This window comes from Pseudorasbora parva, chromosome 1, assembly GCF_024679245.1.
Source record: "Pseudorasbora parva isolate DD20220531a chromosome 1, ASM2467924v1, whole genome shotgun sequence".
NCBI classification, from domain to species: Eukaryota; Metazoa; Chordata; class Actinopteri; order Cypriniformes; family Gobionidae; genus Pseudorasbora; species Pseudorasbora parva.
This window is the reverse complement of record NC_090172.1, coordinates 63,392,589-63,464,677: the sequence shown is the minus strand read 5'-3', so window position 1 is coordinate 63,464,677 and position 72,089 is coordinate 63,392,589. Positions and strand designations below refer to the sequence as shown.

Here is a 72,089-nt window from a genome sequence, read left to right as displayed (position 1 = left end):
ACCATTGAATGAGAAACGCATGCGTTGCATGCGTTTCATGGGACGACCCTCCCCATGTTAAGTCAATGGGCCTTTTTTGCGATTTTTGGGGAGCTCTAGCACCCCAGGGGTACAACTTACACCCCTTTGAGATGTGTGTGCTGAGAGATCCTATCAGCCCCTTCAAATTTCGTGTAATATATGTGTGTGTTTGAGATCCTCGCTCGGAGCTACGAGGGGTCAAAGTTTCGCCCCATCAATCGTCTATGGCACTTTCGGGGTACGTTTGCACCCCTGGGGCGCACACCGTACCCCCGATCCCTTAGCAGAGATATAGCACACCATTCCCGTATAGACCGCCGACTTTGGCTATTTAGTGGTTGGGTGTTATTTACGATTTATCGTAAGATTTATTAAAATCTTTTAATAATATTTTAATAAAGGTTGTTGAATCTCAAAAAATGTTCATGGTATTAAAGGTGCACTATGTAGTATTTTTGCAGTAAAATATCCAAAAACCACTAGGCCAGTGTTATATATTGTGTTCAGTTGAGTACTAACAATATCCCAAATGTTTCCAACTATTTGTAAATTGTGAGAAAATTGCTATTTTAACTCAGGAGCCGGGACGTGTCAGCATAGCGTTTGAGCGAGTCGTCTGTATATCGCGTCCAGTATAACAATTGACTGGACGATTTGTTTAACAATCACTCCAGCGGCCGTGCTCAGCTCCACAACACTCGGTCCTGCTCTGCTTCACACTACAGTAACGTTAATAACAGCATCCATCGGCTGTGAGGTGAAGACCACATGTCCCGAGATACTGCACTCACACTTGGCCATCAAACTACGCCTTTTTTTTAGAATAGGCGCCCTCCAGTGGACGGAAATTTGCATAGTGCACCTTTAACTCAAATTTTTAATTTCAGTGAACTCAAAATTTTAAGGTAACCAGGTAACTTTTTTCTAAATATTTTTTTACAGTGTAGCTTCCAAAATACGTAAATTAGAAAATATATAATAATGACACTTATGGAAAATGATCGATTATGTCATAAGTTGGGTTGTGTTTGTTGACGCTGTCTAAAGTGCACTGTAGAAAGTGTGTGTGTGTGTGTGTGTGTGTGTGTGTGTGTGTGTGTGTGTATGTGTGTGTGTGTGTGTGTGTGTATGTGTGTGTGTGTGTGTGTCTGCGTGCAACACATTCTTACACCCAACTCGTCACATATGGATGCTTGACCCGGACCCCTTGTCGTCACTTTTCAACGAGCTGGGCGTACCTTTATCGTCAATTTTCGATGTGCAGGGTAGTCCGATAGACTTCTACAGAACTCTGAAGCGTGGTCAAGTGCCTTCCGCGTCACAATTAAGACGCAAAAGGTACCCCAAGGCGTCCTGTTTCGAAGCGCTGGGTCCTCCATTAATTTCAGTGAGAAACATTTGGCGTCATACACAGACGCACTGGGTATTGGGAATGTTATCGTCATGGTGAAATTGTATTAGTTTATGATTTTGCCATTATGACATGTTGGAGTGTATTTTTCAATTTAATCAGCAAGCATAATTTTATTTACATTTATCTTATGTACGCTATTTAGACATGTTTAACATGTAACCCAACCCCACCCCATCCCTAAACCTACCCATTTGTGTGAACATGATATAAAACACAGGATATAACATACGTCTGCATCCACGAGTTATTCAAAAAGTTAAATAATCCAAGTTTTCCGAGGCCAAACGATTGATTTGTATGAAGAAAATCTCCAAAAGCGATCAGCATCTCCATCCGCCGAAGATCATGAACACATCAAATTTCAAATATTGCCGCCCGTTACGTGAGATTTCATAGTGAAATGTCATTGGCTCTCGCGTGTCTTGTGACCAATTGCGTCATTACGTCAGCATTGATTGTAAAATGTCATTGGCTCTCGTGTGTCTTGTGACCGATTGCGTCATGCTCAGGAGTCTTTTGAATTATTTGAATGAGATATGAATGAGTTCGTTCACGGGGCAGCGGGATCATCATTTCAGCGATTAAAACATCAAGATCAACTCTGTTCTTCACATGAAGACATCGTAGGACTTCAGAAGACTTGGAATGCAACATAAGCTAATACTTTTATACTGTTTTGGTCAGTTTATGCAATAAATACTTGTGACTGTACATTTATTTGCCTGGTATGTGTTTTATATTGTTTAGATATGGGTAGGTTTAGGGTAGGAGTTGGGTTAGTTTCTCCAAAATATAAAAGTAGCCTTTAAATATTAATAAAATCATGTCTGCTTTTACAAACACAAATAATTAAATGCGTCTGTGTATGACGTCAAAGGTTTCTCATTGAAATGAATGGAGCACCCAGCACGTCGAAAATTGACGATAAAGGTACGCCCAGTTCGTTGAAAAGTGACGACAAGGGGTCCAGGTCAAGCGTCCATATGTGACGAGTTGGGTGTGTGTGTGTGTGTGTGTGTGCGTGCGAGTGCGAGCGAGCGAGCGAGCGTGTGTGTGTGTGTGTGTGTGTGTGTGTGTGTGTGTGTGTGTGTGTGAGAGAGTGAGAGTGAGAGTGTGTGTGTGATGTAGATTTCAAAATGTCTCAAAAGAAGTTGAAGCCTTGCCCCTCATTCCAAGCACCTAACCAGGAGAGGGGAAGTTGAATAGAGCATTATGTCCATAATTCAAATGTGTGTTTTTAATGTTCTACATTTCTCATTATCAGCTCAATTGGACACTAAAGTATGCTCTTACTAAATGACCCTGTATGATTCTGTACTGTGTTACTGTGTGGTAATGTAAGGCGTCTGGTTGATATACATTTTGATCGATTGTTTTGCACCAAACGCCATAAGGCAACATTGATTAGAGTAGCCTGTCTACATCTGCCACTTTCACTGTATGATTATAATAATAATAATCCTGTGTCAGTCTAGAGATGCATATTCTGAATTGCATTGTTCTTCGTGTGTTCCTCTTTTTCCTGTAAACAGCCAAATTAAACTGTATCTTGATTGTTCTTTTCTGTTACTGTGGATCTGATGATCTCACTTTGGTATACTTTTACCAACACAGGTGAGTCGCAAAACCTGCCGCTCGTTTCGCAGCCATCTCCCAGCGGCCAAAAAAAAAAAAACCCTGGACAGGAAGTGGGGGAAAAGGGTCCTTAAAAATAGAAATGCAGGAAGAGTGTGGACTCTGCCCATATTGCAGTAAGCAGAAATACTCATATTTCATTAAGCAATATGATTTGTTTCACTTTCATTAATATTGTGTGATAGGACAAGGGCCTCATTTTACAAAAATAAGTTTAATCTATCAGTGAATGAATTTGAGGAAGTCATAGATGGGATTGGTGTAACATATTATTTTAATTAATTTGTAATTTTATTGACATGCATGGAATAGAATACGCACGTGAATGCCATCAGTCTTTATTCAAGAACCGCTATAAACCCAAAACAATCTGTTACTTAAATTATCCATTTATCACTGAAGCGTTTGGATCAGGGGGATAGGTGGCCAAAGAGGGAGTCAGACAAAATTAAATTTTGTTATCATATTTTGTTTTGTTGTGTCCAGTCAATATAATTATTTTTGAAGGGTGTCAGGACTTTTAGTGTTCCCTTTAGAAACCCAGATTTCTAACTACTAGACCACCAGCATCCAGCACAACATTACATGAATATTGGTTGTTTAAAGCAGGGGTTCTCAAACTGTTTGTGCCAAGGACCCTTTGTGTGGGAGAACAATGTCCAAGGACCTCCTCATAATAAAAACATTTAGCATATGCTTGCTACCGTTTGCATACTTGGATGCCATTTCTATTCTCTGAAGTTGTGTCCGTCCGGGTTCACTATTCCGTGTTTTCTAGCTGGTGTGTACTAACTTGGTCTTTAGTCAACTTTGGATTTTGAATCACTTAATGATGTTGACTGACTCAAACATTTATCCACGTTCATCAGCTATCTTAAATCAAATAAGCAACGCTAAGCAGCCGGAAGAACGGTTCATCATGACCTGAGTGAAGTGATTCAAGAGATAAACAGATTGACTTGATTAGTCATAATCACAAAAAAAGTTAAATGTCAATGTTTTAATTTATCAGTGCATTTATAATCAAGATTTTATATCTAGATTCTAGATCATTACATTGTCATTGATGAGAATTTCATAACGATAAAGCACAACTTATTCAAAGCAAATCCACTTTGAGAACCACTGGTATAGAGGACAGAGTTCACACTTACATCAGTTAAGAAGAGTAAAGATTATGTGCACTGGGCTGTGTCCCAATTCTATTTTTCGCCAAGAAGGATAAGGTCTCTGGAAAGTGAGCGGCCGATGTGGTGACTCATCTGCCACACACTGAGGATAACCTAAACATTGTGGCCACCGTGAGAAAGGCCTACAATTATGTATTGATCAAAGAAGGTAGGAGTTGTGTAATTTAAGTCATGACAGTTTTTAATGTTTATTTTTTTTTTTTATGATGGGGAAATGAAAATTAACATACACATACACTATTGTAGGGAACTCCACGACGACAATGCCAGAGCACCAGACTGAGCCCCAGCCTCAGGGCCAGCTAGATAGTTCAATAAGAGTTTCAAAAACTAAAATAAAAAATATATAATATATAATATAGACCCTGTGTCTATAGGGGTGGGCCGGGGTTGGTGGCGATGTAAGTATCTGATATTTGCTGCGGGAGAGAGAATAGAGGCGACTATGTGTCAAATTTGATTGATTGATGGGGTCATAAAAATTCCATAACCCCCCCTCCTTCCCCCCCTCCCTCCCACCGGACTGGACACCTGTTCCTGGACACAATTTCCGGACACCTGTTTTATGACTATCAGTTTGACCATCTGTTTTCTTACCACCCTCCTCCTCCTATACATCCCCCTTTCAAAGGAATTTATGACTGTTTTGGTAACTTTGTGTGTGTGTGTTTTCGTAACTGTTTGAAAACAATCAAAGAATGTTTCAAATGTACTCTTGAGTGGGGTTTTGGCATAGGAATAGCAGTGACAAGTATAAGATCATGGAAATCAGTTTTTATTAAACAAAGATTGTATTTCACATACATTTTAGATGTTTTTAGATGTTTTTTTAAAAACGTCTCTGTTAAATACAAGGTATGGTATGTTTAAAGATAAAGACAAGTTAAAGTTTGTTTTTCTCTTTGACATACATACAGCTTGTTAAAAAAGTCAATGTTCAATCATTTAAAAAAGTAAATATAAAGACAAGTTATAGAGTAGGTTCAAAAAGGTATATGTATTAAACATATCAAAGAAAGAAAGTACGAATAATGTTATTTCACTTACACGAGTTTTCTTTAGGAAAAAAACAATGTTTTCTTATGGAGCTCGGTGTAAAAGCGTCCTCTCTCTCCGATGGCAGAAGCGGAATGAGCTGTGGGAGCGTGTGTAAAGACACACCCCCAGTCTCCGCCCCTAACACTCCCATTGATCTGGTACAACGAATAAAAGTAAAATAAAAAATAAAAGCTAAACAAATAATATTAAGTTGTTTCACATTAGATTGTAATGTTCCATTTTTATTTAGTTTAGACAAAACAATGTTTTCTTATGGAGTTCAGTGCAAAAGCATCCTCTCTCTCCGATGACAGAAGCGGAATGAGCTGCTTGAGGCTGTGTAAAGTTCCCCACCCAGTCTCCGCCCCTAACACTCCCCCTCAATGCTAGAGAATGCATTAGTTCAATAATGGTAAATAAAAGTTAATAATACTTTTTTTTGTTTTAACATGTGTTGTTTAGTTCAATGTAGTTTATTTATTTGTTCATGACTCTCTCAAGACTAATTGTTTCAACACACACACACACACACACACACACACACACACACACACACACACACACACACACACAGCAGTGATTAAAATGAAAAAAAAATAAAAGCAAAATAATATTAAGTAATTTTCACATTATGTTTTAACGTTACATTTTTATTTAGTTAGACAAAAACAATGTTTTCCTATGGAGTTCAGTGCAAAAGCATCCTCTCCCTTCGATGGCTAAATCGTCAGTGAGAGCAGGGGGTACGTGTAAAATCCCCCCCAGTCTCCGCCCCTAACACTCCCCTCAGAGCAGAAGAAAACACCCAGTCTATACAGAGGTGAAGATCTAAATAATGGTACAATAATTAAAAACAAATAACACTTAAAATAATGGTCGTTTCTAGTTACAATTTTGTTTTATCTTTAGTTATTCGCTCTTAACTCTTTCAACTCTAATTGTTTCAAGTCACACACACACACACACACACACACACACACACACACACACACACACACACACACACACACACACACACACACACACACACACTTTTCATTAAAAGAAAATAATATTAAGTTATTTTCACATTACATTTTAATGTTACATTTTTTATTTAGTTTAGACAAAACAATGTTTTCTTACAGAGTTCAGTGCAAACGCATCTTCTCTCCCTGATGGCTAAATCATAAGTGAGATCCGGGGGTGCATGTAAAATCATCCCCAGTCCCCGCCCACTAAAACTCCCCTCAGAGCAGAAGAATGTATCAGTTTAGAGTTCAATAATGGTTAATAATACTTATTTTTTTGTTTTTAACATTTGTTGTTTAGTGCAATGTAGTTCATTTATTCGCTCTTAACTCTTTCAACTGTAATTGTTTTCAACACACACACACACACACACACACACAGCGATTCAAAATAAATAAAACAATAAAAGCAAAACAAATAATATTAAGTTTTTCAGATTACAATTTACTGCTAAACGTTTATTTAGTTTAGACAAAACAATGGTTTCTTATACAGGCTGAAGCAAAAAACGCATCCTCTCTCCCCAATGACAGAAGTGGAATGAACTGCCTGAGGGTGTGTAAAATCCCTTCCAGTCTCCTCCCCCTAACACCCCCCCTCAATACAGAGGAAAACAGCCAGTGTATACAGAGGTGAAGATTTAAATAATGGTAAAATAATTCAAAACAAATAATGTTTAAAATAATGGTTGTTTTTTAGTTAACATTTTTGTTTAGTTCATCCTAGTTTATCTTTAGTTATTCGCTCTTAACTCTTTCAACTCTAATTGTAGTTGTAGTCTCTCTCTCTCTCTCACACACACACACACACACACACACACACACACACACACACACACACACACACACACACACACACACACACACACACACACACACACACACACACACACACACACACACACACACACACACACAGAGAGAGAAAGAGAGAGAGAGATTTTAATTTTGGGGAAAATAATTAAATTAAAGAACATTTGTAAAAAATAGTTATTAGCTTTAACAAAGTTTTTTAACCATTTTTAGTTGATCAGCGAATTGATTATCCAGTCTTTGATACGATCATCCACTTCTTCCAATGGATTAAGTTATGCTCCATTGTTTGAGCATTGAGGTAAAACATTAAATTTAAAACAAATTTCAACTGTTAAAAAAGGATGTGCTTTTAAACTTTAAAAACGTGAAAAGGGGTGGTAATGTGATGTTTGAAAAGTTTTTCACATATAGGCAAACTTTAATACTTTAAAGTGATTCAGATCTTTAAAACTAAAACGCAGTATTCAAGCATTGTAAAATGTTATCAGGAAAATAAAATGTATTCTGAAACAGTAAAACCGATATGATTTTTTTAAAATGTGAAACTTTTGAGGTTAAACACTTCACTCAGGGGTTGTTTTTATTAAAAAATATTTTCACATAGGCCTACATTTGCAGAGTGGTTTCCCATTAAAACACTAAACAACAATAAAAATGATAAAAACAACAACAAAAAAGTCAAGGTTGATGAGGGACAATGTTTTCACATGAAGTAAACAATTTCAGAAGAATTTCAAATTCAAATTTCAAACAAGATGTAATGCAAAGTTGAAATGTTCCATTGCCCAGAGAGAAAAGGTACCGGATGAAAAGATGAACGAGAGACAATCTGCAGTGTTTTTCCCACTTTTATTAAATTGACTTATGTACCATCACACTCGTCCGTAAGAAAAGGTAAACATTCAACTCAGGTCACAAATATAAACAGAAAAGAGAAAAGTTCCCTTCTATTGCTCACCTTCCGCATGTGCTGTAGTCATTGCATACCCAAATTACTGTGAGTTACTGTTAGAGTGCATAAGCATTAGACATATCACCCAGCAGTAGTTTAAATTTGTCCAACGAGCAGTTTTTAACATTTAACATCAAATACTTTAATCTGTTCTGTTTGAGATGACATCACTCGCAAACGACAAACGTTTGAAACAAGGATAGATCTGGTAGTTGCATCCCCCCTCCCCAGCCAAAAGAAATGTAGGCCCACACAAAGACACACGCCAGGGTGTAGATTTAAACTGTGGTAAAATAATTAAACCAAATATCGCTTTAAAAAGTCATTTATAAAAGTCATAAATACTTTGTATCATGCTGTTTTGGATAACGAGAAAGGATGTCTGGTCGGGGGCTGTAGAATCGGTAAAGCGTCAAAGGCTGTAAAACATGTTCTAAAGATGTTTTGCGATGTTTCGCATCACAGCTCTGGTACATCTGCAAGGGTTTGGCATCGTGAACTCTAGATGACATTGTGAACTTTGGTTGGCATTGCGAACCATGACATATAGCCTATATAAAATGTAGGCTTCTCTCAAGAAAACACTATAAAAACATTAATGCAACTTTTGCTTGACCAAGTGCTGTCATTTTACTAAAACAAGACAAAACATAGGATATTTTGCTTACACTCACAGTTATTTTTCTCCCAGTTAGACAGACTGTAAAAAAAGAAGCTAATTTTGAACTTTTGCAGTACAATCGACTTGGATGCTTAAGTTATTTAAACTTAGATTATGTTAAACTGACTTTAAAAAATTTCTTAACTTATTTTGATGAGTTAAACCAATGTAAAAACATATGTTGTCATAACTTATTGAACATATAATTACCCAGGAGTTGTGCTAAAATCTTTGTGCATATTTGTAGACGGCTAAATATTTTGTCGGGGGCTATGTCACACCTTTGTGATGAAAAGTTCCACACTCTTGTAAAGCTAAGATAAAATTTTCAAACATGAACTTTATACAGAAATTATGTGTATCTGTAACATCCATGTAAAAAAGACCAAATAACTAAGAAAAGAGGCACAGTACATATTGTGAATACCAATTATAATCAATACATAAAATCCATTCGTGAGTAATTGTGAAAGTTTGTAAATGTGGTTTTGTAATTTATGTTTTTTATTAGTCAATTTAGACAAGTTTTAGTCATCTTGTTCAGAAAGCAGATGACACTGTTCACATTTTGTGTTTTTAGCTGAAGACTCTTTTTGAGAGCTGTCAACATTCAGTGTTTATAGGAATAAATAAAAAATGTTAAAAAAAGAATTTAAATAATATAGTCTTTCTGTTTGAGAACGTTAGATCAAATTGACATTTTACTTAGTGCAACTTTTACATTTATCTATGATGTGGGATCGATCACATGAAGCATTATGATGTTTACACTTAAAACAATTACAACGGAATGACATCTGATTATTGCACTGAAAGCTACACATTCATTAAAATCCAAGGCTGTTAAACAAAAGTCCATGCTTTGGTAAAACCCGTAGACAAAATAAAACAAAATGATGTGTGTACATCATGCCATGTAAATTCAAGAGCACCCAAATAACAAAATATAGCTCAAATATACACCATACAAGACAAGTGCTGTTTATAATGCATACTGAAAATACAATTTGTAAGTTTGTTACAAGTTTGTAAATGTGGATGTACAAATTATATGTTTCTACTCCACTATGCTTTAGCATCTTGTCCAGATACATTTTCTTTGTTTGTTGGATTGTGTTCTGTTTTAGGTGAAGACGCTTCTCTGCAACAAAGCAGTGTAAGTTCATGCTATTCCTCACACGTGATGAACGCAGACCTTTCATTTAAGAAACCTTTTTTAAATATATGACTGAACATTCTCTTTTAAGAAACCAGCATTTCAAATATATATATTTTTCCCCTAAGTTGTTTAATGTAGGCAAAATAGTTTCTTTCAACATCTTACTTGACATTAAAGGTTATAGTATGTTTTCAACTATTATCATCATCATCATCATCATGCAAATAAAACGACCACATATGTGCTAAAAATCTTTGTTCATTTTTTGCTCTACTGCTAATTTTCTGCTCGTTTGTTAGATGAACTATCACTACCACTGCTGTAATACAAATACATTTAAGAACTATGTTGCTCCACACTCTTTTAAAGGCTTAAGTTTCAAACATAATCTTTATACAGAAATTATGTTTGCACAAAAGTAAATTCAAGAGAACAACTTATTAAAAAATAAATATCACAAACAATTTAAAATGAATACAGAAATTCTCCAACACAATCTCATGGTTTATTGTAAAGTTTATGCTGATTTGTAAAATAATTTTTTTTCCACTACTCGATGACACTGTTTACATTTTTTGTTTCTTTTGTTTTGTACTGTTGTACAGTTTGTAAAGACTACTCACTGAGCATGGTCAAACATGTTCATAGGAGTGAATTAAAAACACATGAACAAATACAGCGTAAAGAGAGTTAAATGACAGTCCTTCTACATGAGAGTGTTTAAGACTAAACTAATTATATTTCTTTTAGGACATATTTCTGATTTGTCTAGGATGTGGACATGACGCCTCAACATGAAAGTGAGTCTAACCTTAACTAAACAACTAATACATTTCAAACTTTTATTAAAACTTTTCTAACTATTTGCACTTAAAGCTGTGCATCTCGCAGCAGTCATGGATACACATTTCTTTTGTGTATGTCTCTTAATTAACAACAGTTAAGTAAATTAATTACTGTTGATAAGTAGCCCTTTAATTTGGCTAAATTCGCTCCACACCAATATTGTAACACCAGTGTGTCTATTAGGTCTTGTGCAAAAAAAGACGTGTGTTTTATACTTTACTATTTTGTCTTTCTTTATAAGAACATTGTAAACATATGGTAAGCTGTTTTATTTTTTAACATACCATACACTTCAATAGTTAGCCAGAAACTGCAAGTGAAATAATTTAGAGTAATGTGAAACAAACTCAGTCAGTCACATCAGAGTTGGGTTCTAGTTTATATTAAACAGCTATTGTCTCCAGCATGTTTATCAGTGTTTGCATGCTTAACAAAATTTTACACAAGTCACAAAGTTTTTATTGTAGTATACTCACTGACTCTGAAACCATACCAAAAAATGTATGCGTGTAACAGTTTGGAGACGTTTCATGCATCTAATTTTTTTTGCATTTCTCCTGAAACACACTGCTTTTGAAATTGTTTACCAAATTTTAACATCACCATTCTCAATGCGTGTGTGTTTTCCTTACACTTTGTCAGGAAGAAAGGTTTTTTTCTTGTAAAACATCTATGTAGTGTTTGAACTCATTTAAGATCATTATTTTATTATTCAGATAATTAAGATTTTATTATGATTTATTTTATTGTATTTATACCTCCTAAGAACCAAGGTTATTAATCTTTTTACTGAATAATCTCACTTAAGTGCTAAAGGTTTGTACTTTAACATCTCTTAACGTTTGGTAAAAGTTAACTTAAAGCCTGCACAAAATTAAATATATCCTTACGTTTCTTATTGTGAACACCCTGTAATCTTTAATCAAAATATGTTGCCTAAATCTTTTGGTTAAATGAATAGACATCTCTCTGGTGAGATATGCAGAACTTCTCTGTGATGCTACTTCTGTTTTCACCGTGGCCTTAATCCTATATAGATGTTTATGACTTCCTGATGATCCCGCCCCTATACACCACACTCCAGTGGGGAGGACTGGGCCCATCAGGCTTCCTGATAATCTCACAGAGATACACAGAGCTCAGTTGGTCTCTAAACCGAGTTGTCCTATCTGTTCAGTGGGTGCTACTACCAATATCAGATTTTACTGCGTGGACTCCTATGCTACAGCAAATTTTTGGTTGAAGGAACATTGTCTGTTGTTACATGGACTGCCAAAGTCATCTTCAACATTCCTATTTTTCTGAGCCTGATGCAAACAGAGCTTCTGCAACTAATAACACTTTAGGGATCTGACCCATAAACCCAAACTTCAAAGCCTTAAAGGCCTGGACAATTTTTCTGCAAGGACTCTAGGAACTATTCAAATTATTGCACAGTTTATATTTTGGACGCAAAAGTTGAATTTTGAAGAAGTTGTGTGGATTTCTGGAATGGCTATGGGAAAACTGACGGTAATGTCTAAGATAATGATGATAATGCCACCAGTAATGTCATTATTATTGCTTGACTGTTTGTATCTAATGCTGCCATTTTACCATTTTCTTTACTACTTCAACATGTATTCATCAATATATTGTATGTGCATGAAATAAAAAAAAGTTTCATCTTAACTTGTTATTCTTTTGTACCCATGTCTGTGCTCTAAAACTGTATTACACAGCCTAACCCTGGTTCTTAGGAGGTATAAATACAATAAAATAAATCATAATAAAATCTTAATTATCTGAATAATAAAATAATGATCTTAAATGAGTTCAAACACTACATAGATGTTTTACAAGAAAAAAACCTTTCTTCCTGACAAAGTGTAAGGAAAACACACACGCATTGAGAATGGTGATGTTAAAATTTGGTAAACAATTTCAAAAGCAGTGTGTTTCAGGAGAAATGCAAAAAAAATCAGATGCATGAAACGTCTCCAAACTGTTACACGCATACATTTTTTGGTATGGTTTCAGAGTCAGTGAGTATACTACAATAAAAACTTTGTGACTTGTGTAAAATTTTGTTAAGCATGCAAACACTGATAAACATGCTGGAGACAATAGCTGTTTAATATAAACTAGAACCCAACTCTGATGTGACTGACTGAGTTTGTTTCACATTACTCTAAATTATTTCACTTGCAGTTTCTGGCTAACTATTGAAGTGTATGGTATGTTAAAAAATAAAACAGCTTACCATATGTTTACAATGTTCTTATAAAGAAAGACAAAATAGTAAAGTATAAAACACACGTCTTTTTTTGCACAAGACCTAATAGACACACTGGTGTTACAATATTGGTGTGGAGCGAATTTAGCCAAATTAAAGGGCTACTTATCAACAGTAATTAATTTACTTAACTGTTGTTAATTAAGAGACATACACAAAAGAAATGTGTATCCATGACTGCTGCGAGATGCACAGCTTTAAGTGCAAATAGTTAGAAAAGTTTTAATAAAAGTTTGAAATGTATTAGTTGTTTAGTTAAGGTTAGACTCACTTTCATGTTGAGGCGTCATGTCCACATCCTAGACAAATCAGAAATATGTCCTAAAAGAAATATAATTAGTTTAGTCTTAAACACTCTCATGTAGAAGGACTGTCATTTAACTCTCTTTACGCTGTATTTGTTCATGTGTTTTTAATTCACTCCTATGAACATGTTTGACCATGCTCAGTGAGTAGTCTTTACAAACTGTACAACAGTACAAAACAAAAGAAACAAAAAATGTAAACAGTGTCATCGAGTAGTGGAAAAAAAATTATTTTACAAATCAGCATAAACTTTACAATAAACCATGAGATTGTGTTGGAGAATTTCTGTATTCATTTTAAATTGTTTGTGATATTTATTTTTTAATAAGTTGTTCTCTTGAATTTACTTTTGTGCAAACATAATTTCTGTATAAAGATTATGTTTGAAACTTAAGCCTTTAAAAGAGTGTGGAGCAACATAGTTCTTAAATGTATTTGTATTACAGCAGTGGTAGTGATAGTTCATCTAACAAACGAGCAGAAAATTAGCAGTAGAGCAAAAAATGAACAAAGATTTTTAGCACATATGTGGTCGTTTTATTTGCATGATGATGATGATGATGATAATAGTTGAAAACATACTATAACCTTTAATGTCAAGTAAGATGTTGAAAGAAACTATTTTGCCTACATTAAACAACTTAGGGGAAAAATATATATATTTGAAATGCTGGTTTCTTAAAAGAGAATGTTCAGTCATATATTTAAAAAAGGTTTCTTAAATGAAAGGTCTGCGTTCATCACGTGTGAGGAATAGCATGAACTTACACTGCTTTGTTGCAGAGAAGCGTCTTCACCTAAAACAGAACACAATCCAACAAACAAAGAAAATGTATCTGGACAAGATGCTAAAGCATAGTGGAGTAGAAACATATAATTTGTACATCCACATTTACAAACTTGTAACAAACTTACAAATTGTATTTTCAGTATGCATTATAAACAGCACTTGTCTTGTATGGTGTATATTTGAGCTATATTTTGTTATTTGGGTGCTCTTGAATTTACATGGCATGATGTACACACATCATTTTGTTTTATTTTGTCTACGGGTTTTACCAAAGCATGGACTTTTGTTTAACAGCCTTGGATTTTAATGAATGTGTAGCTTTCAGTGCAATAATCAGATGTCATTCCGTTGTAATTGTTTTAAGTGTAAACATCATAATGCTTCATGTGATCGATCCCACATCATAGATAAATGTAAAAGTTGCACTAAGTAAAATGTCAATTTGATCTAACGTTCTCAAACAGAAAGACTATATTATTTAAATTCTTTTTTTAACATTTTTTATTTATTCCTATAAACACTGAATGTTGACAGCTCTCAAAAAGAGTCTTCAGCTAAAAACACAAAATGTGAACAGTGTCATCTGCTTTCTGAACAAGATGACTAAAACTTGTCTAAATTGACTAATAAAAAACATAAATTACAAAACCACATTTACAAACTTTCACAATTACTCACGAATGGATTTTATGTATTGATTATAATTGGTATTCACAATATGTACTGTGCCTCTTTTCTTAGTTATTTGGTCTTTTTTACATGGATGTTACAGATACACATAATTTCTGTATAAAGTTCATGTTTGAAAATTTTATCTTAGCTTTACAAGAGTGTGGAACTTTTCATCACAAAGGTGTGACATAGCCCCCGACAAAATATTTAGCCGTCTACAAATATGCACAAAGATTTTAGCACAACTCCTGGGTAATTATATGTTCAATAAGTTATGACAACATATGTTTTTACATTGGTTTAACTCATCAAAATAAGTTAAGAAATTTTTTAAAGTCAGTTTAACATAATCTAAGTTTAAATAACTTAAGCATCCAAGTCGATTGTACTGCAAAAGTTCAAAATTAGCTTCTTTTTTTACAGTCTGTCTAACTGGGAGAAAAATAACTGTGAGTGTAAGCAAAATATCCTATGTTTTGTCTTGTTTTAGTAAAATGACAGCACTTGGTCAAGCAAAAGTTGCATTAATGTTTTTATAGTGTTTTCTTGAGAGAAGCCTACATTTTATATAGGCTATATGTCATGGTTCGCAATGCCAACCAAAGTTCACAATGTCATCTAGAGTTCACGATGCCAAACCCTTGCAGATGTACCAGAGCTGTGATGCGAAACATCGCAAAACATCTTTAGAACATGTTTTACAGCCTTTGACGCTTTACCGATTCTACAGCCCCCGACCAGACATCCTTTCTCGTTATCCAAAACAGCATGATACAAAGTATTTATGACTTTTATAAATGACTTTTTAAAGCGATATTTGGTTTAATTATTTTACCACAGTTTAAATCTACACCCTGGCGTGTGTCTTTGTGTGGGCCTACATTTCTTTTGGCTGGGGAGGGGGGATGCAACTACCAGATCTATCCTTGTTTCAAACGTTTGTCGTTTGCGAGTGATGTCATCTCAAACAGAACAGATTAAAGTATTTGATGTTAAATGTTAAAAACTGCTCGTTGGACAAATTTAAACTACTGCTGGGTGATATGTCTAATGCTTATGCACTCTAACAGTAACTCACAGTAATTTGGGTATGCAATGACTACAGCACATGCGGAAGGTGAGCAATAGAAGGGAACTTTTCTCTTTTCTGTTTATATTTGTGACCTGAGTTGAATGTTTACCTTTTCTTACGGACGAGTGTGATGGTACATAAGTCAATTTAATAAAAGTGGGAAAAACACTGCAGATTGTCTCTCGTTCATCTTTTCATCCGGTACCTTTTCTCTCTGGGCAATGGAACATTTCAACTTTGCATTACATCTTGTTTGAAATTTGAATTTGAAATTCTTCTGAAATTGTTTACTTCATGTGAAAACATTGTCCCTCATCAACCTTGACTTTTTTGTTGTTGTTTTTATCATTTTTATTGTTGTTTAGTGTTTTAATGGGAAACCACTCTGCAAATGTAGGCCTATGTGAAAATATTTTTTAATAAAAACAACCCCTGAGTGAAGTGTTTAACCTCAAAAGTTTCACATTTTAAAAAAATCATATCGGTTTTACTGTTTCAGAATACATTTTATTTTCCTGATAACATTTTACAATGCTTGAATACTGCGTTTTAGTTTTAAAGATCTGAATCACTTTAAAGTATTAAAGTTTGCCTATATGTGAAAAACTTTTCAAACATCACATTACCACCCCTTTTCACGTTTTTAAAGTTTAAAAGCACATCCTTTTTTAACAGTTGAAATTTGTTTTAAATTTAATGTTTTACCTCAATGCTCAAACAATGGAGCATAACTTAATCCATTGGAAGAAGTGGATGATCGTATCAAAGACTGGATAATCAATTCGCTGATCAACTAAAAATGGTTAAAAAACTTTGTTAAAGCTAATAACTATTTTTTACAAATGTTCTTTAATTTAATTATTTTCCCCAAAATTAAAATCTCTCTCTCTCTTTCTCTCTCTGTGTGTGTGTGTGTGTGTGTGTGTGTGTGTGTGTGTGTGTGTGTGTGTGTGTGTGTGTGTGTGTGTGTGTGTGTGTGTGTGTGTGTGTGTGTGTGTGTGTGTGTGTGTGTGAGAGAGAGAGAGAGACTACAACTACAATTAGAGTTGAAAGAGTTAAGAGCGAATAACTAAAGATAAACTAGGATGAACTAAACAAAAATGTTAACTAAAAAACAACCATTATTTTAAACATTATTTGTTTTGAATTATTTTACCATTATTTAAATCTTCACCTCTGTATACACTGGCTGTTTTCCTCTGTATTGAGGGGGGGTGTTAGGGGGAGGAGACTGGAAGGGATTTTACACACCCTCAGGCAGTTCATTCCACTTCTGTCATTGGGGAGAGAGGATGCGTTTTTTGCTTCAGCCTGTATAAGAAACCATTGTTTTGTCTAAACTAAATAAACGTTTAGCAGTAAATTGTAATCTGAAAAACTTAATATTATTTGTTTTGCTTTTATTGTTTTATTTATTTTGAATCGCTGTGTGTGTGTGTGTGTGTGTGTGTGTGTTGAAAACAATTACAGTTGAAAGAGTTAAGAGCGAATAAATGAACTACATTGCACTAAACAACAAATGTTAAAAACAAAAAAATAAGTATTATTAACCATTATTGAACTCTAAACTGATACATTCTTCTGCTCTGAGGGGAGTTTTAGTGGGCGGGGACTGGGGATGATTTTACATGCACCCCCGGATCTCACTTATGATTTAGCCATCAGGGAGAGAAGATGCGTTTGCACTGAACTCTGTAAGAAAACATTGTTTTGTCTAAACTAAATAAAAAATGTAACATTAAAATGTAATGTGAAAATAACTTAATATTATTTTCTTTTAATGAAAAGTGTGTGTGTGTGTGTGTGTGTGTGTGTGTGTGTGTGTGTGTGTGTGTGTGTGTGTGTGTGTGTGTGTGTGTGTGTGTGTGTGACTTGAAACAATTAGAGTTGAAAGAGTTAAGAGCGAATAACTAAAGATAAAACAAAATTGTAACTAGAAACGACCATTATTTTAAGTGTTATTTGTTTTTAATTATTGTACCATTATTTAGATCTTCACCTCTGTATAGACTGGGTGTTTTCTTCTGCTCTGAGGGGAGTGTTAGGGGCGGAGACTGGGGGGGATTTTACACGTACCCCCTGCTCTCACTGACGATTTAGCCATCGAAGGGAGAGGATGCTTTTGCACTGAACTCCATAGGAAAACATTGTTTTTGTCTAACTAAATAAAAATGTAACGTTAAAACATAATGTGAAAATTACTTAATATTATTTTGCTTTTATTTTTTTTTCATTTTAATCACTGCTGTGTGTGTGTGTGTGTGTGTGTGTGTGTGTGTGTGTGTGTGTGTGTGTGTGTGTGTGTTGAAACAATTAGTCTTGAGAGAGTCATGAACAAATAAATAAACTACATTGAACTAAACAACACATGTTAAAACAAAAAAAAGTATTATTAACTTTTATTTACCATTATTGAACTAATGCATTCTCTAGCATTGAGGGGGAGTGTTAGGGGCGGAGACTGGGTGGGGAACTTTACACAGCCTCAAGCAGCTCATTCCGCTTCTGTCATCGGAGAGAGAGGATGCTTTTGCACTGAACTCCATAAGAAAACATTGTTTTGTCTAAACTAAATAAAAATGGAACATTACAATCTAATGTGAAACAACTTAATATTATTTGTTTAGCTTTTATTTTTTATTTTACTTTTATTCGTTGTACCAGATCAATGGGAGTGTTAGGGGCGGAGACTGGGGGTGTGTCTTTACACACGCTCCCACAGCTCATTCCGCTTCTGCCATCGGAGAGAGAGGACGCTTTTACACCGAGCTCCATAAGAAAACATTGTTTTTTTCCTAAAGAAAACTCGTGTAAGTGAAATAACATTATTCGTACTTTCTTTCTTTGATATGTTTAATACATATACCTTTTTGAACCTACTCTATAACTTGTCTTTATATTTACTTTTTTAAATGATTGAACATTGACTTTTTTAACAAGCTGTATGTATGTCAAAGAGAAAAACAAACTTTAACTTGTCTTTATCTTTAAACATACCATACCTTGTATTTAACAGAGACGTTTTTAAAAAAACATCTAAAAACATCTAAAATGTATGTGAAATACAATCTTTGTTTAATAAAAACTGATTTCCATGATCTTATACTTGTCACTGCTATTCCTATGCCAAAACCCCACTCAAGAGTACATTTGAAACATTCTTTGATTGTTTTCAAACAGTTACGAAAACACACACACACAAAGTTACCAAAACAGTCATAAATTCCTTTGAAAGGGGGATGTATAGGAGGAGGAGGGTGGTAAGAAAACAGATGGTCAAACTGATAGTCATAAAACAGGTGTCCGGAAATTGTGTCCAGGAACAGGTGTCCAGTCCGGTGGGAGGGAGGGGGGGAAGGAGGGGGGGTTATGGAATTTTTATGACCCCATCAATCAATCAAATTTGACACATAGTCGCCTCTATTCTCTCTTGCGGGCGAGGGCTTCGATTCTCTCTCTCTTTTTTTGACCATACATGTGTTTGCATCCCTGAACTCTACACATCTCAACATGTAAATAGGAAAATGTTGCCGTTATTCTGTCACTTTTTGAGCAGTCTGCTAGCTGGAGCCATTTATCTTCAGTCTTTGTGCTAAGCTAGGCTAGCGGTGTGTGTGTCAGAGAGAGTTATGGCACACACGGAGATGAGAATGGTGTGTATGGACCAAGAGACAACCTCCCGCGGTCTCTCTTGAAGCCTATACGGAAATAATTTAAGCTGCAATTCCTCGACTGGCTCCAGAAGGAGCAGAATCTCATTGAGCCCGATGTTAAAATGCCCAACTTTACAGCAGGAAAAAAAAAAAAAAAAAACATGTTTACAGCCTGGTACAAATTGTGGTTTTGGCCTATATGGCTAATTTTGCCCTTCATGACAACTGTGAGGAGGTGAATTTTATTTTTATAACTCATCCGTTTACATTATAAAATGCTCCGCCCACATCCCACTTCTTTGCCCATTTTCTGTCATCCGGGCGTGACTCGTGATGACGCGTTGCCAAGATAGCAACGCCCAGCTTGCCCCTACTTTACTGTTCAGAACGGCTTACCGGAATCCTATGGGTTACGTCACGGACACTATACGTCCATATTTTTTTTTACAGTCTATGGTATGGACCAAGCGGCAACCTCCCGCAGTTTCTCTTGAATCCAATACGGAAGTAACTTAAACTGTAATTCCTCGACTGGCCACTAGAGACAGGCTCCAGAAGGAGCAGAATCTCATTGAGCCCGATGTTAAAATGCCCAAATTTACAGCAGAAAAAAACATGTTTACAACCTGGTACATTTGTGGTTTTGGCCTATATGGCCAATTTAGCTCTTCATGAGAACTGTGAGATGGTGAATTTTTTTCATAGCTAACTTATTCATTTACATTATATAAAGCCTTAAAGTTCTGCATAATTAAGGGTGTGGTCACTTTGATTGACAGGTAGCCATTTATCCGCTGTCTGTTAGTCATCGCATCACCTAAGCTCCGCCCACATCCCGCCTCTTTGCCCATTTTCTGTTATCCGGGTGTGACGCGTGATGACGCCAGCTCGTCTCTACTTTGCGCTTCAAAACTGCTCTTCAGAATCCTATGGGTAATGTCACGGACACTACGTCCATGTGTATGTCCAAATGTGTGTGTTCCTTTCAATTCCTTCAAACTTTTGTTTGATTCTCCGCTCCTCTTTTCAAATCAGTTTGGATTATTTTGTGTATAGTTTGAATCTTCTTTTGGTTGCGGTTTTGTAAATCTCTTGTATTGATTCAGTGTGTTTTCTTACGTATTGTAATTGAGTGCATTAATGTGAGTTTTCATTTATTTAATTTATTTGTAGTTGTCAGTTTACCTGATTTATTTTTTTCCTTTCTTTAGTGTGCCAATTTCAGTCTGAGTTTTGGAATCTATTTATTGTTTATGTATTTTAATTTTATATCTATTATAATTTTAATTAGTTAACCTTGTGAAATATTGTATTGATTTAGGCTAAGTTTCATTTATGTGATATTTAGAGTTAAATGTATTTTTCTGGAGTTTGATTAATATTTATTTTGCTGAATTCATCTGGGTCACACCCCGAGCCCTGGACACAATATGAAGAAACGTCTCGGTTACGTATGTAACCCTCGTTCCCTGAGGAGGGAACGGAGACGTAACGTCAGTGACTGACGAATGGGGGTTTCGCCTAGAAACCAATCATCTTCGAGATCTTAGAAAGCGCCCAATGGCAGTGCCAATGCCATGGGCATGCGAATTTGCATGCGTAACTCCGCCTACCCACCTGGGTATATAAGGAAGTAGCTGGCATGAATCGCATTATGTTACCTGCTGAGGAGCCAAGACTGAACTCTCGGCCGTTCCAGCGGTACAGCGGAAGTGGCAGCGGGACGTTACGTCTCCGTTCCCTCCTCAGGGAACGAGGGTTACATACGTAACCGAGACGTTCCCTTTCGTTCAGTCACTCCGACGTAACGTCAGTGACTGACGAATGGGGGTCCCAATGCAATCACGCCACTCGGCTGTCTTCCAGTGCCCTGCGCAAGCGTGAGAACCCTGATGCAAGCAGAACGGTCAAAGGCCTCTACTTAACGCAGGAAAACCAAGGTACACTGGGAGGCATATTCCAGGAGGAGATATGCACCAAGATGCCTACCCGTAGGGAGGACTTAGGGATACACGTATGACCCCGGGGGGCTGCATACGGAAGATCACTGGGGTACCAGCCGAAGGTGGATTTTTAACCCCAGGAGGTGGCAAGGTTGCCAAGGGAATACACCCGCTCAGGGAGGCTTACGGTGGAAATACACATGTGGGGGTCGCCGGAGGGGAACCATGCACATGGGGCACCTGGCCGGACACGAGTGTCTGGGCTAAGGGCAGACTTACTGGCGTCGGCGTCGTCAGTGCTGGAGGAGCTCAGGGCTCTCGGGGAACTCACCTGAGAAGAATATCGCACGTATCCAGTCCGTGGAGTGGAATGGCGAGCAAGCGAAGACACCTGAGCCAATCCATTACCGGCCACTTGTAGAGGCGAGTACATAGTCGGATACAGGCTCCACTCGGAGGTTACAAAACCTGGCGAATGTGTTTGGTGTCGCCCAGCCTGCAGCTCTGCAGATGTCTGTCAGCGGAGCGCCATGTGCTAAAGCCCAAGAGGAGGCCACACTCCGGGTGGAATGGGCCCTGACCCCAAGGGGACATGGGCGTCCCTGCTGCTGGTAAGCCAAAACAATGGTGTCCACTATCCAGTGAGACAGCCTTTGCTTTGAGAGAGCCTTCCCTTCAGCTTCCCACCATAACAGAAAAAGAGCTGGTCTGAGGTCCTGAACACTGCGTCCTGTCTACGTAAGCGCGAAGGGCGCGTACTGGACAGAGCAATGCCAAGGCTGGGTCTGCCTCCTCCAAGGCAGCGCTTGCAGGTTCACCACCTGGTCTCTGACAGAGTGGTGGGAACCTTGGGCACATATCCAGGCCGGGGTCTCAGGATCACGTGAGAGTCAGCCGGCCCGAATTCCAGGCACGTTTCGTCAACCGAAAATGCCTGCAGGTCCCCTACCCTCTTGATGGAGGCCAATGTGGTCAGGAGTGCTGTCTTATAGACAAGATTACTTAACATCTACTGACCGCAAAGGCTCAAATGGGGCCCTCTGCAGAGCACTTAGAACTACTGAGAGGTCCCAAGAGGGTAAGAGAGGAGCACAAGGAGGAAGTAGTCTCCTCGCACCCCTCAGGAACCTGATGACCAGGTCGTGCTTACTTACCATTTTCCCGTCCAAGAGGTCATGGTAGGCGGCGATAGCGGCCACATAAACCTTCAGGGTGGATGGAGACAGCCTTCGATCCAACCCTTCCTGGAGGAAAGAGAGCACGGACCCGATCGGGCATTTCCAGGGGTCTTCTTGGCGAGAAGAGCACCAATTGACGAAGAGGTTCCACTTCAACGCATAGGCCTGTCTCGTGGACTCGGCCCGAGCGGAAGTGATGGTAGCCACCACCGGAGGTGGTAGGGTACTCAAACCTGCCGCGTCCCGTCCAGGAGCCACACGTGGAGGTTCCAAAGATCGGGACGCGGGTGCCACAGGGTGCCCCGTCTCTGAGAGAGTAGGTCCTGTCTCAGAGGGATTGGCCAGGGAGGGGCTGTCGCAAGGAGCAATAGTTCTGGGAACCAGGTCCGGCCGTGCCAGTACGGGGCGACCAAGATGACCTGCTCCTTGTCCTCCCTGACCTTGCACAGAAACGTGCAAGAAGGCTCACTGGGGGAAACGCATACTTGCGTAGGCCCCGCGGCCAGCTGTGCGCCAGTGCATCTGTGCCGAGCGTGCCCTCGGTCAGGGAATAGTACAGGCTGCAGTGGGACGAGTCGTGAGAGGCAACAGAACTACCTGTGCGTCCCCGAACTGATCCCAATCAGCTGGACCGACTGGGGATGGAGTCTCCACTCCCCAGGGATTGGCTGAACCCGTGAGAGCTCGTCGGCTGCACGGTTCAGGATCCCCGGGATATGGACAGCACGAAGGGACCTCAGGCGCTTCTGACTCCATAAAACGAGATGGCGGGCGAGTTGAGACATGCGGCGGGAGCGTAGACCGCCCTGGCGGTTGAAGTACGCTACTACGGCCGTGTTGTCCGATCTGACTAGTACGTGTTGACCCTTCAGCAACGCTCGGAAGCGGTGCAGGGCGAACCGTACTGTCAGCAACTCGAGGCAATTGATATGCAGGCGGCTCTGGCTCTCTGACCAAGAACCGGCGGCTGCATGTCCATTGCACATGGCACCCCAACCCGTGGTGGACGCATCTGTTGACACAACAACATGCCGGGAAACTCGTTCTAAGGGCACTCCTGCCCGTAGAAAGCTGAGGTTCGACCACTAGGTGAGTGTCTGTCTGCAGGCCTGAGTCACTGGGACCCGGAGCGTGCCAGACTGCCATGCCCATCTCGGGACTCGATCGCGAAGCCAGTGCTGAAGCGGTCTCATATGAAGCAATCCGAGCGGCGTCACCGCGGCTGCAGATGCCATATGCCCCAGGAGCCTCTGAAATAGTTTCAGTGGAACCGCACTCTTGCTCTCTATATGCCTGAGGCAAGTCAGCAGCGACTGCGCGCGCAAGCCGGTAAGCTGCGCGCACATGGCGACCGAGTCGATCTCCATACCGAGAAAAGAGATCCTCTGCACGGGGCAGAGTTAGCTCTTCTCCCAGTTGACCCGAAGGCCCAAACGAGCTAAGTGGTGGAGAACCAGGTCTCTGTGTTCGCACACCCGGTCCCGAGAGTGGCCCAGTATGAGCCAGTCGTCGAGATAGTTCAGGATGCGAACCCCTTGTTGCCTGAGTGGCGCAAGGGCTGCCTCGACAATCTTCGTGAAGACGCGAGGGGACAGAGCTAGCCCGAATGGTAGTACGGCATACTGATATGCCCGCCCTTCGAACGCAAACCGCAGGAACGGTCTGCGTCGCGGAAGGATGGACACATGGAAGTACGCGTCCTTCAGGTCGATCGCTGCAAACCAATCGCATGGACGAACGCATTCGAAAAGGCGTTTTGCAGTCAACATCCTGAACGGAAGCCTGAACAGGGATCGGTTCAGGACGCGAAGGTCCAGGATCGGTCGTAACCCACCGGATTTCTTCGGTACAATGAAGTAAGGGCTGTAGAAGCCGGACTTCATCTCGGCTGGAGGGACGAGCTCGACCGCAACCTTCGCCAGTAGGGTCGCGATCTCCGCACGCATGACTGGGGCATTGGACCCCACCACGGTGTACCGGACACCCCGGAAGCGGGGAGGAGCTCGCGTGAACTGAATCGCGTAGCCGAGCCGGATGGTCCGTGCGACCCATCGGGACAGACCCGGCAGCTGTAGCCACGCTCCCAGGGAGTGTACCAACGGGGTCACGCGGAGCACCGGCGTACCCTCGGTGGGGCAGCGAGGCAGCGTTACCGGCCCGGACTCGGGTGGCGTAGCGGCCCGGTGTCGGGGCGGCGGTAACGGCTGCGCCCTGACAGAGGAGACCAGGGAAGGACTCGCGTTCCACTGGGGTCTGCTCTGAGAGGGGGCTGGCGACAGAGAGGGACGAGAGCGGCGTGGCCCGGGGGCGGCGCACACTGCCGTCACCGGTCTCTGGGTGCTCAGGGATGGGTTAATCAGTTCTTTCTACAAAGGTTGCTGCTGACCCGTGGGCCAGCAGCTGGACAAAGGATTCTCCCCCGGCCCTCCACCGGGAGAAGGGGCGGACCTGCCACCGTCCCATGAAAGAACTGCCCATCCCAGAGCTGTCCGCGTCCGGAGCGCCGCTGGCCTTATTTTCAGCAGGCTGCGGGGCTGGCGCGGACTGGGACGGCTTCCTGCAGCGCGCCCTGTGGCGTGGCCAGGGTGAAGACTGCTGCTGTGGCCACGCGGGAGGGGGTCGCAGGAAGTCGCCCAGGCGGCGAGGAGGCTGAGGCAACTGTGCCGGCGGCGCTTAGGTGCAGCAGTGGGCCGCCGGGGCAGATGGCCTCAGTCTGCCTCTGGGGACAGCCAAGAACTGTTGGGCGCAGTCCCTGACTGTGCCGCCGATAAGGCCGGCCTGGGATATGGGCGAGCTGAGGAGGCGGGCTCACTCAGCCGTCCCACATCGACCAAGTAAGGCCAGTTGTCTTTCCCGGACCACAGCTGTGGACATCTCCTGACCCAGGGGGCGTGTGGTCACCTATGCCGCGCTGGGCGGGATCGGTGGCGGCACGCCTTCCTCGAGGCAGTGTTACCGGCCCGGACTCGGGTGGCATAGCGGCCCGGTGTCGAGGCACTGGTAACGACTGCGCCCTGACAGAGGAGACCAGGGAAGGACTCGCGTTCCACTGGGGTCTGCTCTGCGAGGGGGCTCGTAAGCCCTGGATCAGCTCTGTCCTCGTGCATACGCATCGGGGCGGCAGCTTACCCCATAGCACTGCTGGACTACGCCACCGAAGTAGACGAGCCAGCAGGCTTGGGAGGGCGCTTAGGATAGCCTCACCGCGTCAAGTCAAAGCACTCAGTGGACACCGAAGTGCGCAACAGAGCACCTGACCGAGGGGGAGGGACCCCAGTGTACCCTTAGGCCGCGACCCCTCGAGGGCAGAGAAGGCGGAGGAGGCCACCAAACGGTCGCGGGAAGATCCGGAGATCTCCCGGACCGCGTGCCCTCCTCATGCATCTCGGGAGCGAAATGGCATTGGGGGCGGGGCCCGCAGCTGTCGGGTGCCACCTCCAAAAACCAATCGCCCAACCGCGAGCACTCGTGACAGGGCGGAGATTCACACCAGCCCGAGGCTCGCGGCTGCCCGAGATAACATGGCTGTCAACTCTAGATCAGATTCTACAGTGCTACCACACCCGGAGGCGGAGCATAGCCGAATCGTCATTCCCAAAGGACTCTAGCCCACCTTGAGATGCGGCAATCGACCTCTCGCCGCTATCTGGAGTATGAACGAAACGAACGGGGCGTCAGCAGACGGTCCCGCTGTTTCAGTCCAACACTCACTGGAAGCGATGTGCAAGAGGGCGGGAGTGGCCCGAGGAATGATCGTCGGGGTTCTTAATACCACAGCACCGCCCTCAGGTCACCCTGGCCACCAGCCAAAGTACCACCTCTCTCGGAGATGGTAGATCGGGGTGTGGCAGAGGGGACTCTCTCTCTTTACAGAGATCATTGAGTCTCGACCACAACATCGCGATGGTCATGTTCCCACAGAGGGAACACAGCACATCCACAAACACTGTCCGAACGTGCTGGGCCCAAACACGTCGAGCAGTGAATGCGTCCCAAAGACAGCAACAGATATCGACTGCACCCGGAAGTGCGCGGGCAACCCGTCTTGAAAAAGACGTGCCACACGCAAGCTCTTTTTGTGAGAGGAAGCTCTGCAGAGTGCCGAAGCGCCCAGGGAAAACACACACAGCTGTTGCAGATCACTGCACAGATCAGCAGGCAGGCAATGTGAGATCGCTGGAACGCGCCGTACACCAACACCCTGGAGAACCGCTCGTCTCGAAGACTGAAGAGAGGACTTCAGAATTCAGGCTTGCCGGAGTGAAGAGATGCTCTTGGCTCCGAAGCAGAAACATAATGCGATTCATGCCAGCTACTTCCTTATATACCCAGGTGGGTAGGCGGAGTTACGCATGCAAATTCGCATGCCCATGGCATTGGCACTGCCATTGGGCGCTTTCTAAGATCTCGAAGATGATTGGTTTCTAGGCGAAACCCCCATTCGTCAGTCACTGACGTTACGTCGGAGTGACTGAACGAAAGGGAACTAGACTTCTTAATATAATTCAGCGTCACTTCTCTTTTAACACTCAAACCATCAGAGACTCAATATGTACAGATGAGCGTGAATATGCTGTCACACATTGTCTATAACGTGATTTTGATTGTGGTTGGATGGACTGGTTATTGTTCAAATATTTTGACTGTAACGTCACAGAGCATTTTCAGTAATTCGAGGATGAGATCTGCGCCTGTGTGTGAGTGTGTGTCTGAAAGTGATGTAAAAGGTGAGCAGGAGAAAGAGAGAAACACACTGATGTTCTACTCTTCTTCATTTTATTTCCCCTTTTCTATCTGTGACCTCCGTGTCAGGGTTTTGTCTCAGGAATCTACTAGAAAAATATGAGCCAGAAGCAGAATGACAAGTGACCCAGGAACAGAAGATATCATGTCCATTTTCTTCTTATCAAACCTGTGGACTCGATGTCCTGACAGGCTGGAGCTGAGCTTGTGCAAACTCCACAAACAACTTTTTTTTTTTTTTTTTTTTTTTTACAGTCAAAGATTGGCCACTTCATTGAAGAGTTGTGCTCTTTATTATGGCGTTCATATACAGGTGTAGTTTTGTTTTGTGCAGTCTGAAGCACATGAACATTAACACGTGTGTGACTCAAATTAGCTCCACAGATGATCTGTCATTCTTCAGAAGCTGGAATCATAATTCAATAATCGTTTGTATGAGAGCGTGTGTTACATCCCATCTTGACATAGTTGCCAGGGTCGCGGTTTTCCCGCACAATTTGGCTATTTTGAAAAAGGAGTTGCGGGAAAAATTGCGCTGGTTGCGGTTTATTGGGCTACATTTAAAATGTACCGCGGCCGCAAAAAAAAAAAAAAAAAACCTTTTAAATGGAACCGTTAATATTAGTGGGTATTGATCCCCAGCCCCAGGAATGATTACTTGGCAACAACCTGCTGCGCGCGTTGCTGCACGTGAGATGTGAGAAGCACGTCAATTATGCCTTTGAAGCCTCATCACGTCACGTTATGAATAGATGTGGTTGTGGGATTTTCTGTTCTGTTGTCCGTGAATGAGGAAGCAGTGCACCATTATAACATGTCAGGTAAATGGGGAAAATATGGAAAGAAATATCGCAAAGAATGGGAGACAGAGAAAGGATTAAAGGAATTTATTCGAAGTGTTCCAAATGATGATACAAAAGCGTTCTGCAAATATTGCAAATGTGAAATCAGAGCTCACCACGGTTATCTGTTAACTCATGCTGCAACTGAAAAAAATTTAAAAAAATGCTGCTCCTTTCTCAAATGCCAGAACATTATTTGAGACAGGCAGTTCATTTCTAAGAACTAATGTTGCTGTGAAAGAGGCAGAGTTGAAGCTGGCTGCCCACGTGGCTTGTCACTCAAGCACTTCAACTGTTGATCATTTAGGAAGTGTGGTGGAAGAAATTTCTAAGAAAGGGATTAGTTTACATTGAACGAAATGCACAGCACTAATTAATTCAGTGATTGGACCAGTAGTACATGAAGACCTTCTGGAGGATATAGGAAGTGGACCATACTCTCTTATTGTTGATGAGAGCACTGATGTCACAACCAAAAAACAACTGTGCATTGTCATGAGATACTACAGCAAGAAGCCCTCACCAATCATTAGCACTTTTGCAGGAATGATCAATATAGTAGCTGGTGATTCACTGACCATAGCAAATGCACTGTTCAAATTCCTGGATGACAACAAATTGTCCATACTAAATTGCATTGGTCTTGCAACTGATGGCTGTAACACAATGTGTGGGCAACATAACTCAGTGCTACAGAAATTCCGTGACCGCAATCCTCATATTGTCTACATAAAGTGTTTGTGCCATTCTCTTCAGCTCTGTGCATCAAAAGCTGTCAGTGTCCTCCCCAGAAATGTCGAGTACATGGTTTCTCAGACCTACAGTTAGTTTTCAAATGCCACCCAGCGTCTCCAAAAGTATTCTGAACTATACAAAACCATAAATGTAGGTGAAAGCCCGCTGAAGATTCTGCCGCTGTCTGACACTAGGTGGCTCGCTATTAGTGAGTGCATCAACCGGATCCTTTCACAGTATGTGGAGCTTAAGTTGCATTTTCAGTTGACAAAAGACAGTGAGAGGAGCTATGCTGCAGAACTGCTGTACCAAATGTACAGTGACAGCATTAACCTGATATACCTAAAATCCCTCCAACCAATTGTGTCAGAGTTAAACAGGCTTAATAAAATCTTTCAACTTGACAAACCCGATCCTGCAAAACTTCTAGCTGAACTTCTAACATTTTACCGGTCCCTGCTTGAGCGCATAGTTTTGCCGAAGACATTCCAGAGCTGGCAAGACATCATGGAGTTTAACCTTTCTGATGAGAATCTTTTGCCGCTTGATGCTGTAGACTTTGGGGTGCAGTTCCGTCTTGCTTTGTTTGAAGCCACTGGAATAAGTGACCTTGCTGAACAGGACATGAAACGCAGGTGCAGGGACTACATGCTAGAGTTATCTAAGGAAATTAGGAAGAGACTTCCAGATAACATTAAACAGTTAGAGGCTCTCACATTCCTGTCACAGAGTCATGCTCTGTCATCAAGTAAGCCAAGGATTGATGATCTTCCCTTTTTCCACCTCTTCAAGGGAGATGTAGGAAAAGCAGAGCAACAATGGAGAGTAATTCACACTATTAAATGGAAAAATGCAGAAGATGGCAAAACAGAGGACTTCTGGGTAGAAGTTTCTGCATACACAGATACTGCAGGGGATAGAAACTTTGAAGATCTTGGCAATTTTGCATTGAGTCTTCTTGCTTTACCATTCAGCAATGCAGCAGTTGAGCGTTCATTTTCCCAAATGTCACTGATAAAGAACAAGCTAAGAAACAGGCTAGAGCAGAATTCTTTGGTAAATATAATGAGGATTCGAGCTTACATGCAAAGTAGAAACATATGCTGCCATGAATTTAAACCATCACCACGGATGCTTTCCCTCTTCACTGCTGAAATCTATTCAGCAGCACCTGAGAAGAGTGGAGAAGAGAGCACACATGTCTAAAAGGAAACAGCCCTGTTGAGATTGTATATAGTTCTGTTCAACATTGTAATCAAAATGAGTTTGCACAGTTAGGCCATCTAAGAAGAAAAGGTTCTGAAGAGTTCTGAAAAAAGAGAAGACAAAAACAAAGGGACAAGTGTTCAAGTTCACCCAGTAAGCATATTGGTAATAAAATTGATAAAAGCAAGTGTATGTTAATTTAGCTTAACAGTGTGTTGGTTTTTATGCTGATGCTTATGTGTAAACAGAAGAAACAGCAGATATGGAGAGAAGAGCATCAGAGAGAAGTGCTGAGAAGAGAAAAAGTAAGTACAAGTTAGTACTTCTGACTAGGGCGATGAAATGTTTTTGTTTGACCTTTATTGTATGACATTGTGTAAAAAAATAAAACGTATTAATAATTTGGGTAATGCAATAGGCCAAAATATTAAACACACACACACACACACACACACACACACACACACACACACACACACACACACACACACACACATATAGTTTATTTTTTGGTCTTTTGTGGAAATCCAGTCTTTGTCTAATCTGATTGGACACTGGGAAATTGGGCTAGTTTTCATTCCATTTGGGCGGGTTTTGAGTTGTCATTGGGCTGGAAATATTTCTGGGACCTGGCAACCCTGCATCTTGACGTTTGAACTATAGTCTAAACTATAAAACGATAGAAAGCATGTAGTAGATTATGTGCGACAGGTTTATTATTTAAAGGCTTATTTGTAGCGTATATCAAATATAGGCTAATACAGTCGCTTCACCAATAAATCTGTCACTCGCCCTATTGTTCGAATTCTATAGCTTTCTGCCTGAATAAACATATCAAACATAATGGGCAGTTGTCATGACTGTGTTGTGGATTCGCATGTGCAGTGATGAAAGGACATTATGACCTGTGCTGTCTCTTGCTTTAAATGATGAGCAATAATTTCCATCATTTCTATTCACATGGTTCAATATATGAGATGAATGACGAATCAGGAGACAAAATCCTTTATTCCAGTTAACATGATTATATCATGATGTACATTAACGATGTGTTTAAGGAGTTAAAACATGGATACTCTGCTGGCCGGACATGAGAGTCACAGACAGACTCGAGACTCCGGATGATGTTCGTGTGCTTCAAGCTGCCCAAATCAACAGCTGTATGAAAGCCTCCTCACACCCTCACTGATGCTGCTTTCACTAAATGATGTTTCTTAAAAAACTAAGTCCGGGAGAAGCACGTTCAAATGATCTACCTAATCATGATGTCATTCCAACCAGCTGTCAACAATCAGTAATCAACATGTCTACCAATCAGCTCAAGTGGAGGATCACATAAATACCCAGTCAACTCACCAACGTTCCTTGACAAAGTTTGCAGCATCCCTCCACCACCCCTTCTACCTCACACACACCTGGTTAACTTTCCTAACCAGAAATACGGGGGGAGTACTCTGGGTTCGGGCCAAATACCGAGCTCGGTGCCCTCTCCTCGGACAGCACGCCAAATACCCATACCATTTATTCTATCTGAATTATTTGTAAGTGTGAACTCGTGAAAGTCTCTTTCAGACTGTTTGCTGGACACACAGAGGACGGGTTTAGGATTTTATTAACGTTTTCATTCAAATTATCCATCGGGTTTACACGTAGAGTTTCGCCGTGGCTGATGCTCGCCTTGGATTTGACCTGACGAAGGCAAAAGTAACATTTCCTCTCCGCGTATTTGAGTCTCTGATGAAAGGCCAGAACCTCTGCTTGGTGTTCACTTTGATTCGACTGTGACAAACTATTTTACCGCTTGCTTCAGTTTTTTCTTAAATGTACGAGAAGAAAACACAAGCGTGAGCGGCTCGTGGACGCGCACAGACCACTCCACATAGGCTTATAGCCAAAGACTAATTTACAGCCCCAGTCCCTGGTTAGGCTTTTAAAACAAAAAGAAAAAACACACACGCACACATACACATACACACACACAAAAAGATATCTGATATCCCCACACAGATAACATCACTACAGAAAGATACCCCCCCCCCCCCCCCCCCGGTTTAATTATCTGAGCCTGCTCCATTTAATTAGATTGAATTGTCTGCGCGTGCTTCTCCCGAAATTAGTTTATTAAACTTCAATTAAATATGAAGCTCATAAAACAAGAAAAAACTACAATATTTCCAACAAGGATAATAAATGCTGACAGAAGATTTAAGCATGTGGACAGAATGAACAGTGTGAGTCTTTTTAAAGATGTTAATATCCGACTGAAGTTTCTTCCTCTGTTACGGCGAACTGACTTTGATCTTCAGCAGATGAAACTGAAATACACACATTATTGACTCAGTGAATGACCATCATGTGGTGAAAATATTGATCTATATAATATAAAAAGAGAAACAGTAATGGTGTCTGTCAGAGAGAGAGAGAGAGAGAGAGAGAGAGAGAGAGAGAGAGAGAGAGAGAGAGAGAGAGAGAGATCAGACAGAAGTGTTACCTCTCGCTCTGTAACATTTGTAAAGCAGCACGACTGTGGCGATCAGATACTGACAAGCTGCCAGAAGAAAACTGAGGATTTTGAGTCCAGAAATCTGAGCTGACACTGAAACACAAACACAAGAACATTATTCAGCAACATAACGGAGCTCTGAAGACCGTTCAGAAAGTTTCTCGAGGAACCTAAAGTTATTGTGAGTGAATATAAAAGCTTTTAAATGTTTTTCCTCCGGTCTCGTATTATTCCTCCACCATTTCCCTTTTATGTTCATCAAAACTCAATGTTTGACACTGAACACACATGAGCTCAATCAGATTCATTCCTTCCTGCTTTCAAAAGAAAATAATAATAGTCTCTAACATGTTTGACCTGATTTTTAGGGATGGAAATGGGTGAAAAAGGCGAGAACATTGCGTGGAAAGAGAAACATTCTCCGAGGTCAGGACACATTAATATAAGCAAACTCGACTCTCAAAAATGTGTGACACTGCACAAAATGTGAATACAGAAGGAATGCAATAATTTACAAATCTAAAAAACGTACATTTTATTCACAATAGAATATAGATAACATATCAAATGTTGAAAGTGAGACATTTTGAAATGTCATGCCAAATATTGGCTCATTTTGGATTTCATGAAAGCTATACATTCCAAAAAAGTTGGGACAGGTAGAAATAAGAGGCCGGAAAAGTCAAATGTACATATAAGGAACAGCTGAAGGACTAATTTGCAGCTTATTAGGTCAATTGGCGACATGATTGGGTATAAAAGAGCCTCTTAGAGTGGCAGTGTCTCTCAGGAGTCAAGATGGGCAGAGGATCACCAATTCCCCCAATACTGCGGCGAAACATAGTGGAGCAATATCAGAAAGGAGTTTCTCAGAGAAAAACTGTGTACCAGCCTGGTACAAACTGTGGTTTTGGCCTATACGGCTAATTTTGCCCTTCATAACAGCTGTGAGGAGGTGATTTTTTTATAACTCATTCGCTTACGTTATATAAAGCCTTAAAGTTCTGCATAATTAAGGCATGGTTACTTTGAGTGACAGGTGGATAGCCATTTGTCCGCAGTCTATAGTCATTGCGTTAGAGGTCTTCACGGGGCACCCGAGACCCGTGGACCCGGGATCCGACCCGGGATCCGACCCGGGACCCGTACGGGTTCGGGTCTATTTTTTAAATTGTCAGCCGGGTCCGGGTCGGGTCCTAATCTATTACTTCGGTTCCCGGGTCTGTTAATGTTGTAGCCTATGTAATACGTCATTCGGACTCGGAGAACACCTGACCGTGAGAGTCAGCGCGGCAACAAAAACACAAGCGCTCTCTCTCTCTCTCGCGCGCGCTCTCTCAGCCGTTTAGAAAGCGGGCAGATTTAATGCATGAGCGTGGTAATAATGTACTCAAGAATATATTTCAAATCAGCAACAAGACCTCAGGTGAACTGTCACATAAATGTTTTCTGTGATGCTCAAATTGCGTAAAAAAAGGCTCATATTTCAGGTTACTCCAGCTGATGCGCGAGTGCAGTCTCAAGCGCGTGTCATGTTTCTATGGCAACCCGAGTTTCCGCAGTGACTGTAATGACTTTAAAAATAATATGAATGAACCGTCTTGTTTAATCTTAAAGTTCTGCTAGTCAGACTTGGCTAAGAGAGATTATGGCAAATAAATAATGCTAACGTAAGCGGCCATGGCACTAAACGAGCAATAGTTATTAGTTACCGGGTCCGGGTCGGATCTGTGTTGAACATTGCGGGTTTCTTCGGGTTCGGGTGCGAATTTTTGGACCCGTGAAGACCTCTACATTGCGTCACCTAAGCTCCACCCACATCTCGCCTTTTTTGCCCATTTTCTGTTATCCGGGAGTGACACGCGATGACTCGCTCGCAAGATGACAAGGCCCAGCTCGCCCCTACTTTAAAGGTGCACTATGCAACTTTCCGTCCACTGGAGGGCGCCTATTTAAAACAAATGCGTAGTTTGATGACGCAAAGTTTGAGCGCAGTATCTTGGGACGTGGAAATTATGTTGATGGATGCGGTTATTAAAGTTACTGTAGTATGAAGCAGAGCCCGACCGAGTGTTGTGAAGCTGAACACGTTGTGTTCAATTTTGTGTTGAAAATTATGTTATGACGTTACTCTGTGCGTTCACTTGTTCACACTGCTAAGAGTAAAGCACTTCTGTCAAATAAAAGCCGAAACCGAGGGTAGCGCAGATATGACGCAATTAACAGGCGACTCCCTCAAACGCTATGCTGAAACGTCCCAGTCCTTAGTTAAAATAGCAATTTTCTCACAATGTACAAATAGTTGGAAACATGTGGAATATTGCAGGTACACAACTGAACAAAATATATAACACTGGCCTAGTGTTTTTTTGATATTTACTGCAAAAATACTACATAGTGCACCTTTAAGCTTCAGAACGGCTTATAGGAATCCTATGAGTGACGTCACGGACACTACGTCCATTATTTTTTTACAGTCTATGGTGTGGCATGGGCAGCTTACACATCTGGATAGGCGCTATCAATGCAGAAAGGTAGATCCATGTTCTAGAACAACATATGCTCCATCCAGATGTCGTCTCTATCAGGGAAGCCCTTGCATTTTCCAACATGACAAGATACTGCACCACATACTGCATCAATTACAGCATCATGGCATAGAAGAAGGATCTGGGCACTGAAATGTCCAGCCCGCAGTCCAGATCTTTCACCATTAGAAAACGTTTGGCGCATCATAAAGAGGAAGCTGCGACAAAGAAGACCTAAGAGAGCTGAGCAACTAGAAGCCTGTATTAGACACAAATGGGACAACATTCATATTCCTAAACTTGAGCAACGTGTCTCCTCAGTGCCCAGACGTTTGCAGACTGTTATAAAAAGAAGAGGGGATGCCACACACACTGGTAACCTTTTCCCAACTTTTTTGAGATATGATGGCATGGAATTTATAATCAACTTATTTTTCCCTTAAAATGATACATTTTCTCAGTTTAAACATTTAATATGTCATCTTGTGTTCTCATGTTGTATTCTGAAATTTGTTCAGAATTGCATTCTGTTTTTATTCACAATTTGTACAATGTCCCAACTTTTTTGGAATCGGGATTGTATAAAACACTAAGGGTGCTTTCACACTTGGTTCGATTGCCTGGAACGAACCTGAGTTCAATTGCTCCCCCCTCCTCCTGCCCCTGCTGGACTGTGGTCATATTATATTATTTGGGTCTGAACCGGGGTTCGTTTGCGTCTTCAAAGCAGCAGCTGTTTACCCGGTTGCTTAGTAACGACAGCGAGCGCGAAGGAGGCGAAATGTGCCTTAAATGAAGGCCGCGAATGCCCTGCAAATGCTCTGAAGAATGCTGAAGACGAGCAGAAACGAGATCTACAGCTCTCTGCTTGAGGCATGTCAGTGAGGCTCGTCAGGTAAATGACTGAAACACATACAAAACACACATTTTTATCTGCTCATATGCAATATCATCCAACTGCGGCCACAAATGGGTGTTTTCTTGCTGGTGGGGGTTACCACTATTTCATACTAGAATTTCTTCTTCTTCTTCTTCTTCTTCTTCTTCTTCTTCTTCTTCTTCTTCTTCTTCTTCTTCTTCTTCTTCTTCTTCTTCTGCTGAACTGCTAGCTGTCAGCATCCGGATTCATTTGTTCAACATTCGCTAGTTAGTTTTTCTCAAACAGAAGCTTCAAAATAAGATCTAGCATATTGTAACATGACATAATGACGTTAAAGCCAAGTGGCATGTTATCTGTACGCCTTTTGAGCTATCCGCGTGAATGTCTACGCCTAACCGAACCATTGTGTGTGTGTGTGTGTGTGTGTGTGTGTGTGTGTGTGTGTGTGTGTGTCCACAATGAAACATACTAAATTATGTTTTTTTGAAAATGTAAAAATGCAGAATTCTTGTGATGGGTAGGTTTAGAGATCAGGGTTGGGTGTAGGCAATCGTTATTGGGATTGACATGGCCAATGAAATGTTTAGAATCGCTTGCATGGCATTTCCGCTGAACTGGTTCGGGAAATAATTCACGCATAGGGAAGGGGAAATTACATCGTATCCCAGGGTGTCCGCGGGGTTTTAAAAAGTATTAAAAAGTGATAAATCAAAATTGTCAAATTTAAGGCCATTAAAAGTGTTAAATGTGGTCTCAGAGTGTTATTTTTTTCCAAATTAGGTATTATTTTTTTCAGACAATCAGGTGTCCTATTCTATTGAAATTCTATCTGCGTTTGCGTTAGTTCGTTTAAATATGGGCTTTAGCATATCTGGGCACATAATCAAAGATCTTTCGTCTCCGTCTCAACGTATATTTGATGCTGACGTCATATTCAGTGATCTTTCGGCATCATCTCAGTACACTGCGCGCTCAACAGAAGTGACTGGCTTACGTTTTATTTTAGACTTGCTTCAAGGCATATCTTCAACGACTATCCTCATAAGAGCAATCTTAAATGATTTATATAAAGTCTAAAATGAACAAAAAGAGTTGTGAGAGAATGAGGCGCGATCCATAGACTGTGAGATCTGTGTGTCTGTCTGTTCTTAAAGGGACAGCAGCCAATAAAGCTTCCTGTCAGTAAAGTTAAAGAACAAAGGGAACAGAGAAAATGACTGGCTGCTCTTGACTAAATAACTTTTGTAGCTTTAATAAGGATTAACTATTTAATTTATAGTTTATGCAGTGCAGACTACATATAACTTTGATAACTTTATTAAATTTCTGTATATTTCCCAACTGTTAAGACAGGAAGGGCAGGAGTAAACATGACATTTATTATGGGTTTATGTTAGCATTGTTTTAAGTTTACTTAAACTTAATTTAAACTTAAATTAAAAACTGTTATATTTTTGAAGCCTAATAATAAATAGCAGTATTAATATCAGTAAAACTGGCCTTCATTCATAAAAAGATGCCATTTAAACAAGTATTTAAAATATACTGTCTTTATGTTGTTTCTACATTAATTTGATTAACTGTGAAATTATTATATTAAAAATATAATAAAAATGTACAAAAACATTTCTTTTTTATTGCGATTAATCACAGACAAAAAATGTGTGATTAATCTAGTTAAAGTTTTTAATCGATTGACAGCACTATTTTTTAGTATTTTGTTAAATTCAACAACTTATCACAGCTATAGAAATGTAATATTTGTCACAGGTTTGGTTGTTGGAAAAATAAAATAATTTAATTGCGGAATTACCAATTATTAATTGAAATCAAATGTGTATGCAGTAATGCTTCTCCTTAACCAACCTTTGTGAATGTTGAGATCTACTTTACTGTGTCTGAATGATAACTAATAACAGATTTCCTCCTGCTGTCGATTCTAAATCTATTCTTTTTTCTTCAAAATCTGTGTAAATAATAGAAAGGTCGCTGAAAAAATATTCTGAAGGTAGTAAAAAAGGTCTTAAAAAGTAGTAAATTTAACTTAAGGATTGCTGTATATACCCTGTATCCAGTGTGGCTTGAGAAACTCATCACGATTGGTCGATGAGACGCTACCAGGAACGCAATAGGCATTCTTGTTTCATGATGGGAACGCCCAAGCCACAGCTGGACCCTTCTCCTCATATGTCATTAATAGCGGTTCACTTCTGCGATTTAGTACGATTGCATTCAACATCAGCACACCCGAGTTCGGAAGACAGCGTTCACATCATCCAAACCAACCGAACTCTGATGTCAATCGAACCCGGGTGCGCACCAAAAGTGCTAGTGTGAAAGCACCCTAAGTATCTTTGCACTAATTCTAACAAGTTTTTGTGTCTTATGTAGGCAAAAACAACCCTTTATAAAATGTGAAGGGCCCGCTTCCTTTGATTTGCTGCACGTCTCAGCCTTGCCCAGTTTTCTTTGACTCATTCATTGACTCTCACCTCTGACTGAGATCCAGCTGTGGGGTGACGCTCCTCTCTCTGTTTTACAGTAGTAGAAACCCTCATGTGACTTTGAGACAGTAGTGATGCTCATCTCTCCTGTCGTCTGATTCTGGATCAGTGATCCGTCTTTATAGAAACCAGCGCTGAGGATCGAGGGGTTTGTAGATCGATGTAAACAGTGTAGAGTCAGAGTCTCTCCCTCAATCACATGATCAACAGAACTCAGAATCACTTCACCATCTACAAACACAAGACACACACCAACAGACGGCAGTGACCATACAGGCTGAACTTAATCAGAGCCATATTCAGTTATTACTAAATATCCTGATCAAAAATAATGTTTATAATACCCCCCCCCCCGAATAATTATAAAAGGCCAAATTGTCTCCCCCAATTATAGATTTTCTTGATTACTCCATCACACACCTCTCTGTATATTGATACGATGACAAAAGTAGAATGTTTGATTTTTAGGTTGGGATGAGTGAGATGGCCAATCAAATCAAAGAAGGTGTGGTTTAACTGTTAGTGTGAATTCATATAAGATGCAAGTTGTTGTTTAATATTGTGTTAACCATAACTCAATTTGAATAAAATACAAATATTTGTTTAATAACAAAGTTTGTTTAATATATAAAGACCAGGAAATAATTATATTTTCTTATTTATTATGTTTTATATTTGTGTGTGTGATTGGACTCACCGTGTACAGTGATGTTTCGAGGACGGCGTTTCTCTCCAGATTCAGACTCACACCAGTACACTCCAGTGTCAGATGTGCTGAGAGAGTCCATTACACATGAAGATCCTGTTTGATTTGAACAAGTGTGTGTGCCTTTGTCTGTGTATCTTCTCACTGTCCATCCAGCAGAGTTACTCTGATCCTCACAGCTCAGAGCGAGAGACTCAGATGAGAAGTGTTGACTTCTGCTGGGATTGATGACCAGAGACACTGAAGCAGAAACTCCTGAAAAGAGCAAAATCTCAATCTAAACTGACACACAGAGACTGCAATGAAACAGAAATACGGACGAGCACAAACACAAATCCTCACCGGTGACCCACAGTGGCTGTGTGCTGCTGGTGTGTGTGTGATAGGCTGGTCGTCCTCTCTCTGCTCTGCACGTATAAACTCCTGTGTGCTGTAGAGACGCAGGACTGAGAGTGTAAGATCCTCCAGCTCCTCTGCTGCTGTCTGACAGATGATCATGATCTCTGAACCAGCTGAACGTCCAGCCTGTAGAGGAGCCTGAAACCTCACAGATCAGAGTCGCTGATTCTCCTTCAGTCAGCCACGGCTGTGGAGACACTCGCACGACTGCCTGAGCTTCAGCTGAACAAAACATCATGAGTTACAGAGCCGTAGAGGAACTGATGGAGAAGCGGATCACAACAAACACAAACTCACCTGATACAGTCAGTGTAACAGCATCACTGCGCTGAGAGCGTTGAGTCTTCATCTGTCCTGTACAGGTGTATTTACCGCTGTAAAAGTCTTCAACTCCGCTGATGATCAACTCTTGTGTTGAGGTTCGGCTGACAGTGTTTTTATCCCAGCTGTTGTTTTCCTCTATTTCCCATCTGTATGTCCACTCAGTGTCTCCTCCGCCCTTTATATCACATCTGAGAGTGACTGTTTCTCCTCTAAACACTCGTTCATCAGGTCGTACCGTCACCACAGCTTTAGGACTCTCTGTACAAACACAGATTATTGCATTTATAGTTTAAGATGTTGTGTAGATATGGTCTCTGATCTGTATATGTTGCATCCAAGCCTGCAGTCTCCCTCTCATTTACTGAAGCTTTCGCGCCTCGATCGCCCCCCGGTGACCGGTCTCAGTATAGCCGCCCCTCTGTGATTTCTAATGGACGCGAGGCAAACTAAATAATAAAATTACACTTCAAAATGTTTTCCCCAAAGTTAGTTTATGTCACTGAAGGCAGTTATCATCACGATGATTTCATTTCAGGTGTTCGTTTTTAAAATAAGTTTACTTTGAGTTAGTTATTTGATGCAATAAAAACGGGGGGTGTGCCGTCATGATTGACAGCTGAGACTGACGGCTTCTCGGAGTGAAGCTGTCACTGAGGCACTAACGGACTTTTTTCGGAATTTTTGGGAGCAGATTGGAGCTTTAGCTTTAATTTCTACATTTCCATAACTGTTTATTTCACACCAACATAATTAATTGTTCTGCATCTGTGAGAGTGTGGGCGGGCTTTTGATATCGCGACTGTACTTCCTGCTCTACTTCCTGCGCTCTACTGCGCAACTCCGGTCCCAAAATCGCTACTGCGCAGACTCGGTCCCAAGATGTCCGCGCCGTGCACCCCCGCCTGAAAGCTTCAAATATGGCAAGCGGAAACGGATGATGTCGAGTCGTCCATATTTTTTTACGGTCTATGGTTGCATCACACACACATTCTCTCTCACCTGTAACATTTACCCACAGTGCATCACTGTATTGTGTGTAATAGACTGGTTTCCCTCTTCCAGCTCTACACCAGTACTGGCCTCCATCAGACACTGAATCAATCTTCAGGCTGTAGGGGTTTGTTTCTGTCTTCTCTGTCTCAGGGTTCAGTGTGTGTTTGTACCAGTAAAAGTCCCAGTGTCCAGTGGACGGATCCATGCCACAGGTCAAAGTCACTGTGTTTCCTGTCAGTGCAGCTCCTGCAGGATCTGATATGAGTTCAGGCTTCGGCTTTAGATCTGCAGGAGAACAAGAACAGATTCAGATCCTCAAGAGTCAGAGTTCAGCTGGGCTACATCACTGAGTATAAAATAATATACATCTTAAATCGACTGTTTGAAGAACTGTAAATCATAATATTACAAAACGGCGACAAGATCGTCTGAAAAGCAAAGCAAAGCTGCATTTGTATAAAGACTGAACGTCACAAAACGTGCAAACAGTAATTAAGTAATTTCATACAGAAAGATGTTTAAAGTTATTGAAGTGATGGAACTGAAGTGTAATTATCATCATTCACTCAGAACTGTTTTCATCTGTTGCTCAGGTGTGTGTTTACGTGTCAGACAGACGTCTTCAGCTCTAGTGTCGTTTTTCTGTTTCATCAGCACTTCATGAGTGTTGTGTTTTTAAGTTTGCTCTTAAGGTTAAAAACTTCTACTTTGAAAAAAAACTTTGACCTGAAAAACGACTCATTGCTGCTGTATTTCTGCTGGACAGGTCATCTTTCATTTTGATTATACAGTTTTTTGGTTTATGTTTTCATGAAGCATGTATCAAATTTAACTTTAGATAACAAAATGCATGTGTGAAAGCTAGTACACCGCATGCAGGAACTTTTATTTAGAGCTAAGTTAGCTTTAGCTGCTGCTAATCAACAATGCTTTCATCATGGAAACTCTTACATGAAAAACACAGTATATGTTATGAATCTTACACGAAATTCATCTTCATCACAGTATAACTGATGTTATTGGAAAAACATGATTCTACCCGTTTTCTTTGCCTTGTAAATATAACTAGCTCGTTACCGAATCAAACAAAAATATAGAAATCAGAAATTGTTTAAACAGTCAATAAGTGTATAAATCACTACTTTCTGCTTGCAGGAATACAGTTGCCCCTTTCTTCAGTTTAAGACGCTCAGCGAAGCTTGCTTGAAATGGGCCGAACAAACAAACGATCTTGAATTAAATTGTTGTGATATCCGATTATAATAAACCTCAACCATGACTGTTGACATTTTTTATCTGTGGGAAGGGTAGAAAAGTCCTCACGTCCCCTGCACAGCCTGGAACATGACGTGTCATGAGAGCTGCCGTTTTTTAATTTTGGTGGAAACGGGGCTAAAGTAACTTCCAAAACCAACAGAGAGGTCAGGACAGGAGCTGTTTGGACACGATGCCTCTGTGTACAGACGTGAGATTGTGTTTCACTAACACTGCATGTACATGAGCAGCTTTACTTTTATTGAATCCTGAATAATTCATGACTTGTGCTGTGTTTAATCAGTATCTAAGAGCAGCATCTTTAAGGCGTGTTATATGTTCAAAATTAGTATGTTTGTAGGCTTCAGTGAAATGTGCGCTGGTTTCTCTCCGCGTTCTGAACTGGTGTGCGAGTCTCATCGTCAATAAACACAAGCTCTTATCATCTCCATCCAGAGCAATTAATTACATGTTTCTCGTTCTTCCATGTCAAAGGGTCTGTTATTATCAGATCTGTTGAAGATGCAGATTCTGTTCATGGGTGCCAAGACATTTTAGGAAATCCAGACTGGACAATGTTTTACTGCCTTGTCCAGGATAAAGAGTATGTGGTGACCCAGTATACAAGTATGGTGATATTAAATGACTAAAACCGGGATATAAGATTTTGGCCATATTGCTCATATTGGCCATTCATTCCCTGTGTGACTTTTCCAAAGGCTTGTGTTTGGTTTTGACCACGAGGGGTCGCTGTGGTCAAAGCTTCAGCTCTGCCACTCTGAGCTCGACTGATATGTCTGAGGTGAAGCACTCACTTATTAGCATACGGACCAAGAAATGTGGAAATAAATAAATGTTGAAATAAATAAAAGAAAAAAAAACAGAAATAAATGCGGAAATAAATAAATGTTGAAATAAATAAAAGAAAAAAAAACTGAAATAAATGTGGAAATAAATAAATGATGAAATAAATAAAAGAAAAATTCTAAATGAATGTGGAAATAAATAAATGTGGAGAAATATATCTATACATAAAAAGGAAATAAAAATAAAAATACTCATTTATTTTCTTTGTATATTTATTTATCCTCTTAAACTCAGAGGACCCTGTACAGAGTCGGGAATGACATCGTCATGTATATACTTTTAATTTTAAATGTCTGTGGAGAAGCTGTGATGTATGTGGTACCATTTGAAAGCTTAGAGTCTCTACTTTCTGGAGATAGGCATCACTTTGGCATTTGTTTTACACAAAGTAATGTATTTACACTAAATTACTCTGGTGGATTTGGCCTACCCAAATCTAAGTGTAAGGAGTAGAAATATAGTGTGGCCCCTTTAAGAGCTGCGCGCGCTCCCGGCAAACGAGGTCTGCATTTTGTGTATGTGCGCACTGAGTCTTGAGCTCCCATGTGTGGGGATTATTTTCTGTTTCCTGTTGCTAACAGTCAGTTATTTTGTTTTATTAAGTAATGCTGTGGACGGAAATGGAGTTTGTGATGAGAGTTCAGCGAGGAATAAAGTGCGAGCTGTTTGATGCTAATCGCCTCCGTGTTTGCATCCACTCCAGATTAGCCTTGATGCCAGCCGACAATTTTTTTAGGTCGGGCAGTTCGGTCTGGCCTCGCTCCATAGAGGAGTAATTATCCCCGAACAGAAACTGTTCTGACCAATGAAATCATCAGGGCGGGCTTTAGACGATGACGGACAGATGATACACAGTAATGTAATCATCACGTCATCAAAGGGGCTTGGGTTATATTTGTTTGAATCCTAAACGGAGAGCTTGTTTGTATCCGCATCACCTTCACAATTTCTCTCAGAAATGATGATCATGTTGGGTAAGTACTCTGTGTATCATTAAATTATTTTACAACACTGGCAAAGATCGTGTATTCCAGCCTGATTTCAGCTCGCGTGCAGACAGGGTTGCCAAGTTTTTACAACAAAACGCGGCAACTACTAGGTGGGTTCTCCATTGCGTTTGGGGGGTAAAATGTGTGTTATTTTGGCAAGGTTGCCTGCAAAAATTCGCACTCATGGGTCTATATATCACATAATAGTCGCTTCAACCCGCAGACATAGAAAAGAACCCGCGGAAAACACGCAGACTTGGCAACACAGTGCAGTTGAGCTCTGCTGACATTTGACAATGCGTCGCTTCGTTGCTCTGATTGGTTGTAGGTCTATCCAGTTGAGGTCTTTCCTGGTTCAGTTGAAACACACCCCATAATCACAGCCCAATGGAGCATCAGACTCATATTCTGACTAGAGCTGAGTATGACCACGTCAGGCTAACTCCAGTTACATTAAGTGAGCTATCCGCGGACACAAGCGTTACATAAATTCAGAATTTTGTCGTCATTTTACAGGAAACCCTTTAAAGTTACAAAAACACTGCTAAAAGTGATAAACCTGTAAGAAAATGTTGTCTAAGCTGTAATACCCCCCCCCCCCCAAAAAAAAACAATAAATAAAATAAATAAGAAGGCACTTTTTGATTTCTTTTTTATATAAATGAATGTTTGAAAGTGTGTAACTCAGGCCCTGTGTGCTCTAGGACCCTGCAGAAACTTTGGGCTGTTTCCAGCATGTATAATTAATTTAATGACACTGGGATATTGCATATATATCACTGTATATGGTGGTGGGAGGGGGTGGTGGAGGGGAGCAGGGTCAGGGGAGGGGAGGGGGGAGGGGGTCATCCCTTCAGACACATTTGAGTAAATCTGTCATACAACACGACACAGACAAACTTATTTTCTGTAATTTTGTGGAAACAGCCCAAACTGTCTGCAGGGTCCTAGAGCTTACAGGGCCTGAGTTACACACAACTATTAATTTATAAAAAAAAAAAAAAAAAAAAAATTAAATAACTTTTTGGGGGGTTATTACAGCTTAGACAACATATACTTACAGGTTTATCACTTTTATCAGTGTTTTATGTAACTTCAAAGGGTTTAATGTTGAATGACGGCAAAATTAATGAAATGAATTTGACCCTAGACCCCTGTCTGTGTGTATGGGAGGCTTTTCAATTTGGGTCGGCCAAATCCAGCGGAAATCCCAAAAAATGGTCCTGGTGTTCGAGAGGATATGTATGTATTTATGTATTTATTTATTATTAGTTTAGTAATTCTGTTGATGTGATATCAGTGATGATCACTCACCCGTCACAGTCAGAGTCACTTCATCACTCGAGTGAGAGCAGAAAAATCCTGATCCTGATCCTGATCCTGATCCTGATCCTGATCCTGATCCTGATCCTGATCCTCTACAGCCGTTACACCAGCACGTCTGTGTGTGATCTGCAGTGAACTCTTTCTCATTAGAGCGCTGATCTTCACCATCACACCGCCATCCGTATGTCCATCCTTCCCCCTGTACGTCACATGTGAGAGTGACAGTCTCTCCTCTGAATATCTGTGATGGTTCAGGCTTTACAGTCAGAACAGCTTTAGGTTTCTCTGTAAGAAGTGCACAAACAGAAGTTATGATTAAACATCTCACAAAATCAAATGAAGTGAATTGACTCGATCTGTCCTAAACTCTGCATAAATGTCACCGCACAAAAGAAGATATTTTAAAGAACAGATTCTAGAGAGCGTTTGATTGGACAGAAAATCTGATGAGAAGCTGAAGAGTGATGTCATCAAAATCACTGATCCTTATTGGCTGGCGTGAGAGACTGTGAGTTTTGAACTGTTATCTTCTAAATGTGAATTGTGTCGTTGTTGTGGAGCAACACTGGCTTATAGATAACAGTAAGACGACCATATTCATACTAAAAGACAAAACACTTCCATTTTGATTTCATGTGGACATTAAACTCAGTCCATTGATACTTAAAAAGAGAACAATAATGGAAATACATTTAAGCAATACATGGTAAATATTCATCAAAATAAAGAGAAATATAGTTCATTCATTTCATTAAAAACAATTCTGTCATGACCACAAATGTGGCGAGTGTGAGCCTCAAATAAACAGAAACAGAGGGTTAAGGCTTGAGGATATCACACACACACGTTTGTTTTTGTGAAATGTGGGGACATTCCATATTTTCTATCACCCTGTAAGACTTTCAAGGACCTGACTGACGGAAATCTGCTGTGAAAGAGGATGAAACCAATGATTCAGGTTCCACTATAGTTCAGAAGAAGATCATCTGTACATATTTATGCATTTGTTGCTGAAGTTGTCACTTCTGTTATCTAGAATGGTGCAACGATCAATTCATCTCCTACTTCATTTGATTCCACCATCACCAAAAGACTGAGACCTGGGAAGATGTCCTCATATCCTCTGGTGACTGTTTTTAATCCTTGTCTTATCAAACTGCAAGAAGTGTGAATTTTTTAAAAAGAAGAATCCAACATTTAAAAAAAATGGTTTTAAATACAAATTTTAGAACAGCAGGTTCACCCGCAAAATGGATCTGACTAGAAATTCACAAACTATTAACAACGTCAGTAGTATAACCTATACCAAGTGTCAGAATAAGGTGATTTATGGCCTAATTTATGGGGGGTATTGATGACCGCCAGTCACCCTGATTGACAGGTCAGAGGCCTGTCAAAGAGTGTATTTTATGGCTATATTTATAACTTAGAGTCTTAGAATGACAGCCCAGGATTGTCAGTCAGGAGTGGGTCAGATTTTGTGTCTTTAGGGAGTGGTCTTTATAGTTAGATAATGGGGGGAATATCTCACCACCCAGAGTTTTACGACATGTTGCTGGACCCTATCTCTCTGGCTCCTTTCAATCTGTTGGAAGTTGTTGTGATTGTGTTTCCTTTGATAGTTGGAAGGTGAAAGTCACACAAGCAAGTTTTAACTATGTTGACACCTCTGAAGGATCAGCAATGTTTGACATTCAGAGATACCATATGCGCCACACTCGCTATATCCATCAAAATAACATGCCTGGGCATGATCTAAACGGAACAACTGTGTTTGTGTTGCCAACATATTAGTACTTGAACTATAGGTTAATGTTAGTGCTTAAGACAAAGAATCCAAAATATCCATCAAGCCAAAGGGTCCTCATTACCGACACAGCCAATTTATCTTCTCAACAATGTAGAAAACTTTTAGAACATCTGAATCTGTCTTTCCAGATACAATGATAGGATCTATGTTAAAAGACAAAAAACAGAAACATTTAACTCACAAAGAAGGTGTGTGTGAGTTGGGTTAAGAGAGTGTGTTAATGGTTTTACAACAGTTGCTTTGTCTAGATGTTTAAAGAAGTTTAAAGACATGTTATCAAAAAAAAAAAAAAAACCTTTCTGATTCTCTGGGTCACAAAACATTATATAGATTTAGAGCACATAAATGTGTCTTTATTTTGTTAGAGAATAACTTTTTAGAGAATACATTTTCTTATGTTTTGTTTTTAAAGAAATGTTTTAGCTTTTAATCCATCCTACACTGTGTGTGTGTGTGTGTGTGTGTGTGTGTGTGTGTGTGTGTGTGTGTGTGTGTGTGTGTGTGTGTGTGTGTGTGTGTGTGTGTGTGTGTGTGTGTGTGTAAAAAATACACTTTTAACCTCTCAGTAAAATAAGACATTCAAACATAGTTTGCCACAAAAGCAAAGCATGTTGTCTATTTTTCTTTAAATAAAACATTGACTATTTTATTCCTTAATTTCTTATAAAACAGTCTGGTGACATGTATTGCTTCTTCAAAAATGATTAGTAATGTAGTCGAGTAAAAAACTCTTTGGATGTGTTTTTGGCAAAAACATCATTTTCACCTTTTAATGCTTGGACTGAACCTCTTTTGACAAACCTACATTTTTCAAGTGATTTACCCGAGTTGTTTAATAGCACAAAGGATACGTGTTGATCACTATTTTTCAGGTAGCGCAAACCTGTAATGTTTAAGAAAGCTAATCTTGGATTGATCTTTGTGAGGCCAGAACACAACATTTATTTTTTGGGTGATCCAGAAAAGTTTCATACTAAAAGTTAACAAGATTGTTTGCCCAGATATATTAAGATACTAAGTTAAACTTATTTGGCTTTGCTGTCCACTGATGAGGGGCTCAATGAAGTGGCTTTAACTGATCTGATATACCCCCACAGTGACTAATGTAGGCTATGATTATGTTGGGCAAGGTATCTGAGATAACGGTGAAGTTTGGGGAGGTGGCGGGACAGCTGAGACGGAGGAGAGGTAAACAGCTGCTTATAAACTCGGATTGTTGGCTGTTGACTGAAAGATTTCGCTCCTCCCTAAATTATGTTTAGGAACCTCACAAAATATTCTGGAAGTCATTTTCAAACTGCAAATATGCTTCAACATTTAAATATACAATATATTGCATGTTCTGGTTTTATGTTGCTTTAAATGTTTTTGTTTTGTTTGTTTTTTTAATAACACCTGGCACAAAATGAAAGAGATGAATTTAGGATGTTTCAAATATTACCATCTTCTTTAACCCCCCCAAAAAACAGATAATGGGATGTTCTATCAAAGTGACACAATATAATATGCAGTTAGATATTTTACATTGTTTGTGCGTGTAGTAGTAGCAGAAGATGAGTTAAAAATCTTTGTGTGCATTTTTGATATTTCATATTTATTTACTTTTTTTTTTTTTTTTTTTTTAGGGGCTGTCACATACCGTTAGGGTTAGGGTTAGGGTTAGGGTTAGGGTTAGGGTTAGGGTTAGCTCTATGAGCTCTATGATGCATAGTTCCACACATTTGTCAAACATAATTTTTATATAGGTATTATTTTGGCACAAAAGTAAAGAGGTCAGTTTACTACGAATGTGTGTACGCCATATAGGAAAAAAGACATTTAGCTATAAAGAACACAGAACATACTGATCTATTGTGAAAGTTTATGTGATTTGTAAATGGCATTGTTCAGTAGTCAATGACACTATTTACATTTGTGTTTCTTTGTTCAGTTTATAAAGACTACTCTCTGATTGTGGTCAAACATGTTCATAAGTGTTAATGAAATCATGAACCAATTAAATGACAGTACTTCTACATGTCAAACAATCTATATTTCTTTTAGGACATCTCTCCGGTCAGTCTACGTAACATCGGCATGAAAAGTCAGTCTTGCTGTTTTCAACATGTACAATATTACACTTCGAAACTATTGCACTTAGTTTAACATCATAGATACACACATCTTTTGTGTATGTCTCTAAACAATAATTGAGAAAATGAATGACGGTTAATAAGTAGGTGCTCTTAAATAAGTAGCAATTTTAAACGAAATGTATGATGATCCATGCCTTTTTTAAATTTTATTCTGTTCACACCAATACTCTGATGCCAGTGTTTTAGGTGTCTGTAGAGATTCTAATCCAGAAAACAGACATTGTGTTTTACGTCATTGTGTTTATGTTTGTTATTCTTTTATGAAAACATGTGGTAAGCAGTTTTTGGTCCTCATCAGTAGAATACCATCATGTTTTAACATATAGGTAATAATTAGTTCGTTCCATATTTCACTTGTATTTGCTAGCTGAGATCATTTACAGTTTTATGTGCAATAAATTCTGTCACATCAGAGTTGGGTTCTAGTTTGAGCATTGATATTGTTCCACACGCTTAACAGTGTTAGTGTTCTTCATCAGTTCACACAAGTCACACCGTTTTTTCATAGTGATCATCTGACTCTGAAACCTGAACAAATATTAGCACGTAATAGTTTTGACACTTGACATTTTTGTTTTTTTATATTTATTTTATATTTATATTTGTGTTTGTTTGATTTTGTTTACAATTCTCCTGAAATCACAGTTTTGAAATGATTTACCATTTTTTAACATGACCACTCATTGTATTGCTGCGTGACTGTAATATTTGTTTGTGTGTGTGTGTGTGTGTGTGTGTGCGTGTGCGTGTGTGTGTGTGTGTGTGTGTGTGTTTTCCTTACACTTTTTCAAAACAAACAAAAAACTTTAACAACCGGTGTTTTGTAGAATCTGCTGTAATGTTTGCGAACTCTAGTTATTCTCAGCTTCTCTTTGCTCACATGTTCCTGTGAATTTGATTGATTGAATAAAAATGATGATTTAAAATTATCATCTTTTCTTGAGACATGTATATTATTTAATCGTACTATATTTGTGGTGTGGTATGCTATATTGAATACAGCAAAGATCTACATTTGATCTTGTAAAACACTTATTTAGCGTCTTTAAAAATGCAGCAAAACAAAAGGTAAGACATCTTTCTATCAATAACCCTACAATCTATGGTGTAAAACTAAATACAGCACACACCGATTTATCAATAAATTACTTTTATCACTTTTGTTTGAAGAAAAATCTCAAGAGTTACTGGAATTATCTCAATAAGTGTGGTGTGTTATGACTACTGAAGCATTCTTGGTGCACGCCATTCTTGAATGTTTCACACCTACAGGCCCGACCCCCTTTGGTATTGAAATAAGGTTTAAGATACAGTCATTGAAACAACTCTAACATTAAATGGCTACTCCCAATGACGCTGTAATGGATTGAGTTTCCTGCTTCTGTTGTTGTGTTACTCTACCTTATCCGTGTTCTTTGCTATATGTGTACATTTGGTTTTGTTTAACTGTGATTGGATCTAATCTCCCACAGCTCTAAAAGTATAATACAGACGTAATATTAGTTTATTCATATTGTAGAAAATAGTTTTTAAAGTGTTTTTATATTTTAAAGAGAAAACAATCCTTAAACATGATTATCGATGTGTAAAATTCAATACATGCGTTTTAATTTGACTTGAGACAATGTAATATAACAAATGTTAATAAAAAATCTTTAACTGAACATCTTAAAATTTTTCTTTGGGGAAAATGATCTGCACAACAATAAATTACATCCTAAGTACTTTCTAAATGCATGTTATGATTTGGAACAATCCACCATGTGCATATAATTTGTTTGTTTTTGACCTCGTAATATTTCATCAAAATATCATAACTGGATTGAGCTCAAATTATAAACTTCTCTTTGGTAACATATATAGGATTTTTTACATGCAGCTACTTCTAATTATTAAAGAATAATATCCTGAGACCAATTTATTTTTCTTGTAGTGCAACAAGACCTTCAGATTAAATTATTAAATCATGGTAATGTCATTTTTTATATAAAGTTAACCATGCTGAAAAGCCACAGAATAGTAAGAATGGCTCGACACACACAAGACGTGCAGTGACTGAATAATGACTAAAAGTGAATCTCTTCAGTCTATTCTAACAGATGTGGTTAATAAGAGTTAAAATATGGATTTAGATGATCATTAGACAGATGTGAATATGAAGACTCACCTGATACAGTCAGTTTAAGAGCATCACTGATGTCTGTCTGTGAGTCTGGTCTCTCTCCTCTACAGCTGAATTCACCACTGTAGTCATACACACCAGTGAGAGACACACCAGCTGTGAAACTGATCTCTGCTGTTGGTGTTGATGTATAGACAGGTTGTCCATCTCTAAACCATCTGTATGTCCACTGAGTGTCTCCTCCTCCCGGTATGACACATGTGAGAGTGACTCTCTCTCCACTGAACACTGGCTGATCCGGCTTCACCTTCACTACAGGTTTCACTGAGAAACAGAAGGAAATATTGAAAAGCATTGCAGATCACTGTCAGGAACTCAAAGCTTCTTCATGAGGAAAACACTATAAATTCAATTATAAATCTAGAACAAGTCTGTCTGTCTGTCTTTCTTTCTTTCTTTCTTTCTTTTTTTTTTTTTTTACTTTTTCCGAGATGAGCAATTTGGGTTAAAAAGTAGATAAATGTTTTTCTTTTTCTTCTTGAAAACAGGCCGATGGTTTGTCTAGATCAGACCCTATTCCTCCTCTGGGATCGGTCAGAGCCTCTGAAGCTCTTCCTTTGGTCCTTCAATATTTCGGTTCCCAATGAAGTCCATCATGTGGAGAATGTTTTCCTCAAAAAATCTAATTTCTTTTCGACTGAAGAAAGAAAGACATGAACATCTTGGATGACGAGGGGTGAGTAAAATATCAGGACATTTTCATTTTAAACTGAACTAATCCTTTAATGTTGATGATCCCGTTATTTTACATATGAATCTGCTTACATGCGGAAACTTTATTTTGCGTCTTCTTCGCCTGTGTTTTAATCAGGAGATGCTTTACTCATTCAGAAGATGCGTAATAGCGCCCCCTAACATTTAACAGTGAAAACACGGAAACAGAAAATTACGTTTTGGCAGGGAAAGAGTTAATGTACAATTCCTGAAGAAATGGTGCATGTTCAGTTGTTACCCTACAGTTAGCATGTTGCTTGCATGATTAACATGATGATAACATAATGTCAACATGATTAGTATGATGTTAACATGATGTTAACATGATTAGGATGCTAGCATAATCTTAACGAGATTAAAATAACATGATTAACATGTTGTTAACATAATGTTAACACAATTAACATGTTTTAACAAGATGTTAACACAATTAGCATGCTTATTAGCATTATGCTATCACGATTAGCGTGTTGTTTACATGATGTTAACACGATTAACATGTTGCTACCATAATATTAACACGATTAGCATGTTGTTGACATGATGTTAACACAATTAGCATGTTGTTATTATGTTAACACGATTAGCATGTTTTGTTAGCATTATGTGAACACAATTAGCATGTTGTTAGCATAATGTTAACACGATTAGCATGTTGTTATTATGAAAACACGATTAGCATGTTGTTGACATGATGTTAACACAATTAGCATGTTGTTATTATGTTAACACAATTAGCATGTTGTTAGCATTATGTGAACACAATTAGCATGTTGTTAGCATAATGTTAACACAATTAGCATGTTAGCATGTTTAATGAAATTAAATTGCATGTAAAGGCAAAAGCAATGGGATAAATGTTTAATTTACGAATACATTTTTAAGTTTCAGGATTTTTTTTAAACAAACTTTTTTTTAAAGATGATTCTGAGCTATGTTATAAAATATATAACTGAATGCTTTGATATACCATCTTACTTTATGCAATATGTGGGTAAAATGGACTTGGATTTCCCCATTTAATACAATGTATCGATACACTGCATCTAATTTGCATATTATTGTGTTCTGTAATGAAAAAAGAAGTGTAATAATAGGAGTAATAACTGGCAACATTTTCATAATAATATGTAATATTTCATAGGAATATTGATTTTTTTCCCCCTATTCACTTGTTGTGTCTCCAAAATGCCTGATAAACATGATTTAAGACCTGGTGTCCTCTACAGTCAACATTTATGAAATCAATGCCCTGTTTGGTAACAAAAAGTCCTCCGCATGTCCAAACCGTTTTGAACAGAGTAATAATCAGAGCGACGGACCTATCTCTCCACTGAACACTCGCTGGCCCTGTGTGAAAGTATCAAAACATTTTTTTTTAGCGATTATCCAAAAGCCTATGAGAAATCCTATTGGGTATTTATTGAGGTAACCCGTGTGATGTGAACTGCCGGCTGGCCTTTAATGTGACGTCATACACACTCTATGGGGAACTTACTAACTTCCTGCTGTCTGTTCTCAAGCTCTTTTCTCTGGAAGCATTGGTGCACAAGATCTTAATGACACTGGGCAGAACTCATTTCTGTTTCATACAGTAGATTATAATCTCTTGAAAATTAAGATCTTTTGAAACGTTTGATTGAATAAAAAGCAAATTCCTGTAATGTTTTGCAGCAGAAGGAAATACTGTCAGATGATTCTGTGAAATATACATGGACATACAACATCAGCAAAGAGACAAATATAGGATCCTGATGTATCCATGAAGACAAATAAACTACTATAACAAAATTCATATTGGTTAAAAAATACTGCAGTGATGTACAGTACCTTGAGTGAGTCCAGACTGAACGAGGGCCATCAGCACTGAAAGCAGAAGAAACACAGATATGAATCATTTCCATTCATTCAACACAATGTCAATCACACACTGAAACATGTCATGATTCACTGATTCAATGATGGATTCACTGATTCACTGATGGATTCACTGATTCACTGATGGATTCTCTGATGGATTCACTGGTTCACTGATGGATTCACTGATTCACTGATGGATTCTCTGATGGATTCACTGATTCACTGATGGATTCAATGATGGATTCACTGATTCACTGATGGATTCACTGATAGATTCACTGATTCACTGATGGATTCACTGATGGATTCACTGATTCACTGATGGATTCACTGATGGATTCACTGATTCTCTGATGGATTCACTGATGGATTCACTGATGGATTCTCGATTCACTGATGGATTCACTGATGGATTCACTTATGGATTCACTGATTCACTGATGGATTCACTGATGGATTTCACTGATGGATTAACTGAGGGATTCTCTGATGGATTCACTGATGGATTCTCTGATGGATTCACTGATGGATTCACTGATTCTCTGATGGATTCACTGATTCACTGATGGATTCACTGATTCTCTGATGGATTCAATGATTCTCTGATGTATTCACTGATGTATTCACTGATGTATTCTCGATTCACTGATGTATTCACTGATTCACTGATGGATTGACTGATTCACTGATGGATTGACTGATTCACTGATGGATTCACTGATGGATTGACTGATTCACTGATGGATTCTCTGATGGATTCACTGATTCACTGATGGATTATCTGATGGATTGACTGATTCACTGATGGATTCACTGATGGATTCACTGATTCACTGATGGATTCACTGATGGATTCACTGATGGATTCACTGATTCTCTGATTAATTATCTGATGGATTCACCGATTCACTGATGGATTCACTGATGGATTCACTGATGGATTCACTGATTCACTGATGGATTCACTGATTCACTGATGGATTCACTGATACTCAACGAAAGCAACATAGTTTGAACCCCTTACATGAAAGCCACTATTAAATTAGTATAAATAATATTAAATTGTGCACATTTCACACTTTAATGACTATTATATTGTGGTAAATAAAACAAATAAAAAAATCACTTTGTACAGTAACTCACATGTATGTCCTATAAGCAAATATTAATATTAATGTGATTAATGTTTCACAGCACTGATTCACTGGAACAATCTTCAGAAGTCAAAACCAGATGAGGTCAAAGTGTTTGAGGCACACACAGCACTTATGCAAAGAAAATATTGTAAAAACCGGCAGTTATTCTGAAGAACTTTGGTCTGATGTGAGCTAAGCTAATAAACTTGCACTAAGTTAATTGCTAACAGAAGATATGAGCACACGCGTCCCATACACCGCACGACCATGAGTGTGTCTGAGAATACAAGCACAGCAGAACAGACCAGCAGGAAATATCGTCTTCTTTATCCTTTTATTCTTTTAACACAGTCAGTGCCCATGTCCCTCCACTACACACCTCTCTCACTCAGTAATGAATCAAACCCACCCAAACTAACTTGAACATAAACACGCATAACTTTGCTAATGTAGCTGGTTCAAAAAATAAAATAAAATGTAATGCACTTTATCAAAACTTATTTCTTGTGCTTTTATTTTTGTTTAAATATGTTCTTTCTGGGTCATAATGGTTCAGTGTACATAATTAACTCTAGTGGGAACCATTCATGCAGAAATTGTCTTGTATGGAGCACATATCGGTGACGCACGATACCTTTTGCGATGTGCGAACAGCGCCATCTTTAGACGCACATTTGTTGCAGACTGGGTCAAACGTGCTCTCTGTCGCTCTTCTAACGAGCGGTAAGGACGTTTTAAAGTGTGTTAAATGATATCACGCATTTATTTCATGAGATAAAGAATGTTTAAATGTGGTGTAAGGCTGTGATGTTATCAAACTGAATGTTTTACCGAGAAATGTTTTTGCTTGCTAGCTTTTCCGTGCTGTAGGAGCAGAGTGAAGGGGAGAGACGGGTATAGAGTCTGGGATCATGACGTAAGCAACGCAATGCATTTTGGGACTTTAGGTCACGGTGGCCGCTGTCGGTACTGTGTTGTATAGGAAATTGATGCTTTTAGTTCTAAAAGTAGAACTAATTCAGCTAAAAACAGTTATAATGGTGAACGCGTGTTGTGTCATTAACTGCCATAATCGCACTCACGACCGGAGTAGAAACCTAATTGCAAATTGAGTGTGATTGTTTAGCTTTCCCTCCTGGAAACAGCACTTTGGATCTCATTCGTAGACTTTAGGACACAGATACTACATCAGCGAATGTGTAGTAGTGTAGGTAGACGTAAAAACTTGTGTTAGATAGTTAAAAACACATTCTAATGGTGTACGCTTGCTGTGTTGTGGACTGCTATAGCCGCTCTCATGAACTGCGTGGGGTTAAAAACCCTCAAATGACGTGCAATTTGTCAGTTTACCAGCTTGGAAACAACAGGTGAAAGTAAACCTCAATGAAAATAAACAGCTTATCCAAAATGTGTCTTTATAATTTGTATATTTATTTATTATTCATAACCGATATATTACAGATTTCTGATTTCTGAACCGCATATGCGTAACGTTATGCCATAAATAATGTAAATACATCTGGAAATTCTTCATTGCTTCTCTCAGTAGAAGAAATCTTGTACTTGCACCTTTTAAGTCCAGTAAAACTGTTTAGGCTAAAGTTGCGTTCACAATTCAAATAATTTCAAAGCTGCATTACGAGCCCTACTCTCATGTTATCCCTTATGATTTAACGTTACGCTATGGAATTGCGATATGATATATGTTGATCAAACAAATGACCCACTGGCTGAGATCAAGCAATATTATTTTAAATATCAGATACAGACCTTTTCGTTAGGCTATATTTAAAAAAAACTGCGAAAGAGAAATCAATGTGTAACGTTAGTCCTGTGTGTGTGTGGTGCGATATATACGACCGTATGATTTCTGATTGTATGAAATGAGATGAATATGTACAATGTCCTGGCATTACGACTGAGTGCTCATGTACGCAAGAGATTCAAATATTAGTACAATCATTCCAAGTGAGGGCAAGCAGTTCTTAAAAAGTATTAACGTGAATACAGTCGTTTTTTCTCTAGTGATTCGTATTTGTTATCATTGTACGCTCATGAGCGTGACCTAAAACATGGCGGCGACTGCCCAGAATGCAACGCGCAGTGACGTTGATTCCCAGACTCTATTCCAGAAAGTTGATTGTGCTCTATTTCTGCAGGAATGTCCGATTGTTTGTTATATGTTGAGAAATGTTTGAAATGAGTTTAATATCAAGTCTGAGTTACATACAGAAACGAGAGTGAGGTCTGGTCGCAAAAGTTATGTCATTTATATCAAATGTTTTTATTTTATTTGTTTGAAATATGTACAGTCTTGTTCAAAATAATAGCAGTACAATGTGACTAACCAGAATAATCAAGGTTTTTCGTATATTTTTTTATTGCTATGTGGCAAACAAGTTACCAGTAGGTTCAGTAGATTCTCAGAAAACAAATGAGACCCAGCATTCATGATATGCACGCTCTTAAGGCTGTGCAATTGGGCAATTAGTTGAAAGGGTTGTGTTCAAAAAAATAGCAGTGTGGCATTCAATCACTGAGGTCATCAATTTTGTGAAGAAACAGGTGTGAATCAGGTGGCCCCTGATTTAAGGATGAAGCCAACACTTGTTGAACATGCATTTGAAAGCTGAGGAAAATGGGTCGTTCAAGACATTGTTCAGAAGAACAGCGTACTTTGATTAAAAAGTTGATTAGAGAGGGGAAAACCTATAAAGAGGTGCAAAAAATGATAGGCTGTTCAGCTAAAATGATCTCCAATGCCTTAAAATGGAGAGCAAAACCAGAGAGACGTGGAAGAAAACGGAAGACAACCATCAAAATGGATGGAAGAATAACCAGAATGGCAAAGGCTCAGCCAATGATCACCTCCAGGATGATCAAAGACAGTCTGGAGTTACCTGTAAGTACTGTGACAGTTAGAAGACGTCTGTGTGAAGCTAATCTATTTTCAAGAATCCCCCGCAAAGTCCCTCTGTTAAAAAAAAGGCATGTGCAGAAGAGGTTACAATTTGCCAAAGAACACATCAACTGGCCTAAAGAGAAATGGAGGAACATTTTGAGGACTGATGAGAGTAAAATTGTTCTTTTTGGGTCCAAGGGCCACAGGCAGTTTGTGAGACGACCCCCAAACTCTGAATTCAAGCCACAGTACACAGTGAAGACAGTGAAGCATGGAGGTGCAAGCATCATGATATGGGCATGTTTCTCCTACTATGGTGTTGGGCCTATTTATCGCATACCAGGGATCATGGATCAGTTTGCATATGTTAAAATACTTGAAGAGGTCATGCTGCCCTATGCTGAAGAGGACATGCCCTTGAAACGGTTGTTTCAACAAGACAATGACCCAAAACACACTAGTAAACGGGCAAAGTCTTGGTTCCAAACCAACAAAATTAATGTTATGGAGTGGCCAGCCCAATCTCCAGACCTTAATCCAATTGAGAACTTGTGGGGTGATATCAAAAATGCTGTTTCTGAAGCAAAACCAAGAAATGTGAATGAATTGTGGAATGTTGTTAAAGAATCATGGAGTGGAATAACAGCTGAGAGGTGCCACAAGTGGGTTGACTCCATGCCACACAGATGTCAAGCAGTTTTAAAAAACTGTGGTCATACAACTAAATATTAGTTTAGTGATTCACAGGATTGCTAAATCCCAGAAAAAAAAATGTTTGTACAAAATAGTTTTGAGTTTGTACAGTCAAAGGTAGACACTGCTATTTTTTTGAACACACCCCTTTCAACTAATTGCCCAATTGCACAGCCTTAAGAGCGTGCATATCATGAATGCTGGGTCTCATTTGTTTTCTGAGAATCTACTGAACCTACTGGTAACTTGTTTGCCACGTATCAATAAAAAATATACTAAAAACCTTGATTATTCTGGTTAGTCACATTGTACTGCTATTATTTTGAACAAGACTGTACATTTAATTAATGATGAAATTAAAATGAAATTCATTTACTGATACGAACAAACAATGGGGACATAATCTTGTCACTTTTATATTATTTAATTTGCCATATGGTGAACTCTTTCATGGCTCACTATATTTTGTGGTTTTAATTCATTTATAATATTATTTTATGTTTTGCAACTTTAATTTGAGTAACATTTGCTGCACATAACTTTAGACACACATTTGTTGCAGACTGGGTCAAATGTGCTCTCTCTCGCTCTTCTAGCGTGCTGCTTGTCCGTGCTGTACGAGCAGAGTGAAGGGGAGAGACGTGTATTCAGAAAAATGATTGTGCTCTGTGTATTTCTGCAGAATAAATCATCCTGAGGCCTCTTCCCTACGCATTGTCTTCATTGAGCATAACCAAAGTAAACACAACCACAGTAAAACTGTTACACTAACAAAACTTAACCATATTGCTAAAATTACACATTAGTAATCTCCAAACAAACAAATATCCACAATACATCTGGGTGCTAGCGCTGACAGCCGGGTCATTACAATATATTTCCCTATATATGAATAATCAATATATTAAAAGATGTAACAGTTTATTTGAAAATACAAAAATATATTGTGTTTAATATATTACAATATTTTGATTAATAAATAAGGAATTGCTGCTTTTCATATAGGTGACCAGTCACGGAAAGTAGGGACACAAGTCGTTTCTGAGGCATTTCGAGTTATTCAGATTCTGAAAGTGTAGTCTCCAAGCTTTCCAACGATGTGTAACACATGAAATCTGATATTTTGAGAAGTTGTGGCCATCTGAATTTAGGCCTTTAGAAAAGTGTAAATGAGAGAAAACAGCCTCTGAAGTTTTGCAGTTCTCACCTGTTCTCACCTGCTGGGAGTGACAATAAGGCTCATTTACATCTCATTTAGATAAGCCACACCCCCTGTGATACGATGCTAACAATTACAATTAAAACTGAGCTAGCTAATAACAATAGGTAGATATGGGAAGGCCTAAACATGAGATAACGTGTAGGCTACGTGTTCTTAGAATGAAACTCACCAGATTTGAAACAGAAAAGTATTCTTGCAGATCTCGATGCTGTTCGGTGATGTAACCATCTCTGAAGTTTGCGCTGTACGTCTGTTTGCCTCTAAATGTCCAATAATTTGCATGTCCTGCCACTCTTTTTCCGCAGCTAAAGAATCCAGCCGTATGTTGTACGTAATGTCTGGAGAAAGTTTATGGCTACAGGACTGTCTCCCATGCAGAGAGTTCTCTTTTCTCCTCGTGTAGCATTTACAGTCAAAGTTACGGATTTTCCCCATTTCGCTGCCTTTATGCCCATCAAGTGAGCGCTTGTTCATAAGCATCCGGCTTGTCTAAGAAGTGCTTCGAAACATTTTCGGTGTAACGGCCATGGCTCAGGTCGTCTGCGATCATCTTTGCGGCGTCCATCTTCATTGAATTTTGATATCAGCTAGAGCTGGCCAGAGCGCTGCATGATATGTAGCCACGCTTCCCTCGGAGGGCGGGGACAATGACGCCCCTACTGCGTGCTAGAATCTCCGAAAACAAGCCGATTTCAACCTCAAAATGTACGATTTTAAATACACCAATACTGCGTTCTCAAAAACGGAGAGGCTTCTTCGATTCCATTCCATTCCATTTTATTCCCCTTAATGATATTGCACTTTTTCTTCAAAACCATCAATGGTTTTCTGGTATGTTTTCTGATGTGTGTGTGTGATCAGATAGTCATGCATGTGTATAGATATAATGCAGATATATTTACTCATGCAGTATAAACGCAGTTGCGGTCAGAATTATTGGCACCCCAGTAGGGCTGCACGTTTTCAAGTTTTTCATTAACCGTTAACCGAGGCCCTTAGCGGTTAATACTCGGTTAACCATAGTGTGCGTCAGGGTTATTTTTAGCTTATTAATTTGACGACCGCCATCTCCGTAGTGAACGCGCCTATAGAGAGAAATGCACATCATGGATTACACAATCAGAGAGTAGCCTATTTCTTTTCGTTTTAAATTGTTAAAAGACATTTCAAGTTTCTTAAGATCTATTTCATGTCTGCGAGGCGTACGCTGAGTTTCGTTAAATTAGGATGAGATGCGCTCCAGTTCACGAGCAATGCGAGTGGCCGCGAGGGCGCCTGCACGATTAGAGCATGTAACGTTAGTAAAATATGCAGCCGAGAATGATTCACACAGACTCAGCGTTTGACTCGCGCGGCTGATGAGCCTCTCCCGGCAGAGAGTTCAAGCATCTGTGGACTCGTCCCTTCAGCTCTGGCCGTCTTGCTTTCAGTCCGCGATCAGCTTTTTTGTTTTCTTCATTACAGTTAAAGTAACGTCTGCTTTTCTCTAGTCATTCACAAGTTTCTCACTTCAAACTTTCTTTCTTCTGCTCCGTTATGCCCAGCGCGCGCGGCTCGCGCTCTGCTTCTGCCCTAATGCGACTTTTAGTCCAGTGCGACGTATGTTATTTTCCTCTTCATGACGCATATTTTGACTGATGCGACTCATACTCCGGAGCAACTTATAGCCTGAAAAATGCGGTAAGCACTGCATTGCAATACTTGCATTTCGCCCCGTCACTCTCATTTTTAAAGTGCTCCCACGCTTTCTTTGCCCGCTTAGAAAGCTGGTCATGACTTCTTCTTGTGGATACTATCCTAACCCTATGGATACTACAAATGTCTGGGAGCGCTCTGGCGGTCTATAGGGGTGCAAACATATATTACAACTAAATTCAAGGCACGTCATTGACGCCACTTAACCGAGAAAAATGTTTCACTCGGTTACGCAATTTTTAACGGTTAATCGGTCAATCGGTTAACCATGGACACCCCTACACCCCAGTAAATATGATCAAAGATGGCTGTAGTAATAAATCCTCATTGTTTATTCTTTTGATCATTCATTCAAAACATTAGCAATAATCTAACCTTTTATTGAAGTAAAAGAATGAATAGTCGAGGGAAAATCACATTATGAAATAAATGTTTTTTTCTCCAAAACACATTAATCTCATGATTGTCATGAGTTAACTCGCGATTAATCGCAATTTAATCACACATTTTTAGCAATTGTAAATGTATCTTAAATTAGGTTTACATTAAGTGTTTAATACTCTAATCAACACTGGTATGGACAAATATGCATGCTTTATGCAAATGTACATTTATTATTAGTGAAACTATACTTATTCAATAATAATCAATACAGCATGAAGACTAGACGTATCAAAGGTCATAGATGTTTATCTAAGAAATTGTTCATGTCTCTTAAGCCTAAACTTAAAAATTAAGAGTAAGCAGTGATTTCTCTCATTTTAAGAATATAAAGGGAGTTTTTACACTGGTAGTTTAATTCAGAGCAGGGCACAGTTCGTATGAAAAATTGGTAATGTGTACTAGTGAGTGCACCAGAACCACTCCGTACCTGGTCGTGGTATGGTAGGAACTATATTCATACCTGGAGGTCCATATTCCACGAGTAGGAATATAGTGCGGCCCCTTTAAGAGATCCGCATTCCCTATTGAACTGTATTTTGCGTGTGCACGTCGAACTGGTCCGCGATTCACGTGGACAGTGTGAAGAGCATGGACGACTCAGGAGCGCGCTTGTTCAGGACAGTAACCTGAGCATTCGTTTTAGCCGATTGTAATGTATTTAGCTCAATAAAACACGTGTACTGTAAGCGGTGATGGTGTTAATGATTTACCTCAGACAGGAGCGAGAGTGAGCTGCAGTGCATCGCGCTCAGACTGCAGAGAATGTGAAAAAACACACTTTTCTTTCTGGAGTCTAATAAAAGTTAAACAGAAAATATGGCAGCTTTTGTAGGCAATAACTGCACTTTTGGTTTTAAAAAAATGTGGTAACACTTTAGAATACTGTTTCTTACTTAATGCATAACTAATAAAGAGTTACTGCAGTACTAATGAATAATTCTTCATTAACACTCAAGTCACTAATATTAACTACTAAGGAATGAGTGTTAACTAATCAATATGTAATAGCATTTTTTATTTGTGTTAAGTATCAATTAGTTAATCAGTAACTATTCAATTCAGTTATGCCTCCTTAAGAACTACTATTAAGTAACTACTAATTAACAGTGATGCACAGTATCAGATCGAGGCCCTTTCTTCTTCTTTAGTACTAATGTTGTTAGATAAATGTACTACTGTTATGTGTACTATATTCATTTACATTCACTCGCTAATGTGCCGATTAATGTTTCTGTCTGTGTGTGTCCCCACGCTATAATGTTGCAGTTCTTGCAGCATTAAATCAGAGAAAACAATTCTAGTGAAAGAGTACACAGATTCATGAGTGCACATGCAGAGTGCACAAAATGTGAGCGCACACGCAATTTCTGTGAGTCCAGTTTTGTGCGAGAGAATGGATTGAGATTCCGCTTGTAAGCAGAGATTCATTGCTTGTAAACTTGATGTGCTCTCGCAGTACAATATTAATACTACATTAATGAGGATGTTGATGATTTCTTTTTTTTTAATGTAAGTATTGTCTGCAACCAGAAGTTCAGGACGGAACCCCATCCCCAATCTAAGTGCCTTGCCAACATGGCTCAGGCATTTTATGTTTATGTGATACCAAATGATTTCTGTATTTAAGGCAATGACTGAGGGGAAAATGAGAATACAGGGAACCTATGAGTCATTAAAAAAGAATTACCAAATAGTTCTCAAGGAGTTACTTAGAACCTGGAACAGTATTCTAAAGTGAAAACAAACCCATTCATAATTATTGAAGAATTACCAAATAGTTAATAGTTAAATAATTAAGCCTAACGTACCATTAATACAGAACTAATAAAGGAAATTTGACCCTCTATTCTAAAGATAAGTTCTTATTGTTTAGCAGTTATTTGTATTTTTATGCGTGGTTCTATGTGAATCTAATACGTAAAACATTAAAAGCAATAGACATTCTGCTGCACACTCATTCAGCTCAAAAAATTAGCATATCATGAAAAGGTTCTCTAAACGAGCTATTAACCTAATCATCTGAATCAACTAATTAACTCTAAACACCTGCAAAAGATTCCTGCGGCTTTTAAAAACTCCCAGCCTGGTTCATTACTCAAAACCACAATCATGGGTAAGACTGCCGACCTGTCTGCTGTCCAGAAGGCCATCATTGACACCCTCAAGCGAGAGGGGAAGACACAGAAAGACATTTCTGAACGAATAGGCTGTTCCCAGAGTGCTGTATCAAGGCACCTCAGTGGGAAGTCTGTGGGAAGGAAAAAGTGTGGCAAAAAACGCTGCTCAACGAGAAGAGGTGAGCGGACCCTTCTGCAAAAGGATTCCCGACTAAGTAATAAGTGCATAACTGAACATAATTATTTCAAGGTTAACTTTTTTTGTATAAAAACACTTTTCTTTTATTGGTCGGATGAAATATTCTAATTTTTTGAGAAATTTGGGTTTTTATGAGCTGTATGCCAAAATCATCTGTTTTAAAACAATAAAAGACCTGAAATATTTCAGTTGGTGTGCAATGAATCTAAAATATATGAAAGTTTAATTTTTATCATTACATTATGGAAAATAATGAACTTTATATTGTATGCACAATATGCACATTTTTTGAGAAGGACCTGTATATATCAGAGTATATATGAAACAGAGTTTGGTCCAAAAGGGTTGTCCCTATATTCTCTTAATGGTGTCGCACTGCACCGGGTGTATAATAGGGCCCTAAAGCCTAGTTCAGACTGCTCGATTTTCAAACTCGTCGGGTCACTGCTCTATTCACACTGCATGACTATCTGGGCTATCATTCAGTCACTGCTGTGTTCACACTGACCGATGGTTTGACGACAGAGGAGTTCACACTGCATGACTGAACAAGAGGAAAAATCGCAGACAACTCTCTCTCTCTCCGGTGCGCAAACTACGTTTCCCAACTACACGTGCGATGTGACAAGTAAACAACGCGAGATCACACGTGCGTCAGACCGGAGTTCTCGCGCGTGACTTGGAATTATTATTAAAAATGATAAACTGCACAAAGTTTGCTTCAAATTGTCTGTGCACTGATTTGTGGAGAAAAAGAAAAAAAGATTATGGTGGAAGAAATTGTTGGAGAGACAGAGGGAGCCAGGATTGTGTTCTGCAAAGACAGTTTGAGGTAAATAAACAATTTTGTAATGTGCTGCTTCTGTGGCTGGATGTGCACATGTTTGGCCTTTGTTTCTGTTTGATAGAATTGTAAATATATCTATTAAAATACTGATATTCTGCTCTATAACTCCTCCCTGAACCTCCTGCTGCCCTGTATCTCACTCTCTCATTGGCTGTCGGTGTAATTTTCAGTCAGAACGCTGTTCACACAGCAGGAGTTTCAATCGCCAACAGGTCCAGATATTTAGCATGCCAAATATCTCACCGGCCTCGGCGACTCGTCGGCGATTCTCTCTGATCGCGTCTTTGATTCTTCACACTGCGGGATTGTCACTCGCGTGCACGAGCACCGATTTGCCTGTGATCTTGGGCATTTGTCGGCGATTTCACAAAACCTGTCGGCGACTCAAAATCGGGGCAAAAATCGGGCAGTGTGAACTAAGCTTAATGTTTCACAGATAGTACAGCTGAAATAACCCAAACCCAGTTCAGTGACAGTGAACCAGAAAGAGAAGCAGCTGCGAGTGAGCTCATGCTTTCAGTGGTCTAAGATCATTTTCACACCTATTGCTCTTGGGCCGAAATAGTTCATATGTCACGTGACCTGTGGTGAGAAGTAGAGTTTCTTGTTTGCATGATGTGGACTAAATAAATCCTGACATTTAGTACTATCTATATATTTTATTTAGAATACATGCATTTGTTAAGAGAGGTTGAAGATTGTTGAAGAGTGTGCATGTGTGGACGTGCTCTAATACGTAAGAACTAATTGATGATTGAATCTGGAAATAAAGCTAAATAACTGAAAAAAATTAGAATTAATCCTGAGATGTCCATAATTTATAGCAAAAAAAAAAAAATCTAGAATTAATTAAATCTCAAAATAATTCATTAAAATGTGTTTTTACTCCACCCCTAACCAACATGAAACAACAGATTTGTGACAATACGGTTTTATGAAACAGTCGTGGCTAGTTGGTTTCTTCAACGATTCATTGTAATATAGTAGTTCAGCAGTGAGTTTGGTCGTTGTTCAGGAAATGCACCCCTGGTTGGTTTTAGCTCTATCCTATTGCGTGCAGAGGGACTTTGAAAGACAACCGTTCCTCCCGCCCCCCTGCCAACAGTGTGTTCCCAGACCCAAATTCACCTTGATGTGGGTCTGGCTTAGTTCTGAGGTTCACAGATTGTAAGGGTGGATCGCCTACAGTGGTTCTGACTGCAGGGTTGCCAAACGACTAAAGAAACGTTATCAGCGTGATTGTAGAAAACGGCTCGGGTTATGTATATAACCCTTGTTCCCTGAGAGGGAACGAGCACTGCGTCGAAACGCTTTGGGGATGCTCCCTAAGCATCAGCGAATCTGAAGCCTGAATAAACACTAGTCCAATCCGATTGGTCGTGCGTGATGACGTCATTGTGACGGCGTACCCGGAAGTATAAAAGGGGGGCCGGCGCATAATGGCGGCAGTTTTTTGCTCTGAAGCATGCGCTCCAGGCGTGCCGAGGTGTGGCGGTACGACGCAGTGCTCGTTCCCTCTCAGGGAACAAGGGTTATATACATAACCCGAGCCGTTCCCTTATCGAGGGAACTTCCCACTGCGTCGAAACGCTTTGGGGAACGAGTACCCACTAGGCCACACCGAGGGTAGCGCCTGTCCTAGTGTGAAGCCGGAGACCGGGCACAACTAGGGTTGGAGCACCCTCGCGCCAGGCGTCGCAGGGAGATCCAGGCTATAGAACCTGATAAAAGTGTGTGGAGTAGCCCACCCCGCCGCCTCGCAGATATCCTGCAAGGGGACCCCAGAAAGGAGGGCCACCGAAGAGGCCATGCCTCTGGTGGAATGTGCCCTCACGGCTACAGGTGAAGGCAAACTGCGCACCTGATAAGCCATGGTTATTGCCTGGACAATCCAGTTACTGATTGTCTGGGTAGACGCAGGCAACCCCTTCTTGGGTGAGCCAAAACACACCAACAATTGTTGAGATCTCCTCCACTGTGCGGACTTCGCCAGATACACCCTGAGTGCCCTGACCGGGCAGGGTAGGTGAAGTCTCCCCTCTTCCGCCGTCACGTGAGGCGGAGGATGAAATGCCTGCAGAACCAAAGACCTGACCACCCTGGATGGGACCTTAGGCACATAGCCCGGCCTAGGGTGTAAGATGGCCTTCACTCCACCCGGGGCAAACTCCAGGCAAGTCGGCGTTACTGCCAAGGCCTGGAGATCCCCCATTCTCCTTAGAGAGGAGATGGCGAGTAGAAAAGCCACCTTAAGGGTCAGATTTTTCGGTTCCGCTGACTCCAGTTGGTCGAAGGGGGCCTCAGCCAACCCCTCGAGAACCACTGCCAGGTCCCAGGTTGGAACTCTGGACTGAGCCACAGGCCTCATCCTCCGAGCCCCACGGAGGAACTGTACAACCAACTGGTGCCTACCCAGAGGCCCATCACCCAGAGGAGTGTGGAAAGCCGCAATGGCAGCCACGTACACCTTGAGTGTGGACGGGGTTAGGCCCGCAGAGAAGCGATCTTGGAGGAACTCCAGCACTGAAGCCACTGGGCAGTTAACTGGGTCCACCTCACGCCCCCTACACCAAGTGGAAAACACATTCCACTTGAGGCTGTACAGTCTCCTTGTGGACGGAGCCCTGGAACTGAGTAAGGTCTCTACCACGTCTGCCGACAGGCCAGCCTCTAGGTACCTGGCCCCCTCAGGGGCCATACCCAAAGGTTCCAAATCTCCGGCCGGGGGTGGAATATCGTCCCCGCCGCGTGAGACAGGAGATCCCTCCTCAGAGGAATCTGCCATGGATGACCTGCCAGCAGGGCTATGATATCTGAGAACCAAACTCGCGTCGGCCAACGGGGTGCTACCAGAAGTAGACTGACCCCCTGCCGACGGACCCTCTCCAGGACTCCCGGGAGCAGAGCAATCGGGGGAAATGCGTACAGACGCAGCCTCGGCCACGTCTGCACCATGGCATCCAACCCCAACGGGGCTGGATGCGTGAGGGAGAACCACAGTGGACAGTGGGACGTCTCTCGAGACGCAAACAGATCCACTTCCACTGGGCCGAACCTCTCGCATATGGCCTCCACCACTTCGGGGTGGAGCCGCCACTCCCCGGGCCTCAGCCCCTGCCTCGACAGGATGTCTGCTCCCTGATTTTGAACCCCCGGGACATACATTGCCCTGATGGACAACAGTTTCCCCTGGGACCACAGGAGGATTAGATGCGCCAATCTGCACAGAGGGCGCGATCTTACCCCTCCCTGGCGATTGAGGTACGCTACGACAGCCGTATTGTCTGTCCGCACCAGGACATGTTGGCCGCGGAGGTCCGGGAGAAAAGCTCCTGAGAGCTTTGTAGACCGCCATCATCTCCAGGCAATTTATGTGCCAGGAGGAATGACGGCCCTCCCATGGGCCCCTCGCAAAGCGGCCGTCCATGACCGCGCCCCAACCAGTGAGGGAGGCGTCTGTTGAAACGGATTTCCGGCAACAGGACGCTCCCAACACTGGCCCCTGGGACAGAAACCAAGGTTTCTTCCATATGACTAGGGAACGAAGGCATCTGCGCGTTACCCTGATCATACGAAAAGGATTCCCTCTGGGGGAAAACCCCTTGGTTTTCAACCACCACTGGAGGGGTCTCATGTGTAGCAGGCCGAACGGTATCATGTTGGACGCTGCTGCCATGTGCCCCAGCACTCTCTGAAAGTGCTTCACAGTGGTGTGCTTAACAGTGAGGCCGAAGGGAAGAACCCGATATTGGTACGCCTCGCCCCCGAAAGCGAACCTCAGGCCTCCTGTGGGCAGGAAGGATGGAGATATGAAATATGCGTCTTTAGATACATCGTGACGAACCAGTCCTCGGACTGGATCTGACTCCCGATGGGATAATGAGCATCTTGAACCTGAATCTCCTCAGAGAACGGTTCAAGTACCTCCGATTTAATAATAGACGCACCCTTCCATCCTCTTTGGGAACCATGAGGTAGCGACCGTAAAGCCGGACTCCCTGTCTGGCGGAGGGATACACAATATAGCCTCCTTTACCCTCAGGGAGCACACTTCCTGTTCCCTACCTGCCACTGGGCTGGGCCCACCACTATTCAGGCCACACCGATGAACCCCGGTGGTGGAACGCTGAACTGCAGTCTCTACCCTTTGCCCAAGGTACACAGGGCCCCAGCAGATATATTCGGGAGCATAACCATGCGCCGAGATATTCTACTAGGGGAACCAGCCTCTCAAGGCTGGTTTCTGGTACCCACCAAACCTCCTGCCCGACCCCCTGAAGCGGCCACCCGGCAGGGCTTAGTCGGGGAGGATTTTCGGTGTGCGAACACGTTCGCTGCCCAGCCGAGGTCTCCTTAGAGGCGGCTAGAGTAGCATGTGTTCGCAGGAAGTCAATGTGGCCCGAGCGTCATAGACGGCGGATCGCAGCATCGACTTCCAGAAAACTCCACAGAGGAGGCGACCTCGATCGCTCCTCTGAAGAGGGGGCTGGCCAGCAGGCCACTGGGCTGGGCACACCACTATCCAGGCCACACCGATGAACCCCGGTGGTGGAACACTGAACTGCAGTCTGCACCCTTTGCCCATGGTACACAGGGCCCAACAGATATATTCAGGAGCATAATGACTATGCGCTGATATATTCTACTAGGGGAACCAGCCTCTCAAGGCTGGTCTCTGGTACCCACCGAGCCTCCTGCCCGACCCCCTGAAGCGGCCACCCGGCAGGGCTTAGTCGGGGAGGATTTTCGGTGTGCGAACGCGTTTGCTGCCCAGCTGCAGTCTTTCTAGAGGCGGCTAGAGCAGCATGCGTTCGCTGGAAGCCAATGTGGCCCGAGCGTCGTAGACGGCGGATCGCAGCATCGACTTCCAGAAGACTCCACAGAGGAGGCGATCTCGAACGCTCCCCGGGAGCAACACAATTTGGATGATAGGCTGAAATACCTAACTCCTCAAAGTCAGATAAATCCCATTTAATTGCACAGAATTAAATGCCACCAAAAACACCCAAATAGTGAACACAACTGGGATGATAGGCTGATAATCTAACTACTCAAAGTTAGATAAATCCCATTTAATTCCTCAGAAATAAATGCCACCCTAATCACCCATCACGTGAACATGCTGAATGATAGGCTGAATAGACATATCTAACTCCTCAAAGTCAGATAATGTTTAATTAAAATTCCTCAGAATTAAATGCAGCCCTAATCACCATACTGTTTAAATATGTATTCAACTACTCGTCATCTACACGCTGCCTCAGCAACGCGAGATTCGAATCGTTCCCAACATATTTGGCTTTCATCCCTCGAGATGAAAGCCACAGGCGCGAGGCTGAAACACTCGAAAACGCACGTTTCTGTACGCTACGAGACATTTCTCAACGACCACAGCCAGCACCCTCAGGGGCTGACTGCAAGCCTCGCTAAACAGTATCACATGTACACATATAGCGTGTGTTCACTTCTGTTGCAGACCCTTAATGCACGCGCTGCCTCGGCAACGCGAGATCGAGCCTGCATTAAAAGGTGGCGGGCTCTCGTTTGCTTCACTCCGTCGACGCTGAGCACATCTAATTCCTCGGAATCAGATCGCTCAAGCATCTGGTTCTCCCTCCCGGGGAAGAGCCGCATCGCGGGCTTCCGCACGGGAACGGAGAACACCGGGTTACTACAGGCAGCCCCCTCGGGGACTGCCTGAGCACCTTATTTTATGAGTGAAGCAGTGTGTATGGTGTTTTAACGTCACCCGCCTCGATGCTGAGCACATCTAATTCCTCAGAATCAGACAGCTCAAGCATCGGACCCTCCAACCCGGGGGAAGATGCCGCCAAGCGGGCTTCCACACGGGGAGGAAGATCGTCGGAACTGTCAGGGGAGGATTGGGAAAGTGCCGCGCGGCAGTCCCGAAACCCTCTGACAAGTCCCGCTGTGAGCCCCATGATCTGCGACGCCGAGCCGCCTCAGCGACCGCGGGTCCAGAACCACGGGGCTCACGAGGCTGGCCGGTCTCATCGAACACGGCCAGCCGAGAGCGGAGCAGTCTGAGTGTCAGCAGCTCGCAGTGTTCACAGGCGGCTCCCTCGAGAGCCGCCCGAGCGTGCTGAACACCCAGACACTGCACACATAACAGGTGTGTATCCGATCCAGAGATGTAACGGGGACACGGATGCACACACTGCCTAAATGCACTCCTTCTCTCTTCCATACTTTTTAAATAAATCTTTCACACACACACTCGCAACTGGACAGACAACAGTAAATAGACAGACCAAACAGAGAGCGCTATGCTGAAGAGCAATAACTGACGCCATTATGCGCCGGCCCCCCTTTTATACTTCCGGGTACGCCGTCACAATGACGTCATCACGCACGACCAATCGGATTGGACTAGTGTTTATTCAGGCTTCAGATTCGCTGATGCTTAGGGAGCATCCCCAAAGCGTTTCGACGCAGTGGGAAGTTCCCTCGATAAGGGAACTGTACATTTCTTGTCTATAACCACCCACAGCATCTTATACCAACGACGGAAATAAGCGCAGTTACAATAGCAAAATATGTGGGAGAGCGCTGCTTTAATGTGACTATATTGTATTGCAATAGGTAACACTTCAAAGTCAATACCAAATCAAAACTAGTTAGCAAATCATTTATAATTGAAAGAATTTAATGACAAAATCTGATTATGGTTACACTTAAAATA

The 72,089-nt window shown here is 40.6% G+C and overlaps 1 protein-coding gene across 1 annotated transcript; it reads right to left on the bottom strand.

The window, feature by feature from the left end:
• Positions 1-32,355: 32,355 nt before the first annotated feature.
• Positions 32,356-71,328, bottom strand: LOC137082127 (Fc receptor-like protein 5). The gene is made up of 11 exons (XM_067447695.1): positions 71,193-71,328; positions 54,102-54,137; positions 51,543-51,821; positions 45,419-45,715; positions 41,001-41,279; positions 39,975-40,259; positions 39,621-39,899; positions 39,270-39,533; positions 38,561-38,803; positions 32,649-32,753; positions 32,356-32,472 (listed from the first exon to the last, which is right to left on the bottom strand). The coding sequence occupies exons 1-11, from the start codon at positions 71,326-71,328 to the stop codon at positions 32,408-32,410; spliced, it is 2,268 nt and encodes a 755-aa protein (XP_067303796.1). The 3' UTR covers positions 32,356-32,407.
• Between the last annotated feature and the right edge of the window lie 761 nt (positions 71,329-72,089).

Bases quoted from the DNA above. Each gene is read 5' to 3' on its own strand.
- LOC137082127 (XM_067447695.1), bottom strand. From the start codon at position 71,328: ATGGGGCTCACAGCGGGACTTGTCAGAGGGTTTCGGGACTGCCGCGCG. The intron at 51,822-54,101 runs GTACTGTACATC...TCTGTTTCTCAG, and splicing joins TCAGTCTGGACTCACTCAAG to TGAAACCTGTAGTGAAGGTG. The intron at 41,280-45,418 runs GTGAGTGATCAT...GTTCTCCTGCAG, and splicing joins AGTGACTCTGACTGTGACGG to ATCTAAAGCCGAAGCCTGAA.